The 70,004-nt window shown below is 54.3% G+C and overlaps 1 protein-coding gene across 1 annotated transcript; it reads right to left on the reverse strand.

Moving 5' to 3' along the window:
• Positions 1-6,796: 6,796 nt before the first annotated feature.
• Positions 6,797-55,988, reverse strand: LOC144252911 (paired box protein Pax-8-like). The gene is made up of 11 exons (XM_077794952.1): positions 55,949-55,988; positions 55,505-55,645; positions 30,191-30,356; positions 28,256-28,453; positions 26,530-26,618; positions 26,077-26,202; positions 25,762-25,937; positions 21,755-21,875; positions 14,611-14,712; positions 8,166-8,252; positions 6,797-6,873 (listed from the first exon to the last, which is right to left on the reverse strand). The coding sequence occupies exons 1-11, from the start codon at positions 55,986-55,988 to the stop codon at positions 6,797-6,799; spliced, it is 1,323 nt and encodes a 440-aa protein (XP_077651078.1).
• Between the last annotated feature and the right edge of the window lie 14,016 nt (positions 55,989-70,004).

Raw genomic sequence — 70,004 nt, forward strand, 5'->3', positions numbered from 1 at the left:
TTCAGAGCAGCAAACCCCTGCCATCTTTGTATCCCAGCCCCTAAATCCCCCTCCCTCCACTTTCCAAGTAGAACCCTGAGGAAATGCACCTGGGGAGGGGACCATGAGGTGAGGGATATCCCCAGGGCCTGTGTCACTGCCACCATCCCCAGGGTCCTAGAACTCAGGGCCCGGTGCTGTCCAGGGCATGCCCACCTCCGCCCTTGCCCTTCTCTCTCCCTCTTCCCTTTGGTCTGTGAACTTCTGGTCAGGGACTGGGCGAGCCTCACCCTGGGTGGAGCAGGGTCTTTCAGAAGAGAAGCAGGGGCACCAGCCCCACATGCAGCCAGGGGCACCTTAGGTGTGTGTTAGGGCTCTGAGCACCCCTGCCCCTTCCCTACCCAGGAGTAGGAGAAGGAAGCAGCTCCCCAAGGTGCAGGCCACGGTGCCTGGCTTCCTGCCCAGCGAGCCACCGGCCAAGGCTGGAAGGTGTACGTGGGATCGGGCAGGAGGTGTCTGGGAGGACACTGACATTTTGGGGTCTTCCTTGGGACACAAACACACAGGACAGGGTGGCAGCCCTTTCTAGGAAGAGGTGGGACGGTCAGGCCTGAGGCCTACCTGCGGCCGTGCTCCTCACTCACGGCCGCTGTGGCAGAGGTGGGGATGCCAGGGCAAGGCCTGGCAGGGTGTGCGGAGTGTGCATGTGCTCAGAGGCCTAGAGGTCTGGCCCTCACTTTCCCACACTGCCCATGGCTCTGGACAGGTCTGGGTCCTAAGTGCTGATGTGTTCTTTTTGGGGTGGGGGGTCCTGAGGCCTTCATCTTGTTTTCCCCCAGGGTCCCATCGGAAGTAGGTGGCCTGGCCAGGGTCGGTGGCCCAAGGAAGCCATGTGAAGGCATGCGTCTGCCAGCTCACGTGAGGATGCAGCTCAGTCCTCAGCCCCCGGCTCTGCCCCTCTCTGGAATCTCTGAGAAGCCTGGCCACAGATTTCCAACCTGAGTCAGAGCCCAGTGTCCATCTGAGTGGGTGAGGTGGCTTCTGGCCACACGCCAAACAGAAACTGGATTCCAAATATGGAACTGTGGAGTTTGCCTGATGGAAAATTACCTGGGGAATTGGGGAGAAAGAGGGTTTCATACCTGGAGCGGTCAGAGGAGGCTCTCAGGGCTTTTCACTGGCCCCAGTAAAGGGATGTCATTTTGGGGCAAGCCATGCATTTTATAGCTGAGGAAACTGAGAAGGACCCTCCTGGGTCACCAGCAGGAGGGACAGAAGGTGGTCACACCCTGCACTCCAGGCCCGGGCTCCTTCAGTCACAGCACTTGCTGTGACTAAAGGGCCTGGGGAGACGAAGGGATGACGGGGCCTTCTCATGGTGACATAACCCACAGGCTCCAGGGGCACCCATGGTCCAGTCCCTGGGATGACAGGCAGACACTGTCCCCTTCCTCTCTCTCCGCATTTCTCCTTCTGTGGGAAACGAGCTTCCATTTTGACCAAGCTCGTCCACTTCATGCAGATTTTCTTTCCTGCTGTGTGAGCCTTTGGGATGTTCGCAGCCCCCAGGGGACATAGGTCCCCATGGAGCCGTGCAGGGGTGAAAAGGCGGGTGGAGATGAAGATGCCCTGGTGTGGGAAGACAGCCCAGTGGCCTATGCTTCTGGCAGGACCTGGCACTGACAGTTGGGTAGTTGGGTTTGTCACCAGTGCCTCGCCTCCCCCAGGAGCAAGTGACACCACAGACAGAGCTGGGTCTGTAAATTCAAGGACCATTCCTGGAGTTTGGGCAGCAGGTGGGTGTCAGTGTGTATGCACAGGTGGGTGTGCACACCTGTGTGAGCTCTGACTCCTGGAAGTGGGGGGAGGGTGCCCTGGCTGGAGGGGTGGGTGCCCTGGTTAGAGGTGGGTGCCCTGGCTGTGGGGGAGGGGTTCTCTGGGTGGGGGCGGGAAGGGTGCCTTGGCTGGAGGGGTGGGTGCCCTGGTTGGGGGAGGGTTCTCTGGGTGGGGGCAGGGAGGATGCCTTGGTTGAGGGGAGGGTGCCCTGGTTGGAGGGGAGGATTCTCTGGGTGGGGGTGGGGAGGGCGCCCTGGCTGGGGAGAAGGCAGGAGGAGGGACTCGGGTGGGAGACGACCACCGGGGGAGGAGGGGAAGTGGGGGCCTGGGGGGGAAGGAGGCGTGAGAAGGGGGCGGTGCTGGCTTCATGCTGTTACTAGTTTGATTTATCCCTAATGAGTTCTCAGCACATGGCTGCTCCCGGCTCACTCCAGGGGCCAGCGAGGCCTCCCGCGGGCCTCAGCCGCCCGACTCTGCAGCAACAGCTGCCACTCGCTCAGAAAAGAGCCAATTTCCACACTGCACAGTCCGCTTCACTCAGGGGAAATCACATTTCCCTGGGAGAGCTGCAGGCTGCGCTTCGCCCCCAGCCTGGCCCGCTGCCACCCTCCCACGCTGCACCCTCACCCAGACCTCAGGGCAGCCTCCCGCAGCCTGGGCTGCTCTCTAGTGGGGCAGGGGGCTGTCCAGGGGAAAGGCTGCCCTGAAGGGAGGGGAGACCTGCCCAGCTGCCTCCGCGGCCTCCCCAGGGAGGCCCTGCACCCGGCAGAGCTGGAGTGAAGAGCGAGGCACGGGGCGAGGCTGATGATGCGGTGTGTGCGCACATGCGCGAGGCGGGAACCCTGGACACAGGGGTCTGCTGTCCACAAAGTTCTGACCCTGAAGGGGCAAAGGAAGAGAAGACAGCACGGAAAAGACAGGAGGCCAAAGAAAGGGAAAGGGGAGAGGAAGGTTTCCCGCCATTCCCCGACCTCCACGCTCTTCCCAAACATTTGATTCCTCCTTCAGGCATGGGAGGCCTGGAGTCATAAAGTTCTGTCACACGGGAGGGAAGCAGTAATGGCTTCCAACTCAGCAATAGAGGGATGGGAGAGGAGCTCGGACTGAAGTTGAGAGCCAGAGCAGGCGGTCTGTGGGACAAGGGGTCGTCTCTCTGGAACCCCTTCTCTGATGTCAGAATGCTTTCCAGGGGGCCATCAGCCCCCCACAGGTGGGAGTGCTTTCAGGCCCTAGAGATGGGGTCCTGTTCACATCCAGGTCCCTGAGACCTCAAACAGGATGCAGATCAGGCCCTTGGCAGGGGTTGGGCTATGGTCTTAGCTCCTCTGCTGACTGGCTGACCGGGACAAAGTCACCTCTGTTTCCCCGAGAGCAAAAAAAATGAGGCCAGTGATCAGAATCAAAGACACTAGCACATGTGACTGAGCTTCATGTGCAGGAAGAACGGAGGCCTCCAGGGAGGTCTACTGTCACTACTGAGGCTGGGAGAGGGTGGGCCTGCTCAGCAGTAAGGAAGGAGGGACCCAGGAGGGAGCCACAGTGACCAATGCTGCCCCTGCCCCTGACTCACAACGATGCTGAGACACGGACCCACCAATGGTGGACAGGAGGTCCCCATGGCCCTTCCTGCACCCAGCCCCCAAGGACCTGCCTTGAACACCTTAGCAAGGGCCTGGACCTGTGGTCTGGTGTGCTCCCTCAGGCCGTGTGGTCTGTGGCTGTCACTGCTCTTGCCTGGCACAGGGTGGGAAAAACCCATGGCAAGGATTTTGGAAGACTGAGGGAAAGTGGGATGGGAAAGCCTTAGGTCTTGCCTGGAGGCTGGCCTTGGAAGTGGGGACTCCCAGAGTGTCCCTTCTGCCCACCCCAAGGGCTTCAGGCAGGGGTCAAAGGGCTACAGCAGCTCTGTCCTCCAGCAAGCCTGCCCTTCATATGGACTTTGTGCCAGCTCCTGGGCTCACCTGTCCAGGCTAGGACCAGAGGGGAGGAGGGAGGAATGCCAGACCAGGGGGGGGAAGCCTGGGAAAGTGGGCACTGGAAAGGACTGTTCTAGGCGCCTGGGGTGGGGGACAAGATGCCTTGGGAAGGTCTCAGGCCCAAGCTCTTCCCAGCTCTCCTGCCAACGCCCTCTCACATGCCCCATGGAAACCAGGGCCCCTGACTATAGTGAACCAGGCTCCTGAATGTGCAGGGTGAGTGTGGCCTTCCAGCCCAGCAGCCTCCTACATCCCCCTGGCCCCCTTCCCAAGTCCTTTCTCATGTGCCACCAGACTTCTCCCCATGCCACTCCCAGTGCCAAGGTACCTCAGATCGCCTCTCACATGACTATATTTTCTGAAGGGGCCCGTGGTTTGACTGGGGTGGAATATCTGGGTAGACCCTGGCCAGGACCTGTGCCCTTGGGTCACACAGCACAGCCACAAACACCCGCTCTGAGCCAGGCCTCCTGGTGTAACCAGCTCAGATCAGAGAAAGGTCACTGCTGCAGAAGAACTGCTCCAGGCCCTCCGCTCTGGGACCTGAAGAGGGTCTGCAGGGACACACGGTAGGTCTCCAGGGCTGGCGCCCAAGGATCGATGGGTAGGCTCCTGGGGACATGACACATCTCAGAGTGACTTGGGTTGGGGGCTGTCTTAGGGCCCTCGGGCACCCAGTGGTTCAGGGTCATGAAGAGCTCAGATATCATGGGCTTCCAGGGCCTCCAGCCACTCTCCGCCTGCTGCTGAGAACCCAGCCTCCTTTCAGATCGCCTCTAAAGACCTGGGGACAGGTGTTCTTCAAGGGAGGGGTCCCCTTCTCATGGCCTATTCTCATGGCATCCCTGGCCTCTACTTGAGGGTCCCCGGGGAGGTGACAGCGCTGCCCCCACCTCTGTCCTCCCTGCTGCGGAACCCCTGGGTGGGGCGAGGAGTCCCCCTCCCATCCTCTCCAGCCCAGCTCCCTTCTGCCCAGGCATCGACATTAACCCAAGCACCCTGGCTGCAGCCTGGCCCCGCGTTCCAGCTGGGTCCCACACTGACAAGAGAGCCATGCAGATCCCAGACACCCCCAGAGGGCTTTTAGGACAGCCCTTCCTTGGATCTCCCTCCTTTCTCCCAAGTTTCCCAGAGGGGGTTGTCCTCGGGCCCTGCAGCCTCCCTTACCCACTCCTGACCCCGCTACCCTGACCCTTACCTCTGCCCAGCCAAATCTTTAGACCGGAACCCAAAGAAACCAGACCCTCCATGAGAGTGCTATAACCTACCTTGGGTGCAAAAGGCTCTGGCACCCGACAGGGGGCCTGTGGTATTGGGTGAAATGTTGGACACAGGGGAAGAGGGCTTGACTGAATCCACACTTTCCACCTGGGGAACTTCACTCCGCCCCAGGCCTGGGGCCCTCACATGCAGTCCCAGCTGCGTGTGCATGACGCCCTGGCCTGGCACAGGGAGCCCAGTCTTCCCCTCCTCCCCCAGCACCACAGAGCCCATGAGAGCTGGTCATGGCTCCCACTCTGTAGCTGTCCCCAGGTCCTTCCTCATTTGCCCCACAGACCCTCAGGCTTCCTCTGGATACCAACAGCAAAGGTCTGTGGGAAGCGCAGGAAGGCCCTGCCCCACACAGGAGCTTGTTTTGGCCTCGTATTTACTCGGAGTGGAAGAACTCAAAGCTTGGGAAAACTGATTTCCCCAGCCTTGGACATCTAGCAGAACAGTGAATCGTCATATTTTAGCTCGAGGGTAAAAGTGTTTTTATAAGGTCAAATATAATATCGATCTTCACCGTAAGTAATTTTCTGTGAATTTTCCTATCTTCCTAAATAAATTCTGTCTTCTAGGAGGAAAAAAAAAAAGAGCACAGGGAGATGCTAAGTCAGGGCCATGGGGCATCTGATGGCCCCTTCCAACCCCCGCCCCAGAGCACGCGCTGAGGTTCTCGGAGGAAGCACAACCCCACCCCGGAGCCAACCCCAAAGCCTGAGACGAAGAGTAATGGTTTATTGAGTCATGTGGCAATGGTGGGTTTCTTTAAAAAAGAAAGAAGCATCAAGGAGAGAAGCCCAAGGTGCCGGGAGACAATTCAGAGGCCAAGTCTGGGGTGGAAAGAGGGAAGCAGGACCCACCAGAGCTTCATATACAGTATTTACAGTTGGGCCTCGGGGGCTGCCTCGGGTGTCTTCTGGCTGCGGTAGGAAGGCTGCGGTAGCTCAGGTGACTTGGCAAGAGCAGTTGGAAGGGGAAGTGTCCTCCGGTTGGCTTTTCTCACCATTCAGCCTTGTTCTGCCCTGGGCAGGGCCGCACCTTCCCTCCCAGGGCCTAGGCCCTGGGGAATGCCTGTCTTCAGCTGCTTCTGGATGGCTGATGGTGGCTGCCAAAGAGAGGAGCCACTGGAGGAGAGGCTGGAACTTGCATAGCAGCAGGTGGAGTGGGGGTCAGCTGGCCACGCAGTGGGGTGACAGACTAGCAGCCCTCAGCCCGTGCCCGGGAGACAGAGCAGGAAGAGCCAGCAGTGGTGGAGGCTGAGGGGGGGATCAGGGTGGCTGTCTGGGAGAGCCTTGGCACTGGGCTGTGACCTGTGGGCAGAAGGACTTGCCTATACTCCACCTCTGCTGAGCTGTGTTGACCAGCCATGCGAGTGCCCTGTGCCTGCGGGCAGGCAGGCCCCCCTGTGCGCCCTCCAGGTCCTGGGGCACTTCCTTCTCTCCTTTGGTGGCTGGCAGCCAGGGAACATTTCTTCTCCAATTCCGTCTTTTGGAATGGGATGGTCCTCTTTCCCTTGAACTCCTGCCCCCATTAAGGAGTCCTGGAGGACAGTTTGGCCTTCTCTAAGGTCATCCCGTCTTTCATGGTTGATTACATTAACCACACGGGGAGTGAGCCACGAAGCTGGACTTGTGGTTATTGTTCATGTAATAAATAAAGATTCCTTTGTATGACTCTCTGAGGCCTGTCCAAGGCCGAGTCCTCCTGCTGCCTGGTCGCTCCCACTGTCCCCATGGCAATTACAGATGGTCAAAGGCTGTGGCAGAGGTGGGCAGCATGCTCGGCCTCGAGGTGGAACTGTAATAATAGGGGGAACCTGGACCATCGAAATAAACAACAACACTGCTGGTCAGAGGGGAGTTGGCTGCTCGGCCTCCCGGCCTCTGCTGACCTTTAAGACAGCAGCAGTTAATCATTCACCCCGACCTACCTGATCATCAAAGATTAACTCCTCTCCAGCCCTGTCTCCTCCTTCTCCAACCTCACCTCGGAGTTGCCGGCCAGAATGAGAGCCTGTCTTGCCCCCTCCCTTCTCTTGACCTTCAACACCTGGGGGCAGGGAGAGGGCAGGAGAGAGCCGTGACCCATGGGAGCACAAGAACCAAGCACCAGACTTGCCCGACAACAGCAGGTCACAGAATCTGATGCCCAGACTGAGATTCCCACCGGGCCAAGGAGGCCTGGGTTCCAGGCCTGCAGCAGGCTCCAAGCCCCTGCTGGACAGCAGCTTGGGGAGGCTCAGCAGGAGGTTGTCCTGACCTCTGACCCCCTGCATGTCTCCTTGCCCTTGTCCTTCCTGGCTGAGGTGAACCAAGAGGTGGCTTGGAATTGTAGACATCTGCAGAGCCTAGGGCAGAATGCTCAGAGGTTACAGCAGCAGAGGTTCCCAGGAGGTCTGCCAGGGCTCCTCTCCAGTTCAGGTCTGTTCTGATACCCTCAAGGCCACCACTCAGGGAAGCCCTAGTGGGAGCCCTCCAGTTCCCCACTGTGGGCTTGCTTTCTCCCTAGCCCAGGTCCCATGGCTAGACAAGGGTGGACAGTGGCCCTGAAGCCTGCTGAAGCCATTATCTCTCTCTGGACCTCAATTCTGCATGCTGTCCAGTTCTCAAACCAAATAGGCCAAACCTGGAGGAACAAGGCTCCCTGCTAAGGGCTTTGGTACAGAGTTAGGATTATCTGGGACCCACTTAGGTGGATGATGAGGGTCAGGACAGTGTTCTGAAATCAGCTCTCAGGAAGAAGCACAGCAGCGTGGCCTGCAGTGGCCGGATCAGCGTGGCCAAGGGGACAAGATGGTGACCCTGCAGCAGCAGGCCTCTCTTAGACTCTCCTGAATCCGTCCTTCTCCTCCCCTCAAGTCCTCGGCTCTGAATCTTATGCAAAACCATGATTTAGGGCCTTAGGGAGTAGGAGGGAGATCAAAGTCAAGAATTACCTGGCTTCTGCCTTCTCCCGGCAAAGACTGCCCTCCTGCTATGTCCTGTTCCAGGGGGCACAGGTCTCCAGGCCTTGTCTAACCTGAGGCTGCCCAGTGCTCAGTCTCCTTGGGCCTGGCCTGGTCCCTCCCACCCGCCCTGCCCAGCAGGGGGCCTGCCAGGCTGGACTTACTCAGCAAGCTGGAGTTGGGGAAGCACCAGGCCTCACTGTAGGAGGAGTAGGGGGTGTGGCCATAGGTGTTGCCAGAGTATTCACTTCCTGTGGAGGCACAGGTGAGAGGTCCGTGAGGAGGATGGTGGCTCCAAGGTGGAGCTGGGGCTGGGGGAGAGGAGCCTGTGGGGCTGGCAGTGGGTGAGTGGCAGGGGTAGGGGCAGGGCCAAGAGGCCTCTCCAGCGTCCCACCGGGAACTGCACAGTCTGGGGTCATTTGGGGCTGTGCCCTGTTCTCCAGGCACCAGAGGGGCTGCCCTAACACACGGAAACACCCTAGCCCTTGAAGGAGCCCCAGGAGACAGACACTATCACTAACCCTATTTTACAGACAAAGAAACGAGGCTGTGGACCCACAGAAGCTCACGCAGCTGCAGGGCCTAGTGGAGGGTGAACACTGTACTGGGCTCGAGGGCCCAGATTCTACCCCTGCTTCTACTGCTGCCTGGACCTTCTGTACAGGGGCTCTAGAGGGTCCATGGCAGGGGGCCGGAAGAGGAGCCAGCCGTGAAGATCTGAGAACTGGCTATCCTCCCAGGTGGAGGTCTGGGGAGGGTGTATCCCTCTGTAGCACCCAGGGCTGAAGGCGAAGGCCGGAGAAGAGGGAGGAGCCTGGAGGGCATCCAGTTCTTGGGGACGCTGTGTTCTGGAACTTACTCTGAGAATTTGTCACCATTGTAAGCAAACCCAGGGCATGAATTTATTTACACAGAGTAGACCAGATCACCTCCTTCCGTGAGTAGATCATGGCTTCCCCACAGGACTTATTTCCCAGAGGAATTACTTAAGAAATCTCTGACATAGCAGCAACAATTCTGCTTTCACAATCATCCCATGGGGCACTCGGCCACACAGCCAATTTAAAGACCAGGACACTGAAGCGCAGCCGGATTAAGTCATTTGCCTCAAATTACACTGCTGATAAATGGCAAGGCAGGACTTGACCTTAGAACTCTTGACCCTAAATTCCAGAAAGTTTCTTTATCACTTATGAGACAATGTCATTTACAAAGACAGGTTCCCGCCAACCCTGAGATCCAGTGAATGACCCACAGCCTTTTGGAAACTCATCTGCGATTATGAGCTAAGTGCTTTCTGTGGTTCCGCATCTTCTTCCCAGGCTGTTTGAAGTCAAATCCCTGTCTCTTACTTCCTGGCTCTATAAACTTGGAGAAGTCACTTGGCCTCTCTGAGCCTCGTTTCCCTCATTTGTCCAATGGAGCAAATTATTGCCCCCCTACTCATGGGGCTAAACATGGTAATACGTAATATATAATTGTGCTTGGAATATAAGAAGCACTCAATAATTGTTAGCTTTTTAATTAGCCTCCCATGAAACAGGTGCTAAATAAAGTTCCACTCAAATCTGTCATACAACCAACCTTAGAGCTATGTTGGGGCCAGTGGGGGCTGCTTCCTTGCAGAGAAGTAGGCATAGTGCAGGAGGAGCGGAGGTGGGCACCCGCCCTTGAACTACCCTGTTGACTGCCCCTCTCTGCCATCTCCCTGGCCTCACAGCATGGCCCCACCCTGGCTTTCACCCCACCCTTCTCAAAGCTGAGCGCTGCAGGCTCCAAAGGACGTGGAAGAGACGGAAGCCTTATGTTTGCCCCTCACAGTGCCACTCATTCATGCATCCGCTCACCTGCACAGGGACTCAGTTACTGAACACACTGGGCATCTGGGCCTCAGCCCCAGGGCAGCCCGGGTGGAGGTGGGGGCTCGGGGATGAACACTTCTGGGTGTGTCCTATTCCCACCACCAGATATGTCCACCTGCTGGACCAGGGAAGACCGAATGTCCTGTCCTCCTCCCTCGGCATGTGCAGTCCTCCTGCACAGTCCCCTTCTTTCTACTTTAGTGGTCTATTCCTTTCCCATTCATCACGCCCTGTAGCCTATGATCATGGCTCTGCTATTTTCTACCTGCAAAAAATTTGCCAGGGTGGCAGCATGCACCTATAACCCCAGTGATTTGGGAGGCTGAGGCAGGAGGATCAAAAGTTCTAGCCTATCCTTAGCAACTTAGCAAGGCCCTAAGCAACTTAGCAAGTCTCTGTCTCAAATAAAAAGGACTGGGGATGTGGCTCAGTGGTAAAAAGCCCCTGGGCTAAATCCCCAGTACCAAAAACAAACAAACAAACAAACAAAAAACCCAACTTCTTCCTACCCCAGAGCCCTTTCTAGCCATCTGCCCCTTTCTCTGCCCCATGGCCTCTGCTTATGCCCTTCTAATCATGCCGATGTGGAGGCCTGCAAGTCCCACAGCCAATGGCTACTTCTGTCTCCAGGCACCTGCCCCTCCAGCTCACCACTCCCTCTGTGCCTTTGGGTTCCATGCGGCCCAAGTCCTGGTCTGCTTCTGGCTTGTCTCTGCTCCCCACTCTCTTTGCTGGCTCTTTCTCTGTTAGAACTCTACAGTATTTTGGAGAAACCTTCTGTGAATTTCCATTCCTATTCTTTCAAGAGAATTCATTTAATTCCTTGGTTCGAAACAAGAGGGTTGTACAGACTGATATTCAGAGGGTACTGAGGATCCTTTTCTGACCTCAGACGTGTGTCATGTGCCTGATGGCATGTTAAACTGGGCATTTCACACGGTGTCTCAATCCTAATATGGCCTCACAGGACTCTGGAGTCCCACCTTTCACCCACTTCCTATCTTCCTCCCCTCGTTGCCCACATATATGCTTCCCACCATCACCAATGGGGCTTGTCATGGCCAAACTCGGAGGGACCCCCGATTCCTGTCTTCTGATCCCTGTATCATGCCTATGGCCAGTTCCCCAGCAGCTTGGGTCGGCTCTACCACCAAAACATACCACCGGCATCTCCTTTCTCCTCCTTTGCTATCCAAGCCACCGGCATCTCTTGCGAGCACTACTGCAACTCCACCCTGACTGGCCTCTGAGCGTCCTCTCTTCCTGTCTACAGTCTGTTTTCCCAGAAGGCTTGAGTTGTCCTTTAAAACCTGATCTTGCTGCTGTGACTCCTTGTCCTGGAGTGCGCCCAGCTGCTCAGCATCTGGGTGGCCTTCCCTCTGTGTGCTGTCAGGCTAAACCAGTTCCTTCCTACCGTACGGCCTCTGCACAGGATGTTCTTTTGGGGCCAGGGATGGTCAGCCCCAGTTTATCACTTGGCTGACCACTTTGAACACCTTCTCAGAGAGGCCTTCCCTGATCACCCATCTAAAGCAGTGATCTCCTCTCCCTGTGGCTCTGTTACATCATCCCGTGTTCTGGTTTCCCCACACTTAAAACCATCTGGAATTATGCTCGTTCATTCATTGACTTTTTCATCACTCATTTCTCTCCATTATTAGGTCGTGAGCTCCATGAATAGAGGAACACGTCCTGTGGGCTCCTGCATCCCCAGCATCCCCTCCAAGAGAATCTCCATGATATCTGTTAAGTGGAAAAGTGGTGAACAGATGGAGAGACCCAGGGACGGATGGTGTGTGCATGATGAGAACACCCAAGATGAGGAGATGACAGGTGGGAAGACGGAGGCAGGGAGAATGGATGCGTGGACAGATGAAGGTAAAGACGGTGTGGAAAAGGACAGATGGATGGACAACAACATGGATGGGAGGACAGGTGTGAGGGACAGATGGAAAGATGGCTAGATGAAAGAATGGCTATGTGGAAAAATGGACAGATAGACTGGTGGAAGAATAGATGGACGGATGGAAAGGTGGACAGTTGAACAGATGGAGGGATGGATAGGTAGATGAATGAGTGGACAGATGGAAAAATGGATGGAAAGATAAATGGGTGGATAAAAGGCTGAATACAAGAGAACATAGACAGATGGATAGATGGAAGATGGGGGATGGATAAATAGATGAAAAGACATGTGGATGGAAATTAGGATAAAAAGTGGAAGGATGGATAGCTGGATGGGGAGATGGAGAAATAGAGGGATTAAAGAAAGGGTGGATGGACAGATAGAAAAACATATGGATCAAGAGAGGGCTTAAAAATGCAAGGTTGCCTGGACAGACAGGTAGGCAGGATGAAAGGAAGGAAGGTGGGTGAATGGATGGATGGAAAGATGGCTAGTTTGCTGGATGGACCATCTATCTGGAGGTGTTGGTTCTGCTCTAGAACTGATGTGAGGGTCCTTGAGTTAGTGGGGCTGGAACCAAAAAATAAAAATAAATGAGAGAGGAGAGGACAGGAAAAGACAGAGATACACAGAGAGGGAGAGACAGAAAAGACACAATGGAAAGTGAATGGACCAAGGAATCTGCATCCTGACCCTTCTCCTGTGCTACTTCCTAGAGCTTACGTTTGTTTCCGGGGTGGCTGGAGGCAGCGTGTCGAAGCGGAAGGAGCCCTAGATTTGGAATCAGAAGATTTGTGAGCAGCTCAGCTGCTGAGTATTGTGAAGACCCAGAGCACACTGTTTGCTTTTCTAAGTCTTCTTGTCTATAAAACAGAGGTAATGTCAGCCTCCCAGTCTATGGTGAAGACTCCATGGGAAACAAAGTCCTACGTATGAATGTCTGGGCACACACAAGTGCACAGTCAATGACCACTTCCTCCTCTCCACAGGGATTAAGAATGTCATTGACATGCCTTACTTCATGTGCTTATTATGACCTTACATTCATGCAGAAGGTGCCTGATGAGTTTATTGACATTAATTGAAGGAATCCCCATTCAATTGTGACTGGGAGATCACAAGAGCAGTGGTAAGAGAGATGGATGCATATTTTTTCCTACAAAAATAAAATTCTTTTAAGAGTTAATCCACACAAGGGCATATCTAGGAGCCAGCTGATTTACTTAAATAGTGTCACATTTTCTTAAAATTAATTTGCATGCCGCACATACTGGGAGGCCCTTCATGTGCAAGACAAGGTCCCTTCCTCTCGAAATCCACTTGTAGTCAGGGTGGTCATGTGTGTGTGTGTGTGTGTGTGTGTGTGTGTGTGTGTGTGTTTCTCCACATCCTGGCTCTGGATTAGGCCTTACTGGAAATGACCTGGATCTTTTGATGAGAGGCTCAAGCCTTCCAGCTACCTCCCGGGTCAGACTCTGGGCCCCAGGAACCCCTTGCCCTGGGCCTGCCCTCAAGGAATGATTCATAATTAAGAGGAAAACCTCGTTCTTTGGTGTCTTCCTCCTCCTCAGAGCAGGCGGCAGGGGAAGGTGGAGGGGTGGCAGGGGGATGGGGGAGCAGACTGGAGCCTGGGATTTTGATTTAGAGGCCCCATTATCCACACTCTTAAAAAAATAACCAAATCTTTTCCTTTTTTATCTTGACCAATCTCATTTCACGCTCCAGAAGAGGAAGGGAGGGAGGGAGGGAGTCCAGGGCCAGGAGGGAGAGAGGAGTCAGTATTCTGTATTTTCAACGCTGCATTAAGCACATCGCCACGGTAACCAGGCGGCAACAAGTGCCAGCTCAGCAGGTTCCCAGGGAGCACTGGGTCTACTTCCCTCCTCCTTCTCCTGCCCCTCCTCTGCCCAGGAGAGCCCAGCCCACCTGCCTTGCACAGGGTGCCCAGAGCAGGTGGTCAGCAGAGGGAAGTGGATGTGCCAAGTCTCTGGGTGCAGAGCCAGGGAAGCAGACCCAGGGCTGGCATGGGGTTCACACATGCCCTGAGTTCAGAGTCCCCTCCATGAGCTAAAGTCCCCCGGACCTCTCTGGGCAGTGGAAGTATCTCCGTTCTAGCCCATCCACCCCAGGGTCTGCCTCATAGGCTCCTAGATGACAGAGACTTTCTCAAAGAAATCCCCATTGTCCTCATTTGTTCAGACCTTGACACTACAAGTCACCACTGGATGACAACTGGCAGATAAAGAACCCCAAGTGCCTGGCACGCAGATTCCAAGCCAGTTCAACCAAGGATGGAAACCCCTAGCTCATCTCAGGCTCCTTAGACCTAGAACCTGGGAACCAGGATCCTGCTCATGCAGAATGAGTGAGTGGGAGACGAGAAGGCTGTATTTCAATCCCATCACCATCACCATCATCAATGTTAGGATCTCATGAAGGGATGAGATTGCAATTCATCAAATTAAATCACTCCGTGACAAGGGTGCTCCGAGGTCGGGCTCAGTTTTGGCTTAGGGCCTTTGGTCCCCGAAGCACACTCCATTATTATCCATCGAAGTGATGGAAGAGGTCAGGGAGCTTGGACTTGAACATGGGTCTGTCTGAGCCCCGCCCTTTCCATCATGGTGGGGACATGGGCTATTTGGGAAGGAGGTGGCCAAGCTGGGGGCTAGAGAAGGAGCCAGGAGGGCACAGGGGCATCTTCTCCAGGTGTGCACAAGGTGCCCCTTGGGTCCATCACCCTTCAGTGCCCTTTGGCAAGCCTATGTATGGGATTCGGTCTGTCTCCTGCCCCTCCTTTGCAATGTCCCTGCACCTCCCCCATGTGGCCCCTCCCCTTACCTTCCACCATGCCTGCAATGGCAAAAGAGGCATAGCTGCCCTGTCCACTGGTGGGGATGTGGGGAGGGTATCCGGGCAGTGTGGGCCCCACCATCTCTCTCCCTGGAAAAACACAACAGAGTCATCAGTTGGTCAGTGGGGCTCCTGGGCTCGACGTCTGCTCTCCTTGAGTTCAGCAAGGCCCTGATGCCATTCCTGCCTTTGCCCTCCTCCTCTGAGCCCAAGCCCTTGCCTCTGTCAGGACAGAGGCTCTCCAGGCAGCAAGGACTTGAACAGCACTGTTCTGTTCCCTGTTCTCCAATGGCTTCATCGCCATGAGTGTTATTCATATCATGATCCTGGAGGCCAGGGGATAGTCTGCGAGTCTTCCTGATCCCTGTGCCCAGCACAGCCGTCGGCACACCCCGCCTAAGTGTGTGCACAGAGACCAGAGTCTCAGCATCTTCTCCAGCTTCCGCTCGGAGGGTTAAGAGCAGACATTACCCATCGACCACCACCCTTTCCACTGAACCAGAGAGTGGGGTTCTTCTCCTTGACTTGGCCTTCCAGGGGAATATAATCTATCAGAGATGCAAGGGACACAAAACCCACTGCCTAACCCTAACCTAAGAGGAGACATGGCTGAGGGATGATTAGCTTTTACAGGTGACCACCAGCTGCACATCGGTCACCTGCATTTCTGAAAAAAATGAAAACTTTCTCAGCGACACGGATGTTACTGGGACATCTGTGTTATCTGTTACACAGAGAACTTGTGGGACATAACCATGCTGTGGTGACACCAGGGGAACTCTGTGAAGACCCTTCTCCCTGGCTCTGTGTCTCCTCTGAATCAGGAAGTGAAAGCTTTCCATTTAGGAGACGCAGATGACCTGGTGATGTTCTCCCCACCGACCCCCTGCCTGACAGCCAGGGTCCCTCACCTGTTCCCCTCTGCTACCACCCCTAGGTGCTGCACTCCAGGTCAGCATCTGGCTCACCCCCAGGTTCTGTGACAGAGATGGCATAGCCCGGTTTGCCCAGGGGGAACCAGGTGCTGACCGTATCCAAGCACATTTATTACTAATGTCCATTTCACTTTCAAACTGCTGCTGTTGCGTGATGAATTATTTGGCCCTCCGTGGTCTCTGTGGTGTCTACAGGGTCCCAGTCTCAGCAATATGGTTTTTTAGGCTTGTTAATTATTCACTGTGAGTTTGTCCTGTGCACTGGAGACATTTAGCAGCACCCTGGCTTCTGTCTACTAGAGTCCAGTAGCAGTTCCCACCTGTGTGACAACCCAGTGTCTCCTGACACTGCTGTGTGTCACTAGTGGGGAGGAAACGGGGCAAAGACACTCCGGGTTGAGACCTCTGTGTTAGGTTATGACCCAGATGCCTTCTGCCTCCCTCATGGAGGCCAAGTTTTCCTCCCAGGCTCCATGGGCTCCCTGTGAGCCCTGCCCACCACCTTCCCAGGGCCACCTCCTCAGGGCCACTGCTTGCCCAGGTTTCCTCCCCTGGGTGCCCTGAGGCCTTCACACAGCAGCCCCTTTGACAGGTGCCTGGTAATGAGGGATGGGAGGTCTGTCCATGGAGCCCAGTAAATTCTCAACTCCTCAGTGACCTCATCTCCCTGACTTCTCACTCCGGAGATTCCCCAAGGACATCTCAACATTCCAACAATACTGAGTAAGTGCTGTGTGCCAGGAAACCTCTAAGCACCTGGGGACACAGCAGACAGCAAGAGTGACCATGTGTCAAGGACAGGCAGTAAGTCAAGATGGGGCAGAGGCTGGCATGGGCATTTGGAGCCAGGCCCAAGGTGCCAACGGACAAGACCCTGTGCCCTCAGCCTGGGGATCAGAGGACTGGGGGGGTCCTCATCTCACTTCTGTATCCAATCTTCTGAGTGCCCTTGCCAGGCATGTATGTGCCCTAATCCTATTGATCTACTCGTAAAATGGGATCGAATAAACCTCACGTGCCTTATTACCATTCCCCTGAAGTTGTCAACATACGCCATACCCAGGTTTTCATGCTACAGATGGACTCGGATCAGTGCAGGGAGCACACCTTAGAAATGGCCACGTCAGTAGACCTTGCAGAATAAACCCTCTTTGCAATGAGCTGTCAGCTATTTGAAGCTATGGGAGGGTCCTACCTGAACGCCACCCCTCACCTGTTGACTTTCACTGCAGGGTCTGGCCATGTGTGATGCTGGACCAAACAGGGTGGGACCCATTGGGATCCTTGAGGTGGGCTCTATTCACCTTGACCTAGGGTCATCAGGGGAACATGGGAGGGTTGGAGCAGAGTAAGGAGAAGGGAACGGTGGCATATTTAGAAGGAGAAGAGAAACGGGCAGAAGCATACCATGGGGACACCTGAGCTTCCTGGGAAGGACAGTGCCATCTGACCGACCCTCAGACTCAGCCCCGTGGGCCCAGGGAGTAGAGGCCAGCCAGGCACTGGGGACCACGAAGGGAGAGTGGGAAGGTGGAGGGGTGGTGGCATGGGGGAGAGGTGGAAGAGGGTGGTGGTGGCCGACCGGGCCTGACACTTTCTTCCCTCCTCCTTCCCCACAGAGGGGGATGGGGAGTCCTCTAGATCCAGACTGTGGATGGGGGAAAAATCCCTCCAAACCACGTCTTCCTGCCTGTCACATGGGGCTAACTTGGGAGAGCTGATGACTGGGTTCATCTTCTCCTGGATTGGCGGGCAGGGGCGTCCCAGCACAGTGAGCTAAGAAGGACACGGAGGCAGCCTGTGTCTGCCATGACTGGGGACAGGGTGGTGGGGACCAGTCTGGGCTCACAGGACACCTCTCTGCTAGTGCTCTTCTGTCCCTGGCGGCCTCAGGTCCCTGCTCCCCCCTTCCAGACCTCATCCTGGGACTTTCCCTCCGCTGACCCTGGGCTCTGGAGCTGTGCAGTGCAGTGGGCAGACTCCGGGGCACACATTCCATTAGGCCACAAGTACCCCTCCCCCAGCACGAGTCCCCACACTGCCCCTGCAAATGGAATTCCTTGACCTCCATCCCCTATGTTCTGATATTTTAATGTTCCTCTCCCTGGAGTCACCTCATTTCCTTTCTGGATCACCTGCCAGAGCAGAACTGGACACATTCCTCCCATGATACCTGGCCCTCCTGGAAAACGCTCTCCTGTGGCCCTCACCCAGTTGTGCAGCCCTAGCCTATCCCAGCAACCCAGAACCCTCTTGGCCCCAACTCCTTAAAAAAATTGGGGATGTGCACGCTGGGAGTGAGCTCATGGTAGAGCACATGCCTAGCATGTGTAAGGGCCTGGGTTCCATCCCTAGCACTGGAAAATAATAATATTTCTCCCAGAAAGCCAACAACCTTGCTTTCTTCTTAGAAACCAAACAGCAGATGCCATGAGCTTAAAATATGTTCCAGAAGAGCCTAACTCTCACTCTCTCACTCTCTCTCTCTCTCTCTTTTAAGACTCTTCATCCTTAATTTGTGTAATTCCATTTCCTCTGCATACAACATATTTCCAATGTGGCCTTATTTTTAAGAAGTTGACCTAGGCCCAGGCCCAAGTTGACTGGCTGGGAGGTGGGATTCTCTAAGACATCTCTAGCACCCCAGGATCATTGGTAAGTATTCTAGAGAGTGGCAGAGCTGGGCGGGAAGACCTTAGCTGGAGGAATGCAGAGGGTAGAGGTGACTTCAGACTATTTCATTTGCCCCCTTTGATGTCTGCCCTCTGTGTGACCCCTTTTCAATTCCTTATCTTGTTCTGATAGCATGGAGAATTATGGAAACCCAGAAATCTCTTTGGCAGGACTAAATATAATTTTGCACAAAAGGACGGAGGAGGGTAATGAGCTCTTTGATGATAAAACCTAACTTCAAGCTTTCTGATCAGCTGAGCTGCAGTCAGCCTTGGAGCAGCAGGGCAAGATTGGCCTTGATGTTACTGGCAGGGCCGGGCTGCGGGATCTGCACTGGGATGTGGACCAGGCTGTCCAAAGAGGACTGGCAGGCATCTCAGGGGCAGTCTATTCCCTAATGCTTCCTCCTTCTTAAAGCTGAGACTCAGAAGGGAAGTCACCCTGGACATCACACTAACAGAGCTACCAGCTTTGGAATGCTGCTCAGTGGAAGCAGGTAAAGGGGTTGCAGGAAATGGCAGGAGGCCCTCGGGACACACAGTAGAGGGGAGCCAGGAAGGTCCATGCAGGTCACAGCTGAGCTGATTATGGAATGGAAACTTCCAGACGGTCTCTCCTCTCCCTGTCTGCAGAATTTCCTAGGAGAGCTCGGTCTCTGCTTCCTTTCCTTTCTTTCAAATTTCACCTCTTCTAGGTCTGCAGCCCCCCAGACCCTTGAGCTCATGCCCCTCTGGTCCTCCTCTGTCCTATCCTGTCCTCTGAGACCTCCCACCAGGGCTCAGCCTTGTTAAGAATATAGGTCCAACCTTGACCATAGGCCTCAGCTAGACAGTGTGAAGAGCTCCAGGCCAATACCCCGAGGTCAGCATGGTTGCCAGCCATTGCCTGCTTGCCCTTCAACTGCAGGACTGGCTTGGCTCCTTGAACAGCAGCCCTGACTTGCTTCCTGCTCCCAGCCACCTGCCTGGACCCAGTCCCTCCAAGCCTGGACATCCCTTTCCCTTCTTGGGGCCCTTGCCTCTGTGCTGAATCTCCAGCTCTGGGGCCAGCCACTGGTCTCCATGAGTGCTCACACCTGAAGTGCAACAGCATCTGGGCCTGGCTTTGAGGTCACCTGCCAGGACATGACAGTGCTGTATATCTGGCTGCCTGCTGCCTCAGGGACCACCTGCTGTCTATTGCCAGCTGCTTGGTCCTGTGGGTTGGATCAGCTCCCTGTCCCACAGCTGGCTTGAGTGGGCTTGTCCACTAAATGAAAAGCCAAAGAGCCAATAAAATGTTGGTTGACTGCACTTGCAGCCTTCCTTAAAAGGGTCCTGGGGAGGCCGGGCATGGTGGTGCACACCTGTAATCCCTGGGAGGCTGAGGCAGGAGGATAGCGAGTTTAAAACCAGCCTCAGCAAAAGTGAGGTGTAAGCAACTCAGTGAGACCCTGTCTCTAAATAAAATATAAATAGGGCTGGGGACATGGCTCAGTGGTCAAGGGCCCCTGAGTTCAATCTCGGGTACCAAAATAATAATAATAATAATAATAATAATTTTTAAAAGGGAGGTCTTGGGGAGGGGAGAGAGTGTGGAGGGGGCCTCAGGATCAGGGAGTTGGCCCTGGGCTGTTGTGTGGGCTCTGATGTACCAGCATCCAGCCTCCATCTGCCCTTCCCTCTTTCTCACTGGCCCTTCCATGCCTTTCTGCAGCTCACACAGGAAAGAACTGTTCCCCATCGTCTCTCCCAGTCCCACCTACTTCTCCACTGACCTACCTCCTGCCATTCCACAGGCACCTGAGTTTGCCTAGGGACTGGCCCGTCCACCCCACAGCACATTCGAGCCTCCTCCACTCCTCCTTTCCTTCCACTGTCTGTCTGACACCATTTCACTCAGACCACAGCTTTTCTTCTTTAGTCTTCTGGTCAAGACGAATGACCCATCTCTGCTGAATTCATCCTCTTGACATTGCAAACTCTGGAGTCAACATTTTTTCCTTCACATCAGCCCTTAAACATTGCCTCTCTGCCCACTCTCTGAATGTCCATCTCCACCAACAGGACCTCCTGGCTTACAGGTGGGGATGCACCGGGAAGGGAAAAAATTCTAGGTGCTAGGGAGTAAACACAGGGTGGGTTACGAGAAAGGATCTGTGCACTTGACTCAGAGATCTCCCTGGGCTGGTAGAGGTGCTGGCCCTCTGGGACAGTGGCTTCACATCCAAAGGCTCTCTGGGGGCAAAGCCTACTCAAACAGCACAGCCCTTCACCGAGCTAGCTGGGATACCTGGTGCCCATAAAGAACTTCATTTCAAGACAACCTGTGAGGTCCAGCATGTGTGAAAGCAGATGGCCGGTCTGACTCTGGGTTGTCTCTGTACCAGGTGTCCTTGCCCTCTTGCCCTGGTCTCTGCTCTAGCCTCTCAGGGTAGTCAGGATGGGAGCAAGGGCAAGGAGGCATTCTCTCTGTCCCTAAATGCCTGCACACCTTGGAGACAGCTCCAACACAAGGGAGATGGGTCTCTGCTGAGCTAATAGTTGCCTGGTTGGCCTCCTGCCTGGCTGGTCCACATCTGAAGTAGTTCGTTTCTGTGGATGCCCTTCAGACTTCACTGGGAGTCTCTGTCTCTGCCCAAGACAAACCTGGACTTTTACACACAGCACAGGCCCTGGATGGCTGGGTGGATGCCCTTCTGTCAAGGAGACAGAGAACCTGAGGACTGGCCCTGGGATGCAGGTCCAGCCTCGGATGCAGGATACATGCTCCCACCTGTGGATGCGCAACCTTCTCCTTTTCCGTGCAGGGCAAGGTTTTCTCCAGGTGGCTTGAACCTGCTTCTAGCTCTCAGTGTTTTAAAGCAGATGAGGTTCCTGACAGGAGGCCCTTCAGGGCACCCCCTTACTCGGTTGAAAGATGCAGGAGCATCCTCTGCTGGCCCTGCCTTGTGCAAATGGGGAGAGCTACATCACAGAGGCCCAGATGGAACTGGCCCCCCATTCCTTTTGAGGACTTTGATCCAGAAAGGATCAAAGGTCACTGTCTTTGCTCTATGCGGTTTTCTTCTTCCCCCCCTTTTTTTAACTTTAAGACCAAGACCAAATGTCCCCAGTTTCAGCATCTGGCTCCTTGCCTTTGGGTCCCTGTTCTTCCACGGGGTCCTGGGGGCCTGCACCACTCCCTGGCACCCCCAGAGCGCCTGTCCCTTCGTAGCCTGTCCAGACGGCACCGGAACCGCGCCTGGGCGCCGCCACCTCCGCCAAGTCGCGGGACACAAAGCCGCGGTGCTGGCCCAGGTGTGGCAGGTGGCCCTGGGCCCGCAGGTGCGATGCCGCCTGTGCCTGCAGGAGGGCGCCAGGAGACCCAGGAGGTGGGCTGAGGCACGCCCCCTTGTCCCCCTGGAGGCCCAGCCTGCAGCCCACCTCTCCTCTCCCGGCTGGGGCCACAGACGCTCCTCCTGACACCAGCCACATCTGCCCTCCCCTGCCCTCCAGTCGCCCTCGCAGCTGGGCCCGGGCAGCCCAGGCGCCTTGGCATCCTACCTGCCACCACGGGGTAGCTCTGGTGAGTCGACAGGTTGTGCCCCAGGGGCGTGTTGGAAGGGGTCAAGGTGGCCTTCCCATCCTCCAGGGTGCTGTTGAGCAAGGGCAGCGGGTAGAGGCCCTGCGGGGGAAAGAGGAATCAGTAGGGCACAGGGAGGCCCTGGCTAAGTTTTCCAGAGCCTGCAGCCTGTCTCTGGACATGAAGGCCCTAATCTCCCCCAGGAAAGGCCCCTTTCCTCCTTGGCTCCTGGTGTCCCTTGTTCCAGGTGGCCTGTTGAAGGAATTCCTATTCTGCAATTCAAAGCCTGCTGTTCTCCAAGTCCCACAGTGTGAGTGCCTCTTCCAGGGCCCAGAGTTCAAGGTTGGCTGGTGGAAGGAGAGTCCAGGTACAGGATGGCTGGTGTCCTTTAAGGAACTGTGTCCTGGCTGGACACTGGTCTCTCCTTGTCCCCTTACATGGTTTGAGCATGGTCAATGCCAGTGGCTGGAACAGGCAGTTCACAGTCCTGCACACCACTATTTATGTATTCACCTTCAAATAGAAAATGCAGGCACAGTGGGTCCCAGCGGCACACGGGAGGCTGAGGCAAGAGGGTGGCTTGAGTTCAAAGCCCACCTCAGCAAAAGCAAGGTGCTAAGCAACTCAGTGAGACCCTGCCTCCAAATAAAATACAAAATGGGGTAGCTCAGTGGTTGAGTGCCCCTGAGTTCAATCCCCAGCAACAGCAACAACAAAAAAAAAAAAAGAAAAAAGAAAAAAGAAAAGAAAAGAAAATGAGGCACAGAGAGGTTCAGAAACTCCACACCCTCCCCTGTGGGCTGGAGGCGGGATCAGATTCCAGTGCCCTGCTGTGTCACCTGCCCTAAACTGGATGACATCCCGACCACTTCTTACACTAATATTGGGGTTTTGCCTGTCAATCTCATGGAGTCCCCCCCTCCCCAGTCCCTTGACATGAGTGCATGTGACCATGTCTGTTTGGTACATGTAGAGGCTGGACCACGAGGGTAAATGTCCCTGTTTTGTCCTAAACCTAGGACATCAGAGTCTGACTCTGGTTCACAGGACAGGTGCATTCTCTCTCCAAAGCCAAGCCAAAAGCAGCATGCAGATTCTGCTTGAAAGATGCTTGCTGTTCATTTTGGTTGCAAATCTTTATCAGGTGCTCTTGGTTATTTCCACTGAGCAGGGCTCTCCATAAAGCTGCAGCGCTTTCTGGTTGCATGCTGGGCACCTTTGGAAGCTGCAGGCAATTCTGGAGGGCACCAGGGCACCATTAGCATGTAGCAGCAATTACTGACTAAGTGGTGCTCTGGTTCCATGCCTTCCGAGGGCTCTAACTCCCAGGCAGGGCGGAGTTGCTCAGAGCCTGGCCTGGCTTAATGAAATTGAATAAAATCCCTAAATTCTAGACAGTGTAAGAAAAATTTGAAAGGCCTTTGGTTGAGTTGATTTGATATCAAAATATTTACTCAAGATATTTCTAGTCTCCAAAAACCAGGCTATTCAATGAAAGAAGAAAAAAGAAACAACTAGAGTCTAACATTTTTGAATAGCTTAAACATCTCAGAGATGACTGGATTGTTTTCTGGGGTTGAACCTAGATTTGGGGCAGAGCTGCACAATGCTTCAGAACTCAGGCAAGCCAAGGCGTTTAGTCTACTTGACTTCCTGCATCCTTGCTCTCACCTGTGTGAGCAGGTGGGAATCAGACCTAGTCCTGAACTCCCCTATTCCAATAGACCTAGGATCTACTTGACTGATGTGAAGAGTGAATGAGATATTATCTACAAACTTATATGCAACATTCATCCCAGAATGCTTGCTGACAACAGATGCTCAATGAGCAGTTATGATAGATATTATTTGGGGGTTTGGGGAAGAGTCAGAAGCTGCCAAATTCTTGGTCTCTGGCATCATAATATCCACGCTCTGTTGGTCCGCTTCTTGGTGGGCTTGTGAACTAGCAGAAGGAGAGCTCTACGGGCTTCTGATGATGCTCCCTAGTAAAACAGCAACCAGGACAGAGGCCACCAGAAGTTCCCGTTAAACTTTTCCCCCCGATTGTTTTTCCAGACAAGAAGCTGGTGTCTTTGCCCCATGCTAAGGTCAAGTGTGAGAATCAGTGCTTTGCTCTTGGATCCCCCAGCCAGAGGGCCTCTCTGTGCTCATGTGTGAGAACACAGTGTTACTCTGGAAGCACAGTCAGTACCAAAGGCTGGGGAGGCAGGGGCTCAGACCTAAGAAGCCCTGGGCACAGGCTGGGTTCTCCGTGCCCCTCACCACCCAGCCAGGTGCCTGAGAGAAGGAGTGATTCACAGTCTGCACCTGGATTTCCTCCTCTGTAGGCTGCCTGGTGGTGGCAGTTTGAAGGTTTTCAGATGCTTTTGCTTGGTCTTCATTCAAGCCAGGATGTATATGGAAGCATCTTTGCCAAGCAGGTAAAGTGGCACCATCTGAATAAACCCGGGGCTGGTAGGCCTGAGCCTGGCAGCCATCTATTTCCTCAAGCCTTTGCCTGCTCTCTGGGCCTGGGCTATCTCCACACACAGGACTGGGTGGTCCCTGAGGTCCCCTCTAGCTCTGAGAGCCTCTCATTCCTGGATCCCCCGAATATGTATGCCAGCAGGGTCCAGGGGCTGTCTGTAGCCAGGCAGAGTCCTTTGGGAGTGAGGTTGGAGCCAGGAAATGGCTCTGGGACCCAGCAGGTGCCCAGGTGTTATCAGGGGGTTTCTTTGCTCTCTGGGGCAGCTGGAGCTGCACTCTGGTTTCTGCAGGCTTGCTCCCACAGAGAGGCCATCCTATAGGCCACTATGGATGCCCTGTCCCCTCCTGGAGCTGTGCCGACCCTCGGATGAGCACCCAGGCCCTCTCCCAGGTCTGCCGATGGCCAGCTCTCTCTGCACCCCTCATCGTTGTCACAGCCAAGGCTGATAAAATCGCTGACGCAGATCGACTGCCCAGCTGTGGGGCTGGCTGGGGGCCAGCAGTCCAGCCGGCCACTGGCGACTGTTCAGTTGATCATTGGCAGCACCCCCTACTGTCCTACTTAGATCTTAAAGGTGTACATACACACACACATAGTCTTGCCTCCGTTCTGGATCAGCGTGGGCCCCCCAGAGATGCTCCTCAGTGGGCTGACTTGGGGGCTAGACTCAATGCTCCCCAGACAATATGAACCCAGGGCTCAGTGGTTGCCAGCGAGGCAGAGGCTCTGCTGGCCTCGGGAAGGGACCTCTCACATCTCGCTCAGCTTTTCCCAGAGGCCGACCTGTCCTGGGTGCTGGGAAGAAAGACTCCCAGCAGCTGGTGACCTACTGTCCCGATTTCCCCAGGTGCCTCTGTGCCCTCTTGGGACAGCCTTGAGTGGCTATTCCAAGAGGCACGCAGAGTTCGGTGCTGGGGACGAGAGCCATGGCCGACAGCCACGGCCGAGAGCCTGTGCCACCCTCCAGACACCACTGTGCCTCGCTTCGCCCACTAGGTCCTTTCCATGCACCTGAGAAGTCCCCAGGAGCCACGTGTGGGTCGCAGGACCAGAGACAGGGGACGGAGCACATCTGAGGGGCAGGGGTGGATTTGCAGAGCGGCGTTGAGCTGAGTCATAGCGGCCAAGTGGTATTTTTCCAGGAGGAGAAGTAGGAGGAAAGGCATTCTCCGAGGAGGGCACATGGTGTGCCAGGGCAGAGGGGTGTGGACGAGGGTGGCATGCTTGGGGACATGAGTAATGCAGGCTCATGGGGTGTGCAAGGGGAGGTGGGGCCAGAAGGGTGCTCAGGTCATAGTGGGAAGGCCACTTGACAGTGTCAACGTCCGGCCCTGATAGCACAGAGATGGCACCCCTGGCTATGCCACCCACCCTTAAAGGGATAGGCTCCAAGGTGAGGGCAGGCGAGAGGCCAGGAGTGGAGCTGCCGGAGCACCCAGGGAAATCGAGGCTCGAGGCTGCGTGGAGCAGGTGCCCCAGCCCCCAGCCCCAGAGCTCTGCGGACTCAGCCTGGCTCACCTGCTCGCCTTTGGTGTGGCCGGGGGAGGCGTAGGCCTCGGGGTAGTGCTGCCTCTCGAACGGGCACTCGAGTGGCTCCAGGTGGTGCTGGCTGAAGGCGTCCGTGTGCAGGTGCTTCCGGGGCCTGCTGCTGCTGCTCTGGGAGTCGATGCTGAGCCGGCAGCTATCCTGGTCACCTGCGTGGCCAGGCAGGGAGAAGGCTTTCAGGGGACCCATCCACCCATCCCGGGGGCCAAGAGCCGGGCTCCAGGTCTGGGCCTGCGACCCTGCAAGGATCAGACCCCGAGTGTCCCCGCCCATCCCCACAGGACTCACTGTCATCCATTTTCCTCTTGCTGTTGCTGCCAGGCTGGGCGATTCCCAGGAGCCCGTTGATGGAGTAGGTGGAGCCCAGGGAGTCCGACTGGGGGGACTCAGGGGGCATGACGGCGGAGCTGGGGACTGCAGTGGGTGAGAGGGAGAGTGTCAAGCTGAGGGAGTGTCCCCAGCCCCTGCAGCCATCCTGGAGGGACCAGCTGGCCACGTGGTGACCCGAGCCCTGAGCCCTGATGGCAGCTGGAGTCACCCATGCCTGTCCTTTCCACCTCTCTGTGTCCACGGGACCTTCCATGGGGACCAAGACAGGCTTGTCAACTCGACAGCTCCGTCCACGCAGGGGCTGGGGCAGGTGGGTGGTGTGGGTGCTGGGATGCATCTGGGGGCTCCTGGGGACACGGTGGGGATCTGTGTGCCAGGGGTTTTGTGAGCTTCCAAGCCCCCAGAACTCACTCAGTGTGTGTCCTGGACTCAGGAACTTGGTGGCCACGCAGCTGTCCATGGGGAGGTTAAACGGTTGCTGCACTTTGGTCCGGATGATTCTGCGAGGAAGAACAAAAACGTCACTAGAGAAAGAGGAGGAAACAGGCCCCAGCGCTGCCCAGGTGGGTGGCCTTTCTGACACTCCACTGGTCACCTCAGAGGGGTTTCCGCCTCAGCTAGTCCACATCCATTATGGTGAGGATGCGAGGTATCCCTAAAGCTCAGGTGTGAGACAATGCCAGAAGGTTCAGAGGAGAAATGGCTGGGGTGACAGCCTCAGCCCAGCCAGTGAACTGACCCCTGCTGGGATGAGCTGATGGCAGCTGAGGTTGTGGGTGTGGCTGGGCAGGTGGGCATGGGGCTGGCCCTGGGCTACATACTTGTATCTGGCGAGTGGAGTCTCTCTCTGCTTCCTGATCCCCATGTGAGCCTCTTCCCTCCGCCACACTCTCCTACTATGATGTTTAGCCTCACTCCAGCCTGAGGAATGGAGCCTGCTGTCTATGGACTGAGACCTCTGAAACCGTGGGCCCTCAATAATTCTTCCTCCTCTATAGAGGTGATGCTCGGGTCATTTAGTCACAGCAACGAGAAAGCTAACTAGAACAACATCCAAATCCCCAATCTCTGTCTTCACACCGGCCCTGCCTGTGTCCTCATGTCATGTTGGAAACATCGGTCACTCAAGGTCAAGTGCAGATGGGGCATCTGCCTGCCCCTCCCAATCAAGCTCGTCCCCAAGTTCTGTGGATTTGACCTTGATAACCTCTCCAGCCTTGATCCTTCCTTGATAACCTCAGCGCATGCCAACAGTGTTCTTTCCCACCGCGGGCACTCATGGCCCACCCCATCCACTCTTGACCCTTTCCAATCGACTCACCCTATTGGGGCAAGGTGAGATTTTTGAAATGCAAGTCAGCATCCTGCTTAAAATCTGACAAGGGCTCTGAGGTCAAAAGCAAAGAGTATATAACTTGGCACCAACCCCTCAGCATGCCTCAGGTTCCCTTCCCTCTGTCTACTGGCTCTCCTTTAGCTTCTTGTATAAGACTGTGTTAGCCACAGGGCATTTGAATGTCTCCTTTTTGACTAGTCAGCTCTTCTTCCTTGCCTCTTACTCAGGGGAAGCCTTTCATAACCCCATAAAGTCACCCTGTGCTGGTCCACATGCCCCCATGTTCCTGTCCTTAGCAGGACTTGGAACTGCATTTTTATAGTGTCTGTGTGGGTACTGGGTTTGCGTCTATGCTCCCATTAGAGTGTAAGCTGTACAGGGGAGGAGTTTTGTGTCCCCGGGGCCTGCAGGTGACGGGTAACTGAGTGAGTGATGAATAATGGATGAAGAGTAAGCACTTGATGGGCTGTAGCTATCTGCAGGGCTGAACAGATGACCAGGTGCTTGCATGGGGCCAGGAGAGGGGTCAGGAGATGACCAGTTCAGGAACATTCTTTGGTCCAATGAAAGAGGATGTGGTATCTGAGGAAGGAAGGTGCAGATGGGGGTCCCTGTGGAGTGGGGCAGGGGGAGGGTGCCTCCAGTGTGGAGAGAGGAGGTGGGGGAACAACTGTGGGGACGGAGAGGTCCTGCCAACTCTGCAGCCCAAGGCCCGAGTCCCTCTGGGTTGGGCCCCTGCTTGGTTCCTTCATGATCCCAAAGCCAGGCGCCTGCCCAAGGCCAGAGGCTGCAGTCTCTCACCTGTTGATGGAGCTGACACTGGGCACGGTGTCATTCTCACAGACGCCCTCGGCCAGGAGCCAGTCCCTGATCTCCCAGGCAAACATGGTGGGGTTCTGCCGCTTGTAATCCCCGATCTTCTCCACCACCTTGGGGGTGGCCACCTTGGGCTTGGAGCCCCCTATCACTCCAGGCCGGATGCTTCCAGTCTCGTAGTACCTACTCCAATAGAGAACCCCAAAGAATTATCCAATATGCAGGGGGTCTTTGGGGGGGGATGTTGCCAGAGCCTCCCCCCCTCTGTCTGTCTGAAGCTTCTGGGGAAGGCCATGGGAGTGAGGTGCCCAAGGCTGCCTCCGGCACCTGGCGTGCCCAGAACTGTCCACATCCCTTTCTTGAGGAGGCTCATGCTGCGGCCAAACCAGAGCCCTCTGCTGGACGCCCCGGCTCCTCTCCTTGCCTTGCCTCTTTCCAGGCTCTGCCTGCCCCCATCAGGGCCAGGGGCATGAGGTGTCCCCTGTAAGAAGGGGCATCTTGGCTGGGCCCAGCGGGAAGCATGGGGCACAGTGGCGGTTTCTCTGGGCTGAAGGCTGACTGATCTTCTCCTTGACCATCCTGCTTCCACTGCCGGTGTGAGGCTGGTACCCTGGACTCTGGAGGCCAGCCTTGGGAATCCCTGGCCAGGCTCAGTCCCTCAAGCTGAGCCTGCTGGCGTCCAGCCTCTGCCCCGCTCTCTGCTGTGGCAGATGGGTGGCCTGGGTCAGGACATCGTCCCCTCCCTGCTGTAGACACCCTCTTCTGCCATCGGGGCCAAACTCTTCCAAATTCTGTTGGTCACTAGTGACCAGAGCTCCCCTCCTGTCTGGGACTCCACAGCCATCTCAGAAATCCCCTCTCCTGGACCCCAACCTGACAGCCCAGGGCAGGGAGTCGGGGTTTCCAGGGTTCACTTACAGCCAGGCCCTTTGCCTCCTGGCACCCAGGGTCCCCCTGAATCCATGTGCGGGGTGGAGGAGGGGGACGGGTGCATGGAACTACCTCAAAACCCAGAGTCCTCCAGGGCGGGGCATTTCTGCTGGAAGCCTGTGCTGCCCCTGCCCCCCTGAAGTAGTTCCCCACCTGGTTGCAGGGGGAAGGTGGGGGCCTAGACCCAGTCCCCTAAATCAGTCTGAGCTGGAGCACAGACACTTAATTGTATTGTTATGTTTAAGTTTCTTCCAGGGCAGCTGGGGCTGAGGGCCACCATGTTGGGTGCTTATAGAGCAACAGTGCCCAGGGGTCCTGAGTGTCACCTCATAAGAATCCCAGCCTCTAGGCCTGACTCCCAGAGAGGCTACTCAGGGAGGCCGAGCTGGGCCTAGAGACTGAGCAAGCCACTCCCTTGCTTCTGTCGCAGGGGCACAAACCCAGACGTCCCCCTTGCAGTGGTTAGACCCCAGGAGCCTTCTCTACTGTGGGGCCCTCCTAGGGGCCCCATTTCCCTAGGTGTCACCAGAGAAGGAACTGGGGGGTGAGTCTCCTGTATGAAGAGCAAAGACGGCTGCAGAAACAAGACATGGGTAAAGGAGAAAAAGGAGCCGGGCGCAGTGGTGCACCCTGTCATCCCAGCAGCTCAGGAGGCCGAGGCAGGGGGATGGTGAGGTCAAGGAGAGCCTCAGCAGTGGTGAGGCGCTAGGCAACTCAGTGAGACTCTGTCTCCAAATAAAATAGAAAATAGGGCTGGGGATGGGGCTCAGTGGTCGAGTGCCCTGAGTTCAGTCCTGTTAACCCCCTTTCCCCCCAAAAGAGAGAAGCCAAAGGAAGGAGAAACGGGCAGAGAAGGAAGCGAGGACAGGAAACAGCAGGAGGCCATAGCGGGCAGAGGCGCCACCACACCCTGTCTGGGTCCCAGGACTGAAGCTGGACGTGGGAGGCCAGCTCTGCAGAGCGTGGGGGCGCACTGAACTGCGAGCTTACCTGCCGAGGATCTTGCTCACGCAGCCGTGGCTGACGCGGAGCTGGCGAGAGATGTCGCAGGGCCTCACGCCCTGGTGGGCCAGGTCCACGATGCGCTGGCGCACCACTTCGGGCAGGGGTCTGCCGTTCACAAAGGCCCCTCCCAGCTGGTTCAGCCCACCATGGCCTGGAAACACAACACTCCGGGGAGAGTGGTCAGGATCAGGCGGGGAGATGGGGAAGCATAGGCTGCAGGTGTGCGACCGTGACTGAGCCCCGATGACTGAGCCCCGCAGTGACTGAGCTCCAACTTGGAGTCCCACCTCCTGGATGGGGCACCAGTGGTCCTTATGCTCAGACCCGATGCCCACTGCTGGTTCCAGAGGGGCACAGCATGCCCTGGGGGCCCTTGGGGCCTGTCCTGTCTCCTTCTGACCAAGCCCTTCACTCCAGACACCAAGCCCCTTCCTTCCTCTGAAGGCAGGTAAGGAGAAATACACAGGGTGTCCTGGGGGACCCTCTGCTCCCTGGGTCTCCTTTCCTTTTCTATGAAATGAGGGCTCAGGAGGAGATCCATAGTCTCCCCATTTCTCTTTAAACCACAGAAATGGTGTTGAAACCCGGTCACAAACAAACACCAAAGAATGAACACAGAGCTTCTCTGGTTGAGCTGGGGGGAGTGGACCCCAGCCCTGACGGCGGGTGTCCTGCCTGAGAGAGCCTCAGGGTTTCTCCTCTAACAGGTCAGAGCACTAAAATGGTGGGCAGAGGCCTGACTGGGGACCCCATGGGCTCCAGGACGGCCCCGTCAGGCCGCAGACTCTCAGCTGCTCTGGCCTCGGTCCTCCTCCATTCTGAGCCCATTCTCTCAGCAGACCTGAGCTGACTGAGTGCCCACTCTGTGCCAGCCGCGGTGGGAGGCTCATGGTCACTGAGGTAAATAAGGCAGACCCCAGCCCGCTCTCACCTCATGGCTTTATTATAGTAAAATCCCAAAGTAGCAAACAGTCCCTTGGAACCAGAGGAGGGGACCTGGCCCCTGTCAGGGAATCACAGAAGGGTTCCTGGAAAGTCGAAGCTGAGGCCAAAGGTAAAGAGGTGCCCGCCGAGTGGCAGAAGAAGGAGAAAACTATTCTGGGCAGTGGAACAGCGTATGCAAAGGCTTTGAGGCCAGAGGGCACCATCGGTCAGACTCCCTGACATATTCCACTCCATGAAACCACCCAGTGGGGCTAATTTTAGGACTCAGATCTCCACTTATTCAACCAGGGGACTGGGACCAGGAGAATTTTAGCGACTTGATTTACATGACTCATTTGAGACTCAAGACTATACCAGAAAGAGCCAGGATCCACCCGAAGTCTGAGGCTCAGACCGGAGCTGCTCCCAGGCTACCCAATGGCTCAGTGGCCAGAGCTGGCCAGTGAGGTGTGGGACTGGCCTGCAGTCCTTTCTGAAGGTGCTGTGGCCTGGGTAGGGAAGGTCTTTTCACACCAGAGCATGATTTGGTGGATGACCTGGAGGTGGTCAGAACCCCGGGGTGGGAGTCAGAGAGAGCCGGCAGGCGAGAAGGAGCCATGACCAGGCCCCTGTGGGAGCCAGTGGAGTCTATTTATGACTGCGGGCGGGAATGGTCTTAGCTGGGCACCGAGTGCCTTTCATTGCCCAGTGACAGCACGTTCTGAGCTGCCTGTCCATGTCTCCTCAGGGGCTCCAGCGGCCTTCAGCAGAACAGCTTTCTTAAAACAAAGGGTTGTGAGCCTCAGCGCGGCCCAGACAGTGGGAAGAGCGGCCCCTCACGCTGGCCCCTCGGGCCACGCATCTCCCCCACTCGCCATCGAACTGCCCTTTGGATCTTTTGGGCCCCGAGGCTAAACCAAAGGGGTGCTGGACAATTTCCCAAAGAGACACGACCTGCTAGGTCCAGCTTTGCCCCCATTTTCCAGAACTTCCGATGCCCATACGAGGAGGAGGCTTGGGTGTTTGTGCCAAGGCCAAGAACCACGATTCCTGCCTCCACCTGACCTGTTCCAATCTCATCCTTTGAGAATGTGGTTTTGGGGTTGGTTTGCCACCCCAGTGTTTCTGTCTATTGAACAGTTAATGTGACTTCTCGTCGTGTCTGCTGCTGTCCTGGGACAAGTGCCACAAGAAGACGAGGATGGGTGTGGAGAAGTGTTGGGTGGCTGAAAATCCTGATAGAAATGAGAATGTTTTTCTGATTTTGTTTTTTGTTCACATGGCCGAGGGCTCTGACCCAGGCAAGGCCCCAGGTCTTTCCAACGTAAGTGTGTGTCAGAATCACTAAGGAGGTTGGCAAAAATGGCTGGACTCAAGGCTGTTTCTGAATTAGTAGGTCTATGATGGAACCAAGAATCTGTGTTTCTAAGAAGTTTCCAGATGGTGTGACTGTTACTAGTCTGAGACCATGCGGAGGTCCCTGGTTTAGGCCAGGTAATGGCTGGTGAAGACAATTTTAAGAGAATGACTCTGCTTGTTCCCCTTTCCTCCAACCCCTTCTCCTAACAAGTATTCTTTATGTACTTTGGTTTTCTTTTTCTTTTTTTTTTTGTACTAGGGATTGAGCCCGGGGTCACTTAACCACTGAGCCACATCCCCAGCCCTTTTTGGTTTTTGATTTTAAAACAGGGTCTCTCTAAGTTGCTTAGGGCCTTGATGAATTGCTGAGGCTGGCCTTGAACTTGCCAGCCTCCTGCCTCAGCCTCTGGAGCCGCTGATTACTGGTGTGTGCCACCAAGCTGGGCTTGTACTTTGGATTTCATTTCTTTTAAACTCAATGACCCATCCACCAAGTGCCAATCATGACTGAGATACCAAGTGCTGAGGCTCAAACCTTGATGCTGTCCCTTGGGTCCTTAAACCCTTTCAGTGGATACAATCAGATAAATTGGGAATTGCCATGTCAGAGGGAGAAGTCCCCAAGAGAGGTCAGTCCAGCTGTGAAGTGATCGGAGGGCAGTTGCAGGGAGGAGAGACTAGGAGGTGACCCAGGAAGGCATTTCCACAGGAAGCAGGAGCAAATCCCATGTGTAAAGTCTTGGTGACTTGGAGAAGTTGAGAGGCATGGACAGGCAGGAAGGTGAGCTGGAGAGGGCTGGCAGCTGCCGATGAAGTGGCTCCTATGGTTTGAGGTTTTGAACCGAGTCCCTGCAATGGAAGGACTTTCATCTTTCCTGTGTCCGGTGTGGGGGAGTGGACTTTTCTAGGTGAGTCACCACCAAACACCCAGAGGTGGGTGCAGGCTTCCTTCCTGCCCTGGGGAGTGGCCTGGTGCCCACTGTGCTGACCCCCTTTCTATGCTGCTCTGCAGACGGGTGGGCCTGAGGCCGGAAGCCAGCAGTGAATAGGAGCCCCTGGCTGGGCGCGAGGTGGGTGCAGGGAAGGTGTGAGCCAGGAAGAGATCTGAGGTTTAAGCAAAGACCCTTTGCCTTCTAGAGGGGCGTGGGTGGGGAGGGGTGGGTGTGGAGAAGGAAGATCTGTGGCCCTGGCCAGATGCTGCAGACAGGGGGCCAGAGCTTTCTCAGGTCCAAGGGGATTTAACCTTAGCTCTATGTGGGGCTTCTCTCTCCTTTGGGAAGGTGATGTTAAGAGGGCCATCTTTATAATTTTTTCACCACTTAGAAGACTCTAAAGAGCAGGGACAGGAGAAGAAAAAGGAGGCTGATGTCCCGAGAGTCTCATTACATGCACTGATATCAAACCTTCAAGATGCAGGAAGACTTCTCCCATGCCCTGGAGTTCTTTGCTCACGTCCCCGTCACAGATCAACTGCGTGAACAGAAGCTTTATCTAGTGTGGATTCCTGTGCATTCCTCAAGGGCAGGGCCTGTCTTTGTCTCCCTAACACCCGACGCACAGTTTAATCAACGCCTGCACACACATGAGCATTGTGGGGGTGGTGGCAGTGATTCGGGGATCTCCTGTGGTGACCCCCAAGTCCCAGACTCCAGCACCACCCCTGGTCTCCATCTCAGCCTGGCCCGTGCTCCAACGTTCCCCGAATGCTCGCCTGCAGGTCTGTGGTCTCTACGCCCTCCAAGTTTCTCCCTTTCCAGAGTCAACTCCATGCCTTCTGCTTCAATGTGCTCCCAAAGAAAGTGTCCCAGAACCATGGAACCCCAGGGCCCCGCCTGCAGAGCAGATTAGCCCGCCACCCATGAGGTCATGGGTCACCTAGACACAGATCCTCAGATTGGGATGAAAAGAGCAGGAATGCAGGAAAGCAGCACCCTGTGTCTGCTGCACCCCAGTGTGCTGGGTGGCCCTGGGGATCTCTGTGCCTCCCTTTGTCCTCCTCAGGGGACTGGAGAAGAGAAGGTCTGAGGAAAGCTCAGACCTCAGAATCTCATTGATTCCTCCTCCTCCAACCTGTTCTAGAACCTGAGATTCCATAAAGTGTCCCCCAGGGTGTTTTGGTTTGTATTTGTCTTTGTTTTGAGACAGGATCTCACTAAGTTGCCCAGGATGGCCTTGAACTTCCGATGCTTCTGCCTCAGCCTCTGGGAGCTGGGATTACAGATATGCCCCATGGGGCCAGGCTTTCTTTTATATTGTCTATCTCCTTTCTACTCAGTCCTTCCTCTGCAGCTACAAATGCAATTAAGTTACTCCGTGTTGCCTCCCCAGCCCTTGCCTTGGAAAAAAATTCTTTTCTTGACCATGATACTCTTTATATATATATATATATATATATATATATATATATATATATATATATATATATATATAATTTGTACTAGAGACTGAACCCAGGGGTGCTTAACCACTAGCCCCTGCCCCAGCCCATTTTGGGTATTTTATTTAGAGACAGGGTCTTGCTAAGTGGCTTACGGCCTCGCTAATTGCTGAGGTTGGCCTTGAACTTGGAGATCCTCCTGCCTCAGTCTCAGGCGTGCACCACATCTGACTTTCCTGTTTTCAACCCCATTTTAAGAAGCAGGCAAATGTGCTGCTCCCGTTCCCTTCTTTCCTCGCACTGGCCCCGCTGCCTCCTGCTGGGCATGTGCGTCAGCACTTGGCCATGGAGGTAGTGCATGGCCAGGTGGGGGCTGCCCGAGGCCATGTTCTCTCTTTCCAAGGGGCTTCCACACAAGGCCGTCCACTGGCTCCTTGGACCTTCAGTCTGGGCTTTTCAATCTTTTTTCCAGCTTTTGCTCCACCATGTCTGTTGCGCCCCCACATTTCCCTCAAATCTCGGGGCTGCTCCACTCCGAGGCTCTCCTTGGCGGCTCACTCTCACTCTTCTACTACCACCCATCTTCCGAGGCATCGTGGGTGTCCCAGGTGTCTCTAGATCTTCCTGCCACTTGCACATTCAGCTTCCTGTTGGAAATCTCCACTTAGGCAATAGAGAGGCTGCTTCTCTTGTGTTGGCTGGTGACCGCAGTGCCCTGCAAGCATGGAGCTTGTCACCTTCTGTGGCACCCTCTGGATTTGGCTTCTGCATGTCCTGGGAACTATTGGAGGATCCCCTACTGCAGGGCCCTTGCACATGCTGCTGCCTTGGCTTGGACCTCTTGTCTTATCTGTTGACTCTTGTGCATCTTGTGGAGCTCAGCTCTAGGTCACTTCTTCCAGGGGCTCTGCTTCATCCTGCAGAGCAGGTCAGGGTCTTGTTTAGATGTTCTCAGAATATCCTTTACCTTTCTCCCACAGCCTCCATCAACATGCAGGATCAATAGGACTGTTTTTTGAGAAATTTGGTTGAAAACAATAGGAGAGTTTTATAGTCAAGGGAACTTGGGGGTGGAGAACAGTGGCTGGTGAGGCTTCACGTGCTAGTTTAATTCTCTTGGTAGGTCCACAAGGAGGAGGAGAGGACTTTAATACAGGGGATTGGTTTTCTGGGTGTTGGAGAAAAATAAGAGTATTAAGGAGGAACTGAGGTGATCTGAGATGCAAGGAGGAGACAGGAAGGAGGGGGAGGAGGGATGGAGGCAGGGGGAGGAGGGAGGAAGGAGGGAGAGGAGGGATAGAGGCAGGGGGAGGAGGGATGGAGGCAGAGGGAGGAGGGAGGGAGGCAGAGGGAGGAGGGAGGAAGGAAGGGGAGGAGGGAGGAGGGAGGCAGGGGAGGAGGGAGGGAGGCAGGGGAGGAGGGAGGGAGGCAGGGGGAGGAGGGATGGAGGTGGGGGAGGAGGGAGGAAGGAGAGGGAGGAGGGAGGGAGGCAGGGTGAGGAGGGAGGGAGGGAGGCAGGGGGAGCACGAAGGAAGGAGGGAGAGGAGGGATGGAGGCAGGGGGAGGAGGGATGGAGGCAGAGGGAGAAGGGAGGGAGGCAGGGCGAGGAGGAAGGAAGGAGGGAGAGGAGGGATGGAGGCAGGGGGAGGAGGGAGGGAGGCAGAGGGAGGGGGGAGGGAGGCAGAGGGAGGAGGGAGGAAGGAAGGGGAGGAGGGAGGAGGGAGGCAGGGGAGGAGGGAGGGAGGCAGGGGGAGGAGGGGGGAAAGAGGGGGAAGAGGGAGGGAGGGAGGGAGGCAGGGATGGATGCAGGGAGGCAGAGAGGGAGGCAGGGGGAAGAGGGAGGGAGGCAGGGAGGCAGGCAGATCCACAGTCAGTCAGTGAAGCCCACACGCTCTTGGCCTCCAGCAGCTTGGCTTCCTCTGACATGTGCTCTTCGAAGTGAAGGAGGTCTAGATCCCACAGCCCAGGAGGAGAGAGGCTGGCCTGCTGCTGAGGAGCCGGGGTGTGTGCGGGGCTTCCCGTGACTTGCACGCAGCCCTGGACGTCAACACTGGAGGTGTGCACACTTGCTGAGCCAAGTGTGCACACTTGGATGTGGCGGTGTGTTCTGTGGGAGCATGTTCTGCTGAGATAAGAAGCCTTCTCTCCATTTGACACCAGCGGGGAAAATGTCATTAATGGAGGTCTTTACATTCTGAGCCAAGAAGACCTGTCCTTCTAACTCTGGCGATAAAGGCTCTATGGAGGACAGCGGGGGGACAGACTCTGTCCTCATGGTTTCCAGCAGAGTTGGGGCGATGTCAACATGCATTCAGGGGAAGATCCATGAGGGCCAGGCTAAGCTGGAGGCACAGTGGATAAGAGTGCAAACTGCTCCTCCTGAGAACCAGAGAGCCCACTGAGGGGAGTTTTTGACAGCTCTGAGTGGCAATGCTGCCCCTTCAAGTCTGCCACTGTCCAGTTGGTATAAAAGAAACTGGCTTCCAGTTTTCGTTGCCAGGGAGCTCAACACTATGGTCAAGGTCAAGGACATGATCAGTCCAGCCCTGGAATTTTCGGACTCTTCAGGTACCAAGTATGCATCAGTCAATGAAGTCGTTGCAAAACAGAAACTTACTCCTAGGTATTTCAACAGAAGGGCTTTAATGCAAGGAATTGTTTTCCCAGGTGTTGGAGAAAAATAAGCACACTCAGGAGGAACTGAGGTCATTCTGAGATACAAGCTGAGTGTCCCATACAGGCTGATACAATTCCATATCTGAAAAGTTCCAGAATCCAAAATCCTTTGAGCACTAACATGATACCACAAATGAAAAGTTCCAGTCCTGGCCTCTGTGACAGGTGGCAGTCCCAACACAGGTGCATAAAAACATGGCATAAAATAACCTTCAGGATATGTGCATAAGGTGTATATGGAATATCAATGAGTGTCATTTATCTCCATAAATACATGCAAACAAATAAGCTATCTCAGTAAGTATATGCAAAAACATTACAAGATCCCCAAGGAGTCCGAAGCCCAGCACTTCTCTGGCCCAAGCATGCTGAACATGGGATGTGCAAGCCACTGCCCCAGGGCTGCAGGAAGCAGAGGGCAGAGCTAGAGTTATGGGAATGGAGATCTTGGAGAGAGTACCATGGAGCTGGGGCTTGGACCTCTGAGGGGACGTGGGAGGCTGGCCCTGGAAGGGCTGGAGCAGCAGATGCAAACCCCTTGAAGGAGGAAGTCCTTCCACAGTCTCCGGCCTTCCACCACTGCCAGGTGGCCCCTTCCCTCACAGAAGTCCAAACTGATAGGCAGCTTTCAAACTTGTCCCCCTACCTGGATGCATGGGCAGGGCTCATATGGCCACTTATTTCCCTTCTCCGAAGCTGTGTAGGCAGAGTCGGGAAGCCCCTGCTCCATCGCTCCTTGCGATCTTGGCACAGGCTGCTCCTGCTTTGACTCTGCCCCTAGGTGCTCTGGGTGAGCACAGTGCAGTTAAGGGACTAGGCATGGGCCTGGCCTGGGTGGGCCCTCCACAGTGTCACCGTCACCATGACCACCTCAACCACCCTGGTTCTGTGCCAGGCCCTGCTGCAGAACAATATGCGGATCAAGACAGACGGGTCTCCACCCTCTTGGAGGTTAGGGTTTCATGGAAAGTTCTTTCTGTAGCAGTTTCAATTTAATTTTTTGTGTCTTTGCAAATGACAGAGCTCTCCCACCCCACTGGCCCCTCTTCTTGTTTTGGGATTTCCCTTTTCCAAAATCCTCAGTGATGAGACAAGGCAGAGTTCTGGATGCCTTAAGGGGCAGGAAATAATGCCAGCTCCTCCTTTCCCCTCCTGCAACGCATGACTGGGTGGTTATTCATTGAACTCCTGCATATTCTCACTAATGCCTTCTCCCCGTCTGGGGGGCTCTTTCCCTCTGGCAGGCCCCAGTGACACTTACTGCAGCCACAAAGACCAACCTGCTCGGAGGCTCCTACAGCTTAAGCTCAGGCAAATCTCAGAGTCCCCTAAAGGATAAGAAGTCTGATTTCCTGGGATGTCCCTGCTGTGGATCATTGCAGAGGGGGGCTGTGGGTGAGGGCAAAGGAAGGAGATCAAGCATATATCCAAAAGTTTCCCCTGGATTCAGCTATGACTGGGAAAGAACCAAAACTGGCTGGTATTTCACCCATATTGGACCTAAAAGGAGGAGGAGGAAGGGGGAAGAGGAAGGGCTTTTATTCAGCCCCTGTCCCCAGTTAGCCAATGCTTAGTAACAATCTTGGGCAGCATCGTGGGGAGTGTCCATACCTGAGCCCAGTGGAGAGCCATAAATTTGGCCTTCTGGTAAGTTCTCATGGCAGGAATACCTGGGAGTCAGGAAGACCAGCATCCTCTCTTTATAGACCAGAAGAGGAGGAGCAGAGAGGTCATGGAATTTGACCAAGGGCCAGAACTCAGCCCCAGGCCGGAGCTCTCAGAGGCCATCCCAGATGGTCCCACCACCTGGCCCCTCCTGGCCCCCTCTTGGCACCCACCACTGGCAGCAGTCCCTTTTTGACTTTCCCTAGTTAGAGAGGGAACCCGAGTCCCACTCTTCCCTGTTGGGTTATTCTCCTCCACCCTCTTTGTTCACGTCCCTCTCCATTTCCTTCCTTCCCACGCCTTCCTGCTCTGTCCTGGGTCTCTTCCAGTTGCTTTACTTCCCTGTATTCCCACTCAAGCTGCTTGCCTCCTCCCCATTCTCACCAGCTCTCAGCCCCTCCCCATCAAAGATGGCGGAGGCCCCCCAGGCTGCCCTCTCCCTGCCCATTCGCCCTGAGTCTGGCCCCTCCCTCCCTTGGCAGGTTGGCCACCCCTTCCCTGCAGAATCTTGATTGCCTGCATGGCTGCTCAGGTTCTTTATCCCATCTTCCCCTCAAAGGCATCCACAGCTCCTCTGTTATTCTTGTATTAGCATTGAACCCATTAAAGCTAATTTGTTTGCCCTAATCTCCATTTATTTTTCCTTAGTTGATATTAGATTTCCCTTTCTATTGCTCCAGCATGATTTTCTCTTTGTCTTCCTAATGGTCTACCCCCCTCTCTCTTCCTCTATTAATCTGTTTGGCTTCACTGGGTGGTTTCAAGGCCTTTCTCTCCACCTCCCACAGCCCTGGGATTAACCCTGTCACCTCCCTCCCAGGAAGGACCCCAGTGTGTGGGTTTCCAGAGATGTAGCTGCTGCAAAAGTCACCAGCCCTCTAAGCTCCCCACGAGAAGCAGTGCTGGACCTGCGGCCTGGCCTGCTCTGGAGGAAGCCATTTTGCAAGCCTTAGGCATACAGGAGCCAAAGAGCTAGAGGTACATGGGGCACCCAGAGGCTGCTCAGAGTACAGGAGGGGTCCTTGGGCAGGCTGGCCTTTGGGGTCTCCCAAGGATTTCTGCTGGCTCTCTGAAATCCTTAATGGTGGGCCAAACAACAGATGGGCCATGTTTTCTTTGTGGCTAAGCCTGGGTACTTTCTCCCAAGCTGGAGACACACTCGCTCCCCTTCCTGAGGAGGGCCACCCATGGCCCTCTACCTGTGTCTCTTATTCAGGTCTGATCTGGACAGGCCACGCCTTACTGCCCGGTGCGGCTCAACTCACAGGGCGCAGACCACCACTTCTCCTGCTTCCCACTGGAAGGGCTGGCGGAGCTCAGGAACTTCCCCTTGGGTCAGTTGACCCACCCTTTTGGAGTGATGTCACCAAACCTGTAGTTTTAAAAAGTTCCTCTGGTGAGCGTCCAGTTTATATCCACTCAGTAGATGTCAATAGTTAGGCACTGAAATTATTAATTGATGAATTAACCATGAGCTTGCTGGCAGAGGTTCCTTGGAGATTTACTGGAGGTCATTTTCTGACTTCTTCTCACTGAGCTTCCTGGAGGCCTGCAGACTCCTGGCATTGCCCCCCGGCTGCAGGGACCCTCTGGTTGCACAGCCAGGCCCGGGCGCTGTGCTCAGAGCGAGCAGGGACACCTGCTGGACACACACTTTCACACCAGCGTCCATGCACATCACTGTGCTGTGTGCCCCTGACCTGGTGGCCTGTGGCTGGGACGCTGCACCCACCCTGATAATATGCCAGTAGGTCTGTGAGGTGGCGGGGAGATGGTTTCAGAGTGGAAGATAGTCCTGGCCCTCGAGACACTTGTCTTACAGGCTAATGACCTTGACATTGGGAACCTCGACATGTCCAATCCGTTCCTGTGCTATCTCCTGTTTTCCCAAGCCCTGAGGAGTACTGTCCCACTGGCTGGGATTGAGAGTGTGACCCTGTGGGGGTGGTCAGTGGACAATCCAGGTCCCCATGACGTGCGCTATCATGAACAACTAAGGTCACATATATGACCCTGTGAACCACTGTCTCAGAGGTCCCATGCTATAAATGTGGTGTAGTGAGCACGGCTTTAAACGTCACCCAGAAGGCAACAAGGAGGGAGGCCAGAGCTGGCTAGAAGAGGGCCTAGTGGGGACAAGGGAACACCAGAGTGGAGAGAAGAGGGGCGGGGAGGGAGGAAAGGGAAGAGAGGATGGGAAGGAAATGCCATCTGTAGCTGGGGTGCCTGTGGTGGCTGAGAGGTGGGAGGAGTGGGGGAGTTGTGACGTCACAGGACGCAGAGACAGGGGACACAGACACTGCCTTTTCAAGAGGGTGGAACTGAATAACGTGAGCTGTGCTCTCCCTCCAGGGCTCTTGGCTTCTGAAGTGTCACTAGTGACCAGCTCAGGGAGGAGGGACAGCGGGCTCAGCCTGAGAGAGACAGCAAGTGCGTGTGTGGGTGACCCGCTGCATGTGTGTGAGAGAGATCTGTTCCAGTGCACCACTAGGTACAGGTCACCCGCCTGCGGGGGGCCGACACATGAACAGCTTTTTGAGCAACACCCTAAGTCAGATCTGCGACCAAACTGCATCTGTGCTTTCCACGCCTGTTGACAGTCTCCCCAGAACCTGGCACCATAGCAAAGAGGGTCTCCCATTTCAAAGCCACACTCCTGGCTCAGGGGGAACGGGAAGGGACACACACCTGAGGCTGCACGCTCAGGGAGGAACCCGGGTGCTGAGAATTGGGAGGCCTGGTTTGGCCAGCCCTGTCACCTGTGACCATGCTGCTGGCGCCTCACCTCCAAAGGGCAGTTGATCCCACCCGTCCTAATACTGACAACTCCAGGACTACCCTCAGGCTTGGGAACAGAGGCCACACACCCCCAAGGAGGGGTGCGAGACGTGCTCTGTGGGGACATGTCGTGCAGGTGCCCCAAGTAGCAGACTACCAGAAGTGGCCCTGGTAGAGAAGTGGCCCTACCGTAAGAAGACAAGGGAAGGCCCCCACGGTGGGCCCCCTGGGCTGCCGTGGCCAGCAGACAATCCAGGAGTGAAGTCACGAGAAACACGCAGTCATGTGCACAGTGACCACACAGCACACTTCTCAGAAAATCCCCAGCGGGAAAAGAAGCTGACCTGTCCATCTCAGGCCACAGGTCCACTTACTGGCAGAGCCAGGACAGACCTTATGTCTTCTGACCTGGGCCCGTGTCCATTCTGCCACCTCAGGAGGCCTGTGGGGCCATCTTGGCTGGGGCCATCTTGGCAGTGGAGGGAGGGATGGCAAGAGGGAATGGGCTGTGCTCTGAACCAAGGCCACCGCGGGTTCTTTGTCAGTGTGATTGCTCGTCATTTTTACATTCTTAAGCATGGAACCCACACTTGAGGCTCTCACTGGGGTTCTGGGTTTGTGAGGTAGAATCCTCTGCTCTGTGGGGGCAACAGGGAAGGTCCTGGAGAACAGGTACTGGCTTCCTGTCCTCTCTCTGCCAGTCCCAAACCAGGACCCAGAGCAGCTGAGGGCCCAGTGGGGGCTGAGCCAATGACATGCCACACTCAGACTGTTATCATCGATTTGTGTCCCTCCCATTCCTAGTGTAGTTCCCAACCTCAGAATGTGGCCTTGTTGGAAACAGGGTCTTAGCCGATGATGGCATTAGGATGAGGCCATTAGAATGGGCCCTGATCCAGCGTGACCATGCCCTTGTCAAAAGGAGGACGTGGACCCAGCGACAGCGAGACGGGGCGGAGACTGTAGTCATGTTCCCGGAGCCGGCGGACACCACAGACCACCCCTGGAAGCTGGGGAGGGGCAAGGAGCCAACTCCCCCCACAGCTCTCAGAAGCCCCTCGTGCTGACACCTGGATTGGACACTTCTGGCCTCCAGAGCTATGGGACAATGAATGCTATTGCTTAAAGTCCCCAGTTGGTGGTACTAGGTCACGGCAGCCCTAGCCAACCAATGCAGAGATGGACCCGTTTTCAACCTGCACAGAAAGCCCAGGGGATGTCTTTTCAGGGTGTTTGGCCTTCCACCCCTTCCCCCCAAGTGGCTCCCCAGCAGCCAGGTTAGTGAGAAGGAAAGGCCTGAAGGCTACCTCACATCTCACCCTCCCTCAGGGCATCTGCTTCTCTTGACATCACGACCTCCCCAGGGAGCCACTGTCCGGTCTCCATTCTTGACCCTTCCATCACGTGGCCAACTTCTTCTTTAATGGAAGAATATCAATGAACCAGCGTAACAAAGCCCCAGGCAGGCAGCCATCACCCTTGCCTGCTGGGCTGGGTTCCCCCAGGCTGCCAGGACACCCAGGCTCTCCTCCTTTTCAGACCTTTCCCACATGGGTCCAGTCTGCAGGGGGGCTCTGCACTGGCCGCATGTCCACAGGACTTGTCAACGTGCTGTCGGGGAAGCGGTTCCTGTTTAGTCCAATTTAGCAAACGTTCATGGGGCCTCGGTTGCAGCAGGGCTGGAAGTCACAACAGCCCACAAGGGAGGTGGCCCTGGGAGCCCCACTCATAGACAAGAGCAGCATCTTGGAGGGGTAATTAGGCTGTGCATAGCCAGTTACAAGCAAATCTAAGGTTACATCCAGGTTGATCTGCACCTGCCCATGACCAGATGGAAGTCTCTGGAAGCAGGAGACATTGTCCAAGGAGAAGGGCTGTGTACTTAGTGAACTTTCATGGGAGTCTCTACAGGGGACAGGCCTCCGGCTAGCCTCCACTGGGCTTCTGATTCTAGATCAGTTTCTCAAAAGTGGATTTTCTAAGTCTGTTCGGTGTCACTAATACAAAATACTCAGAACTGGGCACCTAATAAGGAAAAGAGGCTTATTTTGACTCAAGGTTTTGGAGACTGAAAAGTGCACAGTCAGGCTGCCCATCTCTGCTGAGGTGCTCATGCTGCATCGACCCACCACATCCCGGGTCTCACTTTGTCAGAGACCACTCTCGAGGGAACTAATCTGGTCCTGGGAGGACCAACCTCTCCCGTGCCAGGGTGCCACCTCTTACAGTTTCTACCAACTCTCAATGCCCTTATGTTCACATGAACCTTGGGTGGACAAACCATATCCAAATCCAGATATTCAAATTACAGAGCCCGCAAAAGCATCCACAAGAGCTTGTGAAGGATGCAGATTTCCAGGGTCTTACTGGAACATTTTGATGATGTGAATAATCTAGCTATCACAGATAATTGCCACAGCTGTTCTACTTAATAAAAAACATCATCAAGCCCAGGGGGCACAGCCAGGAGGTAGGTGGCTCTGGCAGAGAGCTAAAAAGAATATGAAAATTCCAACCCCCAAAGCCTTAGGTCAAGCCAGGGTGGAAGTTTCACATACAAGTCAGTGAAAGGCCTGAGACTTTATAACAACAGCTTAGAGTCAACGCCAAGGACTGGCTTCTCTTGTAAAGGGCCCCGGCAGCAGGTCTGGACCATGCCCACCTCCCCAGTGCTGTCCTTCCCAAGGGCACACACATCTCTGCTGGGGTCCCACAGGATGGCTCCCAGTCCAGCGCTTCCCTCCACCCTTGCTCAGCATTTTCAATCTGTCTAGACTGAGGTCTTTCTGCTCTCTCTCCAACTGTGGATAAAAGTCCAGTTTGCTTTTCTCTCTTTTGAATGTCAATGTGAAGGCAGAGACTATGGATCTTGAGCTCTGTAACCCCAAAGCCCAATGCCACGCCTTCCCCACGAAGGGGCCCAGTAGACATTTACTTACTGAACTGAATGGTCACATAATTACACTCTTTGAAGCAATTCAGAGTTGGAACTCAGGGTTTGCACAGCCAGGGGATGCATAATTGGATGACAGGGTGTCATAGGAATAGAGTAAATGAGATGGTAGGGGTCAAGGTGAGAATTTGCCCAGGACACTCTGAGATGGACTGTGCTCCAGCAAAGCACCTGAGTTCCTTAAAAGATCACTGCACACCTGCTCTACCATATGCCTGGAATGAAGGGGGCCTTGGTTAGGAAAAGCAAAGGTGAGTGAAGGTATCCTGGGGATTCCTTCTGAGGGAGAGAGGCAGGTCCAGCTCAGCATTTCACATAATCAGGGGGCTACGATCACCATGTGGCCATCAGACAAATCCAGCCTCAAGCTGACACCGCTATTCCGACACCTGTCAGGACATGGGGCACCTGGAAGGTATGTGTTCTGCACAGAGTGTTACAGAACAGGGAGCTCAACATGGCAAAACTGTAATGTGCTGATCAATCAGATCCCTGATCCTAAGGGGAAAATGGTGTAGTGGCTCCTAAATAGAAAAATGTGCACCTTGAATTTAAAGGTATTTTATCCATAAAAGTACTTGTTCCTGCTAGTGTTTTAGGTTTCATCTATGGGTATCTCTGCTCACCCTGGGAGAGAATCAGTGGTTTATGGAAGTTCCACTGACCCTGATTGCTCGGATGTGCAAGAGTTCCAGGATGACAGCATATTGGTGTAATAGCTGTGAACACGTTCATGTGGGTGCTGGGACAATCTGTAGCTGTGGTTGGCTTCCATGTTTCCTCTTCAGTTTTTAGTGTGTGAGCTGGGGCATGCTGCTTGTTAGGCTGTGGGGCCAAAGCTGAGGGTCCCCCTGGCGTGGAGCTCCTGGGAATTCTGGGTGAGGCAGACATTAGGGAGGACATTCTCATGGCCTGAGCAGAAGAGCTTGCTCGAGACAGCCCTCAGCCACCCGTCCTTGATGTCCATCCTCAGGTCCTCAGGGGACCTGAGAGACCAAATTCTGGAGAGGATGGGTCCTGCTGCTATTGCCACTGTCCACCCGGGAGGAAGAACCAGCAGGCACCCCAGAGTAATGGTAGGGGCTGACACTGCCCAATGACTGACTGTCCTCGAACCTCATCTGAAAACCAGAATGCTGAACCCAAAGGTCTGAACAGGGCCTCAGTGACCACTTGTGTCCAAAACATCAACAAGGGACTGGATCTGCAGGGTGGGCATGGCGGGCATGGTGGGCATGGCTGGGATACTGGAGCTCCTTTGCATCATAGGTTGCAAGACCAGGGAGGTCACAGGTCAGTCACCTTGTGTCTAGGGGACTCCCACTTGCCCTACCACACCTACCACCACTTTCTCCTAGCAACTGCGGGTCCAGCTGGGACTCTTCAGTTGCACCTGTGATTTCAGAGCTGAGTGTCTGGGCATCTATGACAGCACGGGCTTCTCGGGCCTTCGTGGAGAAGGACCTAGGACAGTGTTCAATGTGCACGCACACACATGGTTCAGTATGTTTAATGTGTGTGCAGGAGAGCAGTGTGTGTGTATTGTATGTGCGCATCTGTGCAACAGTGCTGTGTGTGTCATGTATGCAGGATTGGAATGAAGACAACCAGCAAGCCAGGCTGCAAATTTTAAGGAGGCGGCCTCTCTCAAGGCCAACCCTGCCCTGCAGGAGCCTGAGACATGGTGTGTGTGTGTGTGTGTGTGTGTGTGTGTGTGTGTGTGTGTGTTGGTCCTCCAGTCACCGTCCACAGGTGAGGGAGACTCCTTCTTCTCATTCCCCCCACTGGGTCCTGCTCACTCAGAACAGGCCACAGCCAGGACTCCCTTGGCTTTGGTCAGCCCTCATTCTACCCTTGCCAGGCTCTGGGAGACACCACAGGGTCACAGAGAGAGACCCAGTCCTGGGAGGGAGTTCCTGCTCTGCCCTAAGGAGGGCCTCTCTGGCCCTCAGTTTCCTCCTCAGTACAATGTGACAACAGTCTCATCCCTGAGTCCCCTCTGGCCTTAACCACCTCTAGGCCAGGTGGACTATTTGGTGTGACACAGCCCCATGGAGTTCCCAGGGTGTGCGGGGACACAAGCTGCAGGTGCTCATCCAACAAGCTCAAGTCCAGAAGATGAGAGTCGCTAAGCATGGCGTGGCAGCCTGAAGACACAGTGCAAGGGCCCCTGGAGGCTTTAGGGGTCAGTGGCAGTGGAGCTGGGTGCCTGAGGAGGGCTTGGACGTGCCAAGCCTTGCTTGACCAGCATGACGCCAGCCCACCTGGAGGCAGCCTTCTGAACAGGGAGAATGAGTACCCTAATCACAGAGCAAAGGGCTCCAGGCTGTCCAGCGTGAGGGGTGAGTGGGGGGCTCAGAGCTAGCCAGGTGTGACCCCTACAGCCAGCCTCTGAATCTTTCCCTTCCTCTTCCAGCAAAGAGGAAAGACAGGTTCTTGGCCTCCTTGGCCACCGTCTACGTGGGAACTGGGAGGAGCACAGAAAAACTAGTCTGCAAGCAACTGGGGTGTGTGCACCATTGTGTCACATTTCACGGTACAGAGAGTGACTGCCAGGGAGGTGGGGACGAAGAGTGGCGTGGGCAGGGGCACGGTGCACCCCTGGGCCTCAGATGTCCCTGGGCAATGGACACTTTCCAGCTGATAGGACCCAGCCAAGCCCCAAGGAAGGGAGCCTCAGACCACAGCCATTTCACTGTGGGGGAGGGGGCTTGGGAGGCAGGGTCCTGTGGAGGCACAGGTTGGCATGGGAAGTGCATGATGAGTGTTCTGAGTTAGGAGAAGTGGGCAGAAACATCTCTCTGGCACCAGCACCAACAGCTGTGCCATGTTTTGCTCTGAACTGGCTGCTGCCCCCAGATGCAGCCCAGTGTAGACCATTAGGGGACAGCTGAGCATACACAGGCTGCCCTTCTGGACCAGAGTGCTCCAGGGATTCACAGGACTCCAGAAGGCCACTAGTTTTACCTGCTAGTGGGGATGACATGGTTGTGCTCAAGATAAATGACCTTTGTGCCCCTTGGTGTTCCTTCCTTGTGCTGCCCGAGTTGATTCACCTGGGGGTTCCCTCTCTGGGCCACACGGGAGCCATGACAGGGAATCTCAAGACTCCTGCACCCTGCCTCAAGGAGGTAGGCACTCTCACCTCTGCCTGATGGACGCCCAGTTATGGGTCTCCACTACCCTGGCCATGAATGCCTCTGCCGCAGGCAGGTCCCTGCACATGGTGGGAAGCGCTTTGTGTGCCTGTTAAAGCTGAACCGCTGCCTCCTGGCTGGGCTCTGGTGTCACTTCCCACCATGATGCTCCATCTAGTGTCACTTCTCTCCTCCCTCCCACCTCAGAGACATGGCTCATCACTGAGTGGGCCCCAGTCAGTACCAGAGAGTCACCTCTATTACCACCATCTCCTTTTTGATGATGCTCAGGAAAGAATCTCAGTGTTCAGTAAGACAGCCAAGCAGAACTCAAGCCAGGGGCTGGTGTCCAGCCACTCAGAGACTTCTGAGGGACAACCAGGGTTCATGTCATAGGGAAACTGGTTCATGTCTACATAGTCGGAAAGTATAAGGCAGAGAGGGTGGGCGTCAGGACAAGTGCTTGGGGCCGCCTTCCTGCACACAGCACCTCTGCCAACCATGGAGAGTGCTTTTTACTTTAAGCTAATTCTTCTAAGCTCCCAGGATATTCTGGAGTCCAGCATAAAGTTCATGGTCAGCCCTTTCTGCCAAAAGCCCAGTGCTTTCCCTGTGACTGGGTTTCCTGATAAAATGAAATAAGCCCCTCTGGATGGGGCTGTGGTCACAGCTGACCGTGGCCAAGGCACCTTGGCTGGCCCACAATGTGTCCCCTTGCTTAACCCCAGCACTCCTGCCTGCTGGGCCTGTTATCTGGTACCTGTAGAATATTAGAAATTCTCTCCTAAATTCTAAATGCCACATTTCAGTGTTGGGTTTAGAGTCACCTTCGTTGAGCATGTCCTGGAGACCACCTTCCCTGGTGACCACTTTCCCTGGGACAACCTTCCATGGAGACCACCTTCCCTGGTGACCACTGCAGGAAGCAGAAAACTTTCCTCAAGTGGTCACTATGTGCCAGGTGAGGACACTTGTTTTATTTGCGTTACTTCCTAGAAAATTCTGCAACGTCCCCGTGTTGAATACAGGTGAAGAAATCAAGCCCAAAGAGAGTTGACCTGCATAAGGTCACACAGGGAGAAAACAGCAAGGCCCGGTCAGGAACAGAGGAGGGCCAACAGGATCAGGAGGCTGGCTCATGGTGATGTCAAAAGCCCCTCAGCTTCTCTTGACACCTTGCTGCAGTCCCCAAGCTCATTCCCGAGACCGAAGCTCTGCTGTTCTCCTGGAAGGATCAAGAGCCCAACACACACAGCCCAGGGTGCGCGCAGACCCGCTGCCCAAACGATGCCAGACGGTGGAGCCATTTCCCCATCGGATGCGTCACCAGCCAGCTCCTGGACCTTTCTGCTGTGCTGGTCTGACAGTGACAGTTTGTCCCAGTGGACTAATTAGCACAAACTACCCAGGTCATGCCAAGGCCACTTAGGAACACAAGGGAAAAGACAGCACCGGAGACCACAGTGGCTGAGCAAGGAGGAGGAAGAAAAGAGCTGAAGAAAGGGAGGCCAGTACAGCTTCTTTCTTTTCTGTCACTCGGCTTAAACCAGAGGCGGCATTCCCCTGAGGATTGCACAGAGCCCGGGACCTGGGCAGCTATGTCCAGGGGAAAATGGGAAAAACGAAACCCCTTTCAACCTAAGACTACAGAGTGGATCTCTACAGAAGCTGCACAGGGGCAGAGGTCTTGGCCTTGAACTCTTGAGGGAAAGGGGCCCTGAGGAGGCTGCCCAGGAAGTGGACCTGAACTTGGAGAAAGGCTGCCCAGCACCGGCCCCGTGCCTGGCTGTGCCGTCTGTGGCTGGGCCCGAGCACTGGCTCCTGGTGGAGAGGCAGGTCTTGCTGGTAACTCTGGCCCTATTTCCAACACAGCAACTCCTCAGTCTCTGAAATGGAGCAGGCAGGGAGGCCCTTGTGCCTTTGAGATGCCAAGGGAGGAAATCAAGTTTCCTTCAGAACTTCCACAGCTGGGGACCCAAGAATGACTTATTTTTCTGGTCCCAGTGGAGACATGGTAGCCCTGGAGGTGATTTGCTAAGAGAAGGCCCTCCCGCTGCCTTTCCGGTGGCCGGTGTGCTCCTTCCTGTTCAGAGAGACTTCCAGGACAGCTTAGAGGCCACGGCCACTTCTCCCCTTTCACAGACGGGAAGACTGAGAGCCATTCTGAAAAGGCAATATGCTTTAAGAAATTGCCAGAAAGGCACCTGACAGGGGAAAGCCCTGGAGGTCACTGCCGGCACAGGCACAGGGTCTCCTACCGAAGGTGCTGGCAGAGGTTCCAGTGAGGTTGCAAGATGGTCCACTCCCCGCTCACCCCTGCACAGAGCTCTGGTAAGCGGGGCTCTGAGGGGGTGGGGTTGGTGGAGAGGGCACTGGAGGTGGATGGACCTCTCTGAACATCAAGCCTAATCGGTTGTCAGGAGCCATGCCTGCCTGACAGGGTGTGTGAATAGAGGGCACAGTGAACATGCCTGCTGCCAGCACAGGCCACACCTGGAATGGTCCTCAGAGGCCATGATCACAGCCTCCATCTGTTGCAAGCTCACTGAGGTGAGGGTGCTCAGCTCCCTTTCTTGGGATAGAAAAGTCGAACAGGCAGATCGGGAGGGCTCTGAAGTTGGCTATGCTGAGCCCAGAAATATCTGGCATCTCATGTGACATTTGGAACTATGAAGAGCAAACACAGAAGAAGGACCCAAATATCCTGGGGGAACCCCTGACTTCCCGACAATTGGTCTTGAACATGCTTCGGAAAAGAGATACTGGTTCCCATTGAGGCCCATTCCTGGGGAAGGACCCCCCACTTGAGGTCTAGCCCAGACTCAGTGACATGAATTATGGGTTTAAAACAAAGGTTTTTCTGGCCAGTGGTTTGTCTAAGAGATAATTGCTCATCATGTCCCCATCTGGCCAAGGGACGTGTCAGGAGGGGCTTTTGGCAGCCCAGATGGGCCTGTCAGCCTAACTCTGGACCTGAGAAAATAATTATCAACCCCCAAAGATTTGCTTTAAAGTGTTATTACTACACATAAATAAAGAGGGTGGATGCCTCTGTCTACCCTGCCCTGGCTCAAGGGACCGCATCCCAGGGCGCTTACTGGTGGCTGGATGAACTCGGATTGGCCTGGGAGCATGAGCCTGTAGGAACCAGGAGACCCTTGGATTGTAGTTCTCTGTACTTCTCCCCCAAAGAAAATCATCTAGACCCTTAAGAAACCCCATCGGAGGCAGTAATGACTGCCCACCTCTCCTGGGCAGAACTTTTGGCTCCCTCCTCAAGACAACCTGGCCCAGGAGTCCCAGTTTGAACTCACAGAGAATCCTTCCTTCACAGAACTTCACTAGGGGGTTCAACTCTGAAGCGGGTGGGGGCTGCTGGGGGCAGCGCCTCAGCTTTGCTCCAAGTCTCAACTGAAACAAAAGCAGAGATAATCTGCGATCTTGAATCAAGACTCGCCGCCTGCACTTTCAAATCTTGCTTTCTTCCCCCCCTCCCCAAAACTGTTTCTTTTATCTTTTGGTTCCTTCTGTACTCGGAATCACAGAGCTTAAAGCTGCTCAACTCAACTGAGAACTCCCGGCACCTCTTGGATTGATAAATAGAGCAGCTTTAAAATGCTGAGAGCTGAAGACAGACCAACTGTGGCGAGAGAGAGTAAACACATCCATGCGCCAGTCAACCCTAGCAAGCGCCTCGCTGAGATTACAAACTGGAGTTCCTGCCGGAGCCAGAGGATGCTCCTGCCCTCTGGGGGGACCAGAACCACAAAGCAGCCTTCCTTGCCTCAGCCAGAAGTGCCCCCCAGCCAGAGTGAGGTGCCTGAGAGTCTTTTGGGGATCCGGTTTGGATGTTCTTAAACATGACATGCTGCCAGCGTGTTCCCCACGGGTTGGGTTTTGTGTTTAGAAATGTACCAAGAGAAAAGAGGGATCAGCTTCATTCCTCCTGCTGGGGAGGGGGCTCCTCCCTTCACCCCCAAGCTCTTTGAGCAGTGAGAGAATTGGGATTTTTCACAAAATGGAATGTGATAATGACATCATTTGATAGAAAAATTTGAGAAACTTTTCCTATAAAAAATACATACTTCCCCCACTCCCCTCCTGGACACACACACACACACACACACACACAATTGTTTTTATGAGAACCAATTAATAAATGCTAATTCATTCAGGCATATCTTCACTAAATTACTGTTTCATTTAATTGCAGGGGAATTTTCCATTACTAAACTCTCCCTTGCTGATTTTTTTTTGCATTATTTATATATTTTTTTCAGTTTCACTAATAGTGAGGTTGGTATGCGATATTATCTGCTGTTTGTATGTCTTAAATTTCTTTTTCATTTAAGATGTTTCCTCATTCTTTCAACTCCACAAAATCTGGGAGAAGCATCATTAAAAGGAGACAAGATTTTATACCTAAACGATTGAAAAAGGCACTGGCTGAGATTACCGTGACAGGAGCGCATCTCATTGCAAGATTGTGTTCCCCTCCTTTCAGGGCGCTGGAGTCTGGGTGCCTCCTCTTTGGATTAATGCGGGAATGTTTCCTGATGTCAGTAAGTCACACATTATCTACGAAAAGACTCCTCATGTAAATGGAGGCGAGGATCATTGAGGATTTAATCATAAAATAAAAATAATAACACTCTAGTCCTTTTATCAGTTCTCAGAGCATGATGTGTATTTTTTTTTTTTTGGCTTTCTTTTCCATGGACCCCAAGTCAAAACATTGATGCTCAACACCCAATATCCTAACCAACTGGCTTCCAAAGATTCCTCTTTTTTTTTTAATGCATAGAAAAGTGGGGTTTGGGAGTGATGGTTAGGGGTGGCGCAGGGGCTGTGGTAGAGATTTTGTGTTCAAAAGCATATGTTTTGAAGGCAGGATTTTAATCTTCTCCTACTGATGACAAATGTTCTGTGCACCTGGCAACCTTCTTTCTGAAATAAGTGCTTCCTTTTCTTCTCCCTGCCACTTCCTTCTCTCTCTTCCCCTCCCCCATTGACTCCCTTTCACTATTCTTCTTTTTCTCTATATTCTTTCCTGTCTCTCTCTCCAACAGGAAAATGTTCTGGAGGATGTAAATGATTAAACTGTTTACACCAAGATTTAGGTATGAGACAGCATGACATCATAAGTAAAGTTTCACCTTTACACCCAACTCCATCAATAATTACAGAACGAGGATGACCATGGGTAAATCTTTCCTACAATTAGCTCTTACAAAAATGATTTCATTTCTTCTGAGCCTACCAAGTTCTATTGATTTTGCTTTTCACACACAAAAAAATTAATTACAAAGCAGAGAAACCTGTCTTCAAAATGAAGTGGGCACATAAAGGGCTTGTGGATCTATCCGTGGGAACACCTATGCGGTGAAATGTGCACCTCCTTAAAACCAGAGACGTGGAGCTGTAAATAGAAAGTTTTGTTATATTGTACTATGTGTCTGCCTTTGAACCAAAATGTCTCTTAGTAATTAAAATCCCATGAGATTGATTTTTTGTGTGTTTTCTTCACTTTCTTTGTCCTCTTTAGGAAAATCAGGCAGAGACCTTTTGGGTGAAGACTGATAAAATTAATTAACTTCCCTTCCACCCCCCCCAAAAAAGTCCCAAATAAATGCTTCCAATAGACATCAAAAATGTCAATTAGAAATAATTACTTCTTATCAATCAGTGGGGCAATTAAAGTGACAAAGCTTGAAAAGATACTTATCTTAAAACTAATTCACAAGGTAGCTAAATTATCTCCTAATTAACTTGAATTGAAGAGGGTAGGAGGGCAGACCATCTTGAAACAAAGATGAATAGGGGAACCCCAATACCTCTATGTCCTCCACACTGTCTCTCCTCTCAAGAGCTTTTTTCCAACCCAGGCAAGAAACTCCAGGAAAAAAATAAATTCTCCCCAAATGGATTTCCATTTCTTTCCCCCATTCTAAAGCCAAGAAGGTGGTCCAGGGCTTTGGATCTCTGTGGGGGTATTTAGAGGCATCAGTCACTCTTGATCTGACTTCTCATTTTACCACCTGAATGATCTATTTTCAGGGAAAGGAAGAGAGGACTCGGACAAGTTATTTCAAACCTAACTTTTAATGACAGTTTGCTTGCTTTTAGTAAACTCTCCACCTCATTGATATGGTATTATTTACATTTTAATATCTATGTGGCCTTTATTGTTTCTTATGCGTCTTTGAATATTTTTTAAAAGGTGTTTGCTCTAGAAGATTTTGTTCCCTGATGCAACAAAAATCCCGGCGGATGTTGACCTGCGCATGGTAAAATAATCCACTGGCAGGATCCCTTTAGAAGAAAGTCATAGAAGATACTATGATCTCAGCAAAGCAAGATTAGCCAAGGATGAGTACAGAGAGAGTCGCGGGGACCTGCGAAGCAGAAGCGCGCAGGAAACTTTTTCGGGGCGTCTGGGATTATGGAAAGGGTGCGCTCTCGGCCTCGCTCTCACGAAAAGCCAAACAAGCCGACGCTCCTGCCCAGTCTACTCCGGGGAAAATTTAAACGGAAGGTCTCCAGGAAGTCACAAATGGAGGTGCCTGAGGGGAATTTAGGAAGCTGCTGGAACTTAAGAGAGGATGGACATATAAAAGCAAGCGGGATCAATTTATGAATTTAGCTCTATTTGGGACAATGTCAAGTAAACTGATCAGAAAGAAGGAAAGTCTTGGGCTCAGGTTTTTCGGAGAAGCTTCAGGAAGCAGAGGGGACAACCTTGAACCATTTGACTGTTTTTGGTCGATTTTCTTCTTCTCCCTTCTCCTTCTAGCATTAAATTAATGGAGAAAGTTCTTTTCTCTCTCCCTCATAGCTTTTCTTCCTTTATTTGTTTTGGGAAGTGGCTAGGAGAAGCCCCTTTGACTCCCAAGAGAAAAATACCTGGCCCGGTCAGGAGCAGACAGCTCCTCCTCTAAACCCAAAGGCAATTTGCATCTGAGCTTATGAGAAAGCAGTGTCCATTTGGGGGGCTTTATTGATCACAAATGAAGTAAAAGTAAATGTTGCCTTTTGTTTTTCCTTCTTTTGTTCCCATTTATTCTAATGAGAGCCTACAAAATGAAAATTAAGCAGGAAGGGAAGCCAGCCCCAGGGCTTGTGACATCGGGTTATTTCTCTGGCAAGGGTCTCGCGCAGCCCGGTAGATTCGAGGTCCAGAGTACTCATTCCTCTCATCACCGCCAGAAAGTTCAGGGGAAGGTCGAGGGGAAAGGCCGAACCCCGAAGGCGAGCGAGTGGTGAGGATCAACCAGGCTTGGGATCGATCCTGCACCGGTACCGCGCGCTTGGCCTTCCAGCATCGTCCAGATTCCAAGGGGGAGGCGTCGTCGCCCAGTACCCGGGTTTGACTAAATACTAATGGGCCTTAGAAAGTAGTCTAGGAGAGCGCTTGGCTCCCCAGAGCAGACCGATAAGGGGTGCCAGGCAGTTCCGCCAGCTCCGGGCCTTGCCAAACCTGCGGCGCCAGGGATCGGCAGTCAGGTCTGTACCCCAGGTCCCAGAAGCGGCCCCGCGCCGCAGGGGGTGGCCATGATGTAGGGCCACACTTTCTAAAGGAAGTAGGGGACAGGGAGGGAGCATCCTGCTGACCCGTCTGCCTTTTCAAGCGAACTCGGGTGAAAAACCTTTCGGCGCCGCAGGGGTTGCCGGCTCCCCTCCTCGCTCCCCTCCTCGCCTCAGCCCTGAGAGGGGCGACTGTGCGGCACAGCCGGGTCCTGCGGCGCTGGCTGCTAAATAGACAGCTCAGCCGTGAGGCGCGCTTTCTGACCCTCCTTATTATAACAAATGTCCCGTTTGCCGAGCGGGACTTCATATTCACAGAGAATTCATCTGAAATATTGATTTCCTCTCACTTCGCCGGCCCAAATCGATAGCGATGCGCCCTGGCCCCATAAATCGCCTTCCCCGCCGTTGGCCCGGCTCCATCCATCACTGAGGGTCCAGCCGCGCCTTCGCCCGCTGTCCGCACTGGCTGCGCGTCTGGGTGGCCTTGCCCATCGCGCCCAACAGCCCCAACCCTGGGGCTCAAGCCCGATACAGACCCCGATACAGACCCCGCCCGGCCCCGGCCCAGAACGGAGAGAGCAGGCACCATGGCTAGGGAGCTCGAGCGCTTCTGAAGGCCGTGGTTCCGGGCGAAGGGGTTCAGACCCACGGGCAGTGTAGTCCGAACAAGCGAAAGCCCCGCGCGCGCCGGTCCCCGCCTGCTACGTGCAGAGCAGGAAAGCATCCCAGAGCCCCAGAGTGCGCCACCAGCTCCAGGCCTCCGGCCACAGTCTCCTTTCCCTTTGGCTTGAGAGATGCCAGGGACCCCCTATCCTGCGAGGGGAGTCATGGGCCAAGGACTGCGAGCACCTGGAGAGAAGGGATTAGAGGTCGGGGGCTAGGAGCTTCAAGTCCAGCACCCGCGGGGATCAGGGCCTCAGAATATGCAGGAGGTCCACCCTAGTGGGCCATGCAAGACGGTCGTGAGACTCAAAGGACAACCCTCGTGACCCCCTAGAGAACCCCTCAGCGCTCTGTGTTGTCCGCGGAAACCAAGGCCTGGGGAGGGCGGCTCAGTCCGGCCAAAGGGGACCCGAGAACAGTGAGGCGGCCCCAGCGGTAAGCCAGGCCCGTGGCGTCCCCAGCCGCGTCCCCACGCAGGTGGGTCCCGCAAGCCCCAAGCGTAAGCTGCCTAGCCCCACCGACCCGAGCGCACGCACGGACGCACGGCGGCACCGGGGCTCTGGGGTCCTAGCCGCGCCGCGTCCTTACCGGATCTGATGGAGTTGTGAGGCATGGCCGGGGAGTCGCTCTCAGCCTGCCTAACACTCGGGGCTTCCTTCACGCCAGTCCCAGCCGCGCCCGCCACCACGCCGCTGAACTGCACAGACCCAGGGGAAGGGACTTAAGATTCGATGCCCTTAAGCTTAGAACACCCCCCTCCCCAGGCCCTGGACCTTAGACTTTCTTAGAGTGCCAGGATTTGGGGACGAAGTGGGGCAATCTCAGCCTGGCCTAGCTAACATGCCTGTCCTGTCCGGAAGATGCGGGTTTGTAGATGCCCGAAGAAGTCCCAATTCCATCCTCCCCACACTGCCCCAGTCCTAACCTATCCCGTTTAACTTGAGACAGAAAGGGCTGTTAGTTGGCCTGGGGCCCTCTCCTTTCACTCATCCCCACTCTCTCCCAGCCAGCCCTCACCTAACCTCTGAGCGACATACCTGGTAGGCTGGCCACAGGCCCTCACTGCCTGAGTCCGCCCCCGAGGGTGCCCTGGGCCCGGTGTCTCTCCTCGTTTTGAAGTTTGTTCCCATCCACCCGGCATCGCCAACCTGTTTTATCCCGCCGAGGCCCTGGGAGATGGGTCTGGCGAGGCTTACAGGCCACGGATTGGCTGACTGGGTGCAGGGGGGTGCCGGAAGGGGAGGATTTTGCAGGGGGGACATGGCTGAGTGGACTCAGGAGTTAGAAACGTTCGCTGGAGCTTCTGTTTCCAGCGGAGGGAAGAGGGCCAGGCAGCTGAGCCCCAAGTCCGTAGGCCTGGAAATGCTGGAGGAGTAGGAGATGGAGGCCTTTCGCCTTAGGGTGAGGGCCTCTGGGGCCTTCCAGGTCGCTGACCACCAGAGGCAGAGGCATGGTCTGGCTGTGACACCCTATGGTCCTCCCCTGCCCCCAAGTCTGTTCACTGGGAAGCAGTCCTTCCTTTCTTTCCTTGTCTGGAGGGAACTTTCTCCATGCCCAGTTCTTTCCCTAGAAACCTGTTCATAGGGCCATAGGCAAGAAGGTCCCACCTTCCCACCCTGGTGTGCACCTCTTCCAGGTCAGACTTCTGAACAGCTCTGAAGCCATCCCCTCCCGGCCACACAGGCAGGATCCACACCCTGTCTTTGGGAAGTTAAGGAATGGTCCCATTACCCATACCAGGGGACTCCTTTCTTTTCCTGAACACATGCATACCTCCTGTCCCCTTTTTTCAATGGATGAGGATTTTGAACTTGGGGAAAGAGTTTAGAGAAAGAACAGTGAGGGCCTAGATTTCACCTCCTCCTGGAAGGACCTTAAAAGGGGCAGGACTGAGATGACCTATGTCCTTGGTTGCAGGACTCAACAGCCTCTGCAATGTGGGGGTCTGGATGTAGATGAGGAGGGGTCCTTTGGGTAGAAAGAGAGGTGCTTAGTAATGGTAAGGGCTGCCCCCTGTTTCTTTGTAGTTCTTCTCTCTTATGGAGTCAGGGTCTATGGAAAGTTGTGAGTATGCAGGACAAGTGTCCCGGAGCTCCCTCAGGCCAGCCGGGCTGGCTGGGCACTCCCTGCTTTTAGCAGGGATCTCTGGACTGGGATCACAGCTGTAGGACAGCCCTGTGGGTCTGGAGGAGCCTTGCTGCCTCGAGGAAGTGCTCTGGGGTATGGAAGATAAGATGCTGGGGGAGGTGGAAGGGAGTGAAGGGGAGAGAAACTGAAGGGTGTAGGGGGGAGTCTTTGCGTGTGGGGGGTCTGGGGGGGCCTGTGTGTGTGAACACTCACAAGTTTTCTTAATTAAAAAAAAGTAATCCACTACTTCCTTCTACCTAGGCTTTCTCATTTCTTGGTTTAGGATAAATTTATTTTGTGAAAAGAAAAAGAATGTGTATGTCTCTAAATGAGATCCTTCACCTTTGTAAAGGGCTCCCAGTGAAAGTAATCTGTGATTTTTTTTTTAAATGTTTCTCCTGAATTGTTCTTTAAAATTCTTGGTGGCTTTTGAAGGTTAGGATTTTGGACCTCTCCGGTCAGACCCCTTGGAGAGAAAGATTGAAGATGCATCTCGGTGTCGGCCTGTGGACCCCATGGGCTGGCTTACCATGTGGATCCCTGCTGGGTCACTGGAGGGGAGCCAGAGGGGGTGGAGGCCCAGTGGAGACTCTGGTCACCATTACCCAAGCTCTCTTCCCACTAGGGTGGCAGTACCCAAGGGAGAGCCTCACAGGCCCTCGTCCAGACAGTTCTGAAGACCTAGGTGGTTCCACCAAGCCAAGGACTAGAAGGCACCTAGTCTTGGCTCAGACATCCCTTCTGCCAATGCTCTTTTCACTGCCAGCAAAACAAGTCCCCTTCCTCCCTCTGCTTTGGGGCAAAAGTTTTCAAAGGACAAAACCAGCAAGTTATGATCAAAACATTCCTGTCCCATTGGTGAATCACTTTAATGAAAACTTAACTTGCAACTGTGCAAATCTAGTCCTCAAAGAAAAGCATGCCCACGTGCCTTGCACTTACCCCACACGTAACCCATCTACCCTTGCAGATGACCAGGAAGGACAGTCTGCAGAGAGGACCCAGAACCCATGAGCAGTAGGAACACAGTGATCCCTGCTGCAGAGGCAAACACAACTGGCTGTGTGACCTGAGAACAGTTGGAAATCAGATCTGGGCTCTCTGGTACGTCCTGATCCCCTGGGACCCAGGCCAGAGTGTCATCAACTGGGTACCCCAACTCTGTCTCTCTGGCACCAGTCCCCTCCCTATGAAAATGAAGGGTTTGAAATGCATATTTTTTTAAAAAAAATTGTCTTTAACCAGAGTTTGTCTTTGAATGTTTAAAAAATCTCAAGTCTGCCTTCCCAAGACTTGATTGGAAATTTCAAAATACATTTGCATCTGACTCTCTGTAAAACAGGAAATGGAGAATTCACTTTTTGAAAGTAACACCTCCTCCTCCTCTCAGACTCCATGCCCATAATGACTTCCTGCCAAAATGATCAATTGGTGACCTGTGGTTTAAAGCCAGTTGCAATATTTTTTTTAACTCAGTGTTTTTCTGAGAAAATTTAATTTGTTGTTAATGTTAAAATGCAGAAGTAGAGAATACAAAAAAAAGAATAACTCTAGCTTGCCAGAATAATCTGGTCACAGATCTGAGTGTGTCTTTGTGAAGATGAATATTCTTTCAGATTTACCTTTCTGAGAATCCCAGGTAACTGCCTAACCCTGGTGAATGTTTGAGTTTGCATAACATTCTGTGGATTTTAAATTGTAAAATTTGTTTATCCAAAAAAAAATGGCCTTTCTTCCCAGGGTTCAGCTGGAAGTCACTGCCCTGTGGTACAATGGTAAACTCTCTCTGATTTGCCTAGATGAAACCAAGGGCCTTCCCTAGATGTGAGATTTTCAGTGCTAAAACTGGGGCTGTCCTGGGCAAACCAGGTTGAGCTGGTTATAATAGCTGATCACAACTGGGGAGGGGGAACTTTGGGGTAAGTTTCAACAGAATAGAAGGTGAGGGTGCAGGTGAGGTCACCTGCTGACTGGGCCTCTTCTACTCCAGCAGTCCTGGGCTTCTCCACCTCACTTCCGGGTAACTGGGGGAGGAATCCTGGGGTCACCTCCTCCCCTTTGACCTGCATGGACTTCCTCACTCCAGCCTTGGAGGACACCTGTAAGGATCCCTCCTTCTCACCTGCCATGCTGCCTTCCCTAAGTGAACCCGTCCTGGGACCGACGTGTGTCATTTAGGGAGAATTTGGCAGCTCTTTACTCGGAGTCAGAAGGACCAGTGTTCCTGCCCTGACTGTGAAACAGAGCCACTCCTTCTCTCTGGGCCTCAATGTCCTCTTCTGCACCTGTGGGTGCAGGTGGGGCTGGGAAGGGTGGGAACTATCTCACGGCTTTGTTGTGAGATGAATAGCGCTCTGGATGTGGAGCCCTTTGAAAAAGACAGCTCTGTACAAAAGTTAATTATTATTAGACAACAATACTCCAAGCAGGGCAGAGTTAAAACTTCTCGAACGTTTTGCTGCACAACTTGGTTCCTTTAATCCTTTCCCTGAAGCATAGCAAGTTCTCTGAAAACTCCATGAGCCTCTGCTGGAGAGTCCTTGGAAAGGGGAGGGCCAGGGAAGGAGTATGGGCACAGGGCTGGATGTGGGGGCTGCAGTGGGGTGGGGTGTCCTTGGACCCCCAATCAGGGGAGCTGCTGGTGGCAAAAGGAATGTCCCAATTCTGCAGAAGGCGGAAGTGCTCACCACAGCCCTAAGGGATTTCCACCCTGTCCCCACTCTCAGGAAATGGCTGATAGTCTGTCCAGGGGCCTGCAGGTGGCTGTGCCTGAGAATCAATCATTAATTACTCCGTGTCCCCTACCCCTCCAGGCTTCCAACACACAGAAATAGAAACACACATCCTGGCAGGTAGAAGGACAGGGGCACTGGTTAGAGAAGGCAGTTTGGAAAAAGCCACCCTTGGCCCTTATCCAGTCAGGTCGGGCTGCAGATGTGACCTATGCACGTGTCTCTTGGGCTCTGTGCCCACCCTCTAGCCCCTTGGCAGCGGCTGCCTGGGCTGTTGGAGGAAAAATCAGTGCTTCCAGGGCAGGGGAGGAAAACCTTCCTGGGTGAGCAGAAAGGAAGGTGACAGCAGAGGAGCTGGAACCATGTCTAGAGGGGACGCCACAGGTCCCTTTTCTGTTCTAGTAATAGTGCTTCTCAAACAGCTTTGAGTAGTCAACTAGACCCTGTTTGCAGGCTGTTTGGCAGATGAGAAAACTGAATCCCAGGGACCCTAATATGGCCAAGGTCTCCCCGTGGGAGGTGGCTGACTTGATGGCCAAGAGAGGGCTGGTGACGACTGAAGACCCTAGGCCTTGCCTTAGGTGCCAGAAATTCTGCCCACCCCAGCCTAGCTCCTCCCCCTTGCACGTACACCTCTTTTATTATTAAGGAAGATTCTGGAACCTAGGGAGTGGCCAGAAACCTTCCTTGCCACAGGAGGGCAAGAGCTCACTGAGCAGGAATGCCCTCCCCTCCCTCAGGCCTCTGTGGACCAGCCCAGAGCAGCGGGAGTCAGGGGACAGGAATCCTCTCTTGCTGGTACCAGGGCACGCGGGGAAGCACCCAGGAAAAACACCCAGGCCCAGCACTTCCCCAGACTCTGGGCTGGCTGTGTGCTCTGTGGCCCTGGAATGACAAGGTTTCTGCTTTGGGGACAAACCACGGAGCAGGGTGTCCCCTCCCCATCCGCTGGCAGTGCCCAAGGCCCTAGAGAAAGGACCAGAGGCCCTGGAGTTTTGGGGAGGGAGGCCGAGGCATGGAGACCCAGTGGATTAAACCTGCCTTTGTTCCAGACTTCTCTGCTCCTGGCACGGACTGAGCAGAGGCATCTTGGTGCCTTGTCCCCTCCCCTGGGGGCCACGGCTCACTGGCACACGGGGTCTCCTGCCATTCCACCTTGTATGCCAGGCTGTGCATGGTGCAGCCCCTGCCTTCCCTGTGTTTGGAGGAGCAGCCTTGAGGCTTAGGGCTCTGGACCCCCATTTTTCTCTCTATGCCCAGTGGCTAGCTCTGCACGGCTTCCACCCCAGGGCAGTGTGTCCCAGGGCAGTGCTGGTCTTGGTGCTTCCCCTGGCTCCACATTTCCATCCCGTTGGCTGTGAGATTTCTTTATTCCAAGTAAAATCACTTCCTGCTGCCTCACTCCAACGGAGAGGGACCAGGATTTTGGGGAGATGGGTCTGTTCCCACTGGATGCTAGCACTTGCCTTTCTATCTTGTATAGAAGGTGTAGAAGTCATGACTGTGGGGCTGGAACCAAAGCCCAAGCCGGAATTCTGACACAACCCTGGACTGGCTGCTGTGTGACTTCAGGCCACTGTCCCAACTTCTCTGAGTTGAACTGCTCAGGTCTGAAGTGTGAGACTCAGGATGGTGCTTTTCTTGGATGATATCATGATGAGTAAGTCAGACAAGGTGCTTGGGACACAGTGAGTGCTTAACCAGTGCTAATGATTGAAAGTGAAAGCAGCCACCAGAAGATGTCAGGATGCTGCATTCTCGAGCCCAGGGAATTGGGAATAGAAATTACCTGGGCTCATACATCTGTGAGACCTGGATTTGTGATGCAGCCCTGACAAGAGCTGTGTGACCTTAGGGAAGTCACTAATCCACTCTGTTTCTCCAGCTCGTCATGCTTAGTACAAATGAGTGAGCAGGATGGTGTGAAAGGATCTGGAAACTGTTAATAGGGAAAAGTGAGGGATGAGGAATGGCAGGGTCATCTCACCAGTAAAGCTTTGCTTTTTCTTTCTACCCTCTCTCACATTTTATGTATTTAGCTGTGTAACTGATAACTGAGCATCTACTAAGGCTGGACACTTAAGTAGGATCTGGGAATACAGTGGTGACCAAAATAAGAATCCTGTGTCCTGGAGCAAGTTGACAGGTCTTGTGAGGGTGTAGTACATGCTGTGGTGGGGGCAGGACCCTTGGGAGCACAGAGCGGGTGCCTCATAAGAGTGTGGGTTGTTCAGAAGAAGGGGCCTCTGAGCAGAGACCAGGAGGAGGAGCTGCCTTGGGTTTCAGATCCCACCGATGTGGACTGATGGCACCCACGTGGCCGAGCCACAGAAAGCTGAGCAGTGGGAGGAGGGTGGGGATTTGTGCAGGTTTCAGTCTTTGACATAGGACAGCAAACGACGTTGGCGGGAATCAGGAAGCCCTGCTGGCCGGCTCTGGGGTCTTGGAAGTCTTCTCAGCTCACAAGGCCCCGTGGCCCTGTCTGTAAAGGAGAGAGAACTTCCCAGGTCTGTCCTGAGCGAAGGCATTCAATACCTCCACATGGTGTTTCCTCCTTTTCAATAAAAAGTGTCTAGGGACGTCTTCTTGTAAATCCCATTGGGTTGGCTCCTGTGATCCAGTGTGTGTGGAAGCACTTTGAGTCAGGTGGTGGCATAGGCCTGTAATTCCAATGGCTCAGGAGGCTGAGGCAGGAGGATCGTGAGTTCAAGGCCAACCTCAGCAACTTAGCAGGGCCCTAAGCAACTTAGTGAAATCCTTTCTCTAATCAAAATACAAAAAAAGGGCTGGGATGTTGCTCAGTGTTTAAGCACCCCTGAGTTCAATCCTGGTACCAAAAAAAAAGCACTTTGAAACCCACAGTTGTACTAATGCCGTTGATGGATCTGGCACTTCCCAGTGACGAGGTGGCATCGGGCACCCAGAACCACTTTCAGTGCAGCTATCAGTATAGGTGTGCATCACGGGGCATTGCTGTGTGTCATTGCTATGTGGTAATGCATCATGGGGACACACGCATGGTGTACAGTAGGCAGGTGAGAGCTTCTGACATATTCTAGGTCACGTCCAGTGGCTCCGTAACTCACTCAGGGACAATGACAACATCCTTGCAGTGTTCCCCAGTCCCACTCCTCCATCCCAAGCTCCCCACAGCCCACCCTCTTCCCCCTCCTTCCTGTATTTCCTCTGTGCTCTGTGTTTTTTATTCTGCTGCAGCCACACGACATGCTGGACTTGAGTCCCTGTGCTGCTGTCCCCTCGGGTTCCTCTGCCACTTCCTCCCTGGCCTCCATGCCTTGGTTCCAGTGTCCCCTCTGGGAATGCTTCTCCCACGCCCTACTGCCCCCTCTGCCCCCTCGCTCCTGCTGCCTCTTCAACTCTGTCCACCTTCTGACACAGTCCACTTGCTAATCTCTTTGCCGCTGTCCCCCAGTAGGTGAGTGTCGCGAGGGCAGGGGCATCTTGACAGCTCTGGGTGCCTTTCTTTTCTCAGTGCTGAGAATGGCACTTGGCCTACTGGTGATGCTTAATAAACACATGTGCTTGGGGAAAGTTCCACAGGATGGCTGTGAGTGGCAAGGGCCACACAGTGACCTCATTGTGATGTCCTGGTGCTGGCAGTTCAGGAGACAAACACTGCTCTGCGTTTTGGCCCTGCACGGCCCTCACGGGTTCTTGGTAGCTGGTGGGTGAAACAGGAGCAAGTGGTGCTTAGCTTCCACCTTGGGCACTGCCCTCCTCTTTCTGGCGGAGTAGAGTCTGATAGGAGCATGGCAGAGGCCACAGCAGGGTCAGGGAGTGGCCCTCGCTGCATCCCAGGGCCAAGGAGAGACAGCAGAACTCTCTCCTCCTTTTTGGCACTCATCCCACCATCGAGGGCTCCTGATCTCCAGGGCAAAGGTCGCAGCACCTGCTGCTCAGGGGACATGTGACCACTGGAGGCTGCTGGGTTGGAACAACCTGCACAGGCAGGCTATTGTGCTAAACTCGGGGCTCTCCGTGCCAAGCCACGCCTCACCCCAGGCGCCAGCCCTCCGAGGCCTGATTCACAGGGTCCCCAGACTGCGGGGAGTGATCCGGAGGGCCCTGGGGAGGACAGGGTGCCTTCTGGAGACTCGCTGGTGGGAGTAGAGGGGGAGAAGTAAGGCTTCAGGCTTTCTGGGGAGTGGTAGACACAGGGCCATCCATGTTGGTTGGATTCTTGGTGACACTTTGGCACTGACCATTGGCCATGGTCCTCCAACACTTGCTTTGGTGGCAAAGACTGCTGAGTGTTAACTGACTTGTTTAGAAGTCCAAAGGTTTTCTCCTTGTCCCAACTGGGTCCAGAAATTCTCAGCAAGTCACTGCCCATTCTGGGAGGAGGACCTTCCTACACACAACTGTCCTCAGCAGGCCACCAGCCAAAGATTTGGGGCTACTAAGCTCTGGCTGACCCTGGCCAAACCTGGAGGGAGCACAGCGGGTGAACTTCTGGAAAGGCAGATGGGTGGGAGGGAGCACGTGCCAGCTTTCCCCTTGAAAGCCAGGTGGTCTTGGGCAGGCACCTAGCCTTTCTGAGCCTGAGCTTCCTCATGGTAAGAGGGGGTGACATGGCTTCTCATCCACGGTGGCAGAGGATCTCAAATGGAGCCAGAGGTGTGGAATGTTAGCATAATGAAAATGCACTCGTCGCTGTCCTAGGAGTGAGGAGTCCCGTGGGGGCGCTGCACCCTGTTCTTGCTAGAACCAAGCACATGGGTAGATTCCCCAACACAGGGCCACTCATGCCATTAAGGAAGTCCTGCCCAGCCCAGGTTGCTTTTCTCTTTAAGTTGCCTCAGTACTGGAACAAGACAGGACACCCCAATGGAGGGAGTGTGCCCCGCTTCCCTGCCTTCCCTGCAGGGCACAGCTGTGGGGCTGGCAGGGAGCCATCAGATGCCCAGGCCCTCCTGTAGGTCACCCCAAGGGAGGTGGCCACGCTGAGCTTGATTGTACCTGGTGAATGGGGGATGGTGCTCTGCTTGGTACCTCAGGAGATTCTTGAGTGCCCCGTGGGAGGGAAGTGTCAAGGGGTGAATCTGAGTCCGGAACCTACTCTGGGTCCCAGATGCTTATTAGGGATTCAGCCATCTCAGGCCTGCCTTGTCCCCAGTCCTCAGCAAGGCTTTCCACAAGAAGAGAGGAAAGGGCAGGGGCGGAGGCTGGTGCGGAGACCAGGACGTGGATACCTTGGATGCCCCTGACTCTGACCCTGGCTGCAGGGGACCTGAGCTGATTTCTGCTTCCTGGGATTTTCTCTCCTCTCTTCTGAGGGAACCTTGCCCAGCTGTGGGAAGGGAACGAGGCAAGGGCGATGGAGGGGTCACCTACTAGTGAGCACCAGTGGTTTTAGGTGTTGTCCTGTGTCACCTTTTCCACCATTCTTGGCACCCTTGTCCCTGAAGGGTTCTGTGACCTGGAACTTTGGGGTGGGACAGTCTTGAGCCTCCTTTATGCCATTTGGCATTGGGGCCTTGGCAGGTGGTCTCCCTCCTGGAGCCCTGCTTGCCTCGCCTGTGACAGAGGGACAATCAGGACACAAAGTCCAAGCGTGTGAGAGTCAATGACACCATGGGGCACAGGCACAGGATGCTGAAAAGTTTAGTGGGATAATGAAGAAAAAGGAGAAAAGATGATGGAGAAGTAGCGGAGGCTCTGCAGGACCCAAGAGATGGCATCCTGGGCTTCTTGGCTTCCTGGGATTTCCAGACAGGCAGCCTCACGGACCTGACTCCATTTCCCCCTTGCTTGATTGCCTGGGGCCAAAGGACAGAAAGGCCTCACCCTTAACTCTGGGCTAGGTGACCCCCTTCTGGGCCCCCAGCCTACTGGGGAGGGAGGACTGGGAGGAGGGAGTATGGGGAAGAGGCAGGATGGGGAGGAGGCAGGATGGGGTGGAGGGAGGATGGGGAGGAGTGAAACAGGGAGGAGGGAGGCCGGGCCTCTCCCCCTCCCTGCCCAGGAGCGAGCCGACTTGCTCCAGTTCCCTCCTCCCACGGCTGGCTGTCTCTAGGTGCCTTCCTTTAATTAAAAGTACTTAGCCTTCCGCTAGACTGGCCTGCATTTGCATGGGATCCTTCTCTTTAAGCAGCTTCAGTATCAGGATGAACCAGGAGCTTCACGGAGCATCCTGCCGTGTCCAGGGACACCTGGCCCAGAGGGCGAGCACCCTGCTTGCTATGCTGCCCCTGGACTCTGGACTCCATAGGCAGCATGGCCTCCCCTGCAGGGGGGAGGGGTCCTCCCAGGGACCCCAGCCTTCTGCTGAGCTCAGGCTTATTCTCAGACCATGCCACTGGGTCCCTAAATCCAGGGCTGGCCCTGGAGGTGAGGGGATGATTGAGGAAGGCTGGTGTTCCCGATTCCCCTGGTGCCTGGACCCTGGCCTGAGCCCTGGGGGTTATTTCAGGGAAGGTCAAGTCCCAGCTCCTGCCCAAAAGGAACTGAAGCTCATCAGGAGACATTTATAGTGGAGATCTCACAAGGAACTCTCTGGCAAAAGATGGTCAGAACAGCAGCTGAAACCTTTCAGCTGAAGAACTGGAATTTGAAGGGAAGCAGGCCATAGACTCTCAGTGTGTACCATTATTTTATTTTATTTTTTCAGTGCTGGGGTGGAACCTGGGGCCTCCACACGCAAGGTGGGTGCTCTACCACTGAGCCACGTCTTATCTTCCTGTTTTATGTATTAATTAAATGAAGATTCTGATGGTAGAGAACTTGGGCCATTTCACCTGGCCGCCACAGGCCTGGGGTTTCATCCACTACCAGGTGGCCTCCCACAGAGGAGGCACACTCTTGGGGAGGTGGGACCTGGGGCCTCCCTGGTGCTTGTGCTCTGAGGGACCTGGAGACCCAGGCCAGCGCACTGGCTTGACTGCAGATCCCTCTCTGCCTTTGGACTCTGGACCTCCCAGCTGACCTCTGCAATCCCTGTCCTCCCTGGCCAGTATTTGGCCCCTCCAGCTGCCCAAGGTCTCAGGACCAGGAGGAAGAGAGAAGGCAGGAGGCCTGATTCTTGTAGATATAGAAAGGAGGAGCAGAGGGGGCTCACCCCTGACCCCAGATGGGGCCAGGAAACCCAGGTCCCAGCCCCCATGAGCTAGGTCAGATCCTCCTTTTCTAGAAATCCCTCTTCCTTGGACTGGGAGATGTGTGTCAACACCATGCTAGGTCCGGGGTAGGCAGGGGCAGGAGACGGCAGACGAAGTCCAGATTTGTTTGGGAGGTGTGCATTTGGAATGTCCCCAGTTGCCCATTCCCTTCCCCTCTAGCTGGGCAGGCATATGAAAGATGAAGATCTCATTCGTCTGGAGCCCTGAATTCTCTGTTCATATCCCCTTTGCCACAGTGCTCTGCTGAACTGGCGGGAGAACAATGGCAGTGACTCCCTGCCCCAGAGCGCATTCTACAGTGCGATCTCACGGCATCCTCATGAGTACCTGAGCATTCTATGAGGGGGGTGTTGACCCATTTCATGGATGAGCAGAGTGAGGTTCTGGTGGGCTAAGTAACATATCAAGGTCACCTTGTTACTGAGGATCTATTGAGCATCGGATCGGGACTTGGATGGGGCCCTCTGCTTCCAGAGACTAGGGGGTGCAGTGGGGAAGACCATCTGGAAGGGACCTGGAGTCTAGTTAATACTCTGCGTCCCCTGCCATTGCCCACAAAGTGCAACCATCCACCCAGGACACTCGGAAGAACAAGGTGAGCATCTTGATTGAAATGCCAGCCATAGACTTCTTCCCTAATTCAGGCACCATGATTCCAGAGACGCACCAAAATACAAGGATTCAGTTGGGAACAATGTATTAACATGAACCCAACACACAACAGAGTTATTAGCAGATTCTGAGCCACTGGCTACACTTGCTGTCACCCAGGAAGCAGAGAGATGAGCTCAGGGGGCAGACCTCCAGAGCGGGTATGATTTGGTGAGTGCAGGAGCTCCAAGTCTGGGACCACGTGGCTCGGCTCTTGGCTTGTCCAGGTTCTCTGTTGAAAAGTAGTAAGTATTGACGGAAGAAGGGATCAGTGAGGGAGAGGGGATGAGAGCAGAGAAAGGGCCTGGGAGGCAGATTGGAATAGGCGAATTCCTGTTTAGGATTGGATTTATGCAAGAAAAGCAGGGTGTGCACCTGTGGGTGTGAACTGGAGCCCCAGCTTCCTCCTCCTCTGGTTTGAGAAGAAAAAAGGGACATTTTCTCAAAGGGGCTAAAAGGTTCAATTGATTCAGAGAGTGAGCACCCAGCTGGGCTACACCCCGTGAGCTGTTCTGGGGATGGGAGGTGCTGACTGGTAGGAGGTGAATAGGTCCTTGAAGGCGGAGGTGAAGGACCTGGCCTACAGGAGGAGGCTGGTCCTCACCCCTGAGGGAGCAGCATGAGTGGTGTCCAGGACTCCTGGGTCACCCGTCAGCGAAACGCTTCACTTGCAAAAGAAGGAGCCCATTGAAATCAACTGGGCAAAAATACAGAACTGTGGGGACGGGTCATGGAACCTGAGGTCAAGAGGCAGCAGGGCCTCCGAAGTGACCAGAACTGGGACCAGAAAGGCCCTTGGACCACCTGCCATCTCCTCTGCTTTTCCTATCAGAGCCCCGGCTTCTCTTTCTATACCTCTGCAGGAAATGTCTCTTTTCTGTCCTGCACAAGGTGGGGGTGACACAAGTGTGGCATGAGACCCAGATTACCTATTGGACATCATGAAGTGGGGGGCATCAGCAGAGCTTGGTTGGGCCCGGCATGCTGACACCCAGTCCAATCGGCTGTCACCGAGGCTCTTGGGGTTCATCCGGGTGAATGAGGTTTGCAGTTCTCAAAGAAGAGGGGTTAGAAACTTCGGGGTAGCTTAG

This window comes from Urocitellus parryii, unplaced genomic scaffold (genome assembly GCF_045843805.1).
Source record: "Urocitellus parryii isolate mUroPar1 unplaced genomic scaffold, mUroPar1.hap1 Scaffold_67, whole genome shotgun sequence".
In the NCBI taxonomy this organism is placed as follows: Eukaryota; Metazoa; Chordata; class Mammalia; order Rodentia; family Sciuridae; genus Urocitellus; species Urocitellus parryii.

Coding starts and splice junctions, on each gene's coding strand:
- LOC144252911 (XM_077794952.1), bottom strand. CDS start 55,988: ATGGGGCCAGGGCGCATCGCTATCGATTTGGGCCGGCGAA. Junction 26,203..26,529: donor GAGTCCAGGACACACACTGA/GTGAGTTCTGGG, acceptor CACCCACTGCAG/TCCCCAGCTCCGCCGTCATG. Junction 21,876..25,761: donor GCCACACCAAAGGCGAGCAG/GTGAGCCAGGCT, acceptor TTTCCCCCGCAG/GGCCTCTACCCGCTGCCCTT.